The sequence below is a fragment of the Rhinoraja longicauda genome, chromosome 8 (genome assembly GCF_053455715.1).
Source record: "Rhinoraja longicauda isolate Sanriku21f chromosome 8, sRhiLon1.1, whole genome shotgun sequence".
In the NCBI taxonomy this organism is placed as follows: domain Eukaryota; kingdom Metazoa; phylum Chordata; class Chondrichthyes; order Rajiformes; family Arhynchobatidae; genus Rhinoraja; species Rhinoraja longicauda.
Window position 1 is genome coordinate 2,579,741 of NC_135960.1, and position 71,182 is coordinate 2,650,922.

At 48.0% G+C, this 71,182-nt stretch overlaps 3 protein-coding genes across 5 annotated transcripts in view; all 3 read right to left on the bottom strand.

Moving 5' to 3' along the window:
• Positions 1–19,823: 19,823 nt before the first annotated feature.
• Positions 19,824–27,913, bottom strand: LOC144596174 (tubulin alpha-1C chain-like). Its single transcript, XM_078404357.1, has 3 exons — positions 27,709–27,913; positions 23,616–23,764; positions 19,824–20,792 (listed from the first exon to the last, which is right to left on the bottom strand). The coding sequence occupies exons 1-3, from the start codon at positions 27,827–27,829 to the stop codon at positions 19,824–19,826; spliced, it is 1,239 nt and encodes a 412-aa protein (XP_078260483.1). The 5' UTR covers positions 27,830–27,913.
• An 8,557-nt stretch (positions 27,914–36,470) lies between these two features.
• LOC144595715 (tubulin alpha-1A chain-like) lies at positions 36,471–54,284 on the bottom strand. Its single transcript, XM_078403267.1, has 5 exons — positions 54,255–54,284; positions 48,045–48,257; positions 39,804–40,026; positions 39,513–39,661; positions 36,471–38,240 (listed from the first exon to the last, which is right to left on the bottom strand). Exons 1-5 carry the CDS (start codon positions 54,267–54,269, stop codon positions 37,266–37,268), a joined length of 1,575 nt encoding a protein of 524 aa, XP_078259393.1. The 5' UTR covers positions 54,270–54,284; the 3' UTR covers positions 36,471–37,265.
• Positions 54,285–62,568: 8,284 nt separating this feature from the next.
• Positions 62,569–71,182, bottom strand: part of LOC144595716 (tubulin alpha-1A chain-like) — a 41,940-nt gene continuing 33,326 nt past the window's right edge. For 2 of the 3 annotated variants that reach the window (XM_078403268.1, XM_078403270.1), the window contains exons 2-4: positions 65,927–66,149; positions 65,278–65,426; positions 62,569–63,904 (exon numbers count right to left, since the gene is read on the bottom strand). In XM_078403268.1, the coding sequence (XP_078259394.1) occupies positions 62,924–63,904; positions 65,278–65,426; positions 65,927–66,149 (1,353 nt within the window). In that variant the 3' untranslated portion in view covers positions 62,569–62,923. Of the gene's footprint in view, positions 63,905–65,277; positions 65,427–65,926; positions 66,150–69,247; positions 69,298–71,182 lie in introns of those variants that run through there. The other variant, XM_078403269.1, reaches the window with a different exon arrangement.

The following is a 71,182-nucleotide window of genomic DNA, read 5'->3' on the forward strand; positions in this document are numbered from 1 at the left end:
ACTCCCCCCACCTCCCCCTCCCCCACTCCCCTCGCCCACTCCCCTCCCTCCTCCCCCTCCCCATCTCCCTCTCCCTACTCCCCTCCCCCACTCCCTACTCCCCTCCCCCACTCCCCTCCTCCTCCCAATCCCCCACTCCCCTCCCCCACTCCCCTCCCCCTCCTCTCCCCATCTCCCTCTCCCTACTCCCCCTCCCCCACTCCCTACTCCCCCTCCCCCACTCCCCTCCTCCCCCTCTCCCACTCTCCCCTCCACCACTCTCCCCTCCCCCCTCTCCCTACTCCCCGCCCTCCTCCCCCACTCCCCTCCCCCATTCCCCTCCTCCTCCCCCTCCCCCTCCTCCCCCTCTCCCACTCTCCCCTCCACCACTCTCCCCTCCCCCCTCTCCCTACTCCCCTCCCCCTCCCCACTCCCCTCCCCCACTCCCCTCCCCCCTCCCCCTCCCCCACTCCCCTCCCCACTCCCCTCCCACTCCCCTCCCCCTCCCCCACTCCCCTCCCCCACTCCCCTCCCCCCCCACTCCCCTCCCCCACTCCCCTCCCCCTCCCCCTCCCCCACTCCCCTCCCCCACTCCCCTCCCCCCTCCCCACTCCCCTCTCCCCTCCCCCACTCCCCTCCCCCACTCCCCTCCCCCACTCCCCTCCCCCACTCCCCTCCCCACTCCCCTCCCCACTCCCCTCCCTCCCTCCCTCCCCCACTCCCCTCCCCCACTCCCCTCCCTCCTCCCCTCCCCCACTCCCCTCCCCCACTCCCCTCCCTCCTCCCCTCCCCACTCCCCTCCCCCACTCCCCTCCCTCCTCCCCTCCCCCACTCCCTCCCCCACTCCCCTCCCTCCTCCCCTCCCCCACTCCCCTCCCCCCACTCCGCTCCCCCACTCCCCTCCCTCCTCCCCTCCCCCACTCCCCTCCCTCCTCCCCTCCCCCACTCCCCTCCCTCCTCCCCTCCCCCACTCCCCTCCCCCACTCCCCTCCCCCACTCCTCCCCCTCCTCCCCCTCTCCCACTCTCCCCTCCACCACTCTCCCCCTCCCCCCTCTCCCTACTCCCCACTCCCCTCCCCCACTCCCCTCCCCCTCCTCTCCCCATCTCCCTCTCCCTACTCCCCTCCCTCCTCCCCCACTCCCCTCCCCCACTCCCCTCCTCCTCCCCCTCCCCCACTCCCCTCCCCTCCCCCACTCCCCTCCTCCTCCCCCTCCCCCACTCCCCTCCCCCACTCCCCCCCTCCTCCCCCTCCCCCACTCCCCTCCCCCACTCCCCCCCTCCCCCACTCCTCTCCCCATCTCCCTCTCCCTACTCCCCTCCCCCACTCCCTACTCCCTCCCCCACTCCCCTCCTCCTCCCAATCCCCCACTCCCCTCCCCCACTCCCCTCCCCCTCCTCTCCCCATCTCCCTCTCCCTCTCCCTACTCCCCTCCCCCACTCCCTACTCCCCTCCCCCACTCCCCCTCCTCCCCCTCTCCCACTCTCCCCTCCACCACTCTCCCCTCCCCCCTCTCCCTACTCCCCGCCCTCCTCCCCCACTCCCCTCCCCATTCCCCTCCCCCTCCTCCCCCCTCTCCCACTCTCCCCTCCACCACTCTCCCCTCCCCCCTCTCCCTACTCCCCTCCCTCCTCCCCCACTCCCCTCCCCCACTCCCCTCCTCCTCCCCCTCCTCCCCCGCTCCCACTCTCCCCTCCACCACTCTCCCCTCCCCCCTCTCCCTACTCCCCTCCCTCCTCCCCACTCCCCTCCCCCACTCCCCTCCTCCTCCCCTCCTCCTCCCCCTCCCCCTCCTCCCCCTCTCCCACTCTCCCACTCTCCCCTCCCCCCTCTCCCTACTCCCCTCCCCCACTCCTCCCCCACTCCCCTCGCCCACCCCTCCCCCCTCTCTTCCCTTCCCCCCTCCCCTTCTCCCTCCTCCCCTCCCCCACTCCCTCCATTCCCCCTCCCTCCCCCCCTCCCTCCCCCCACTCCCCTCCCTCCCCCCACTCCCCTCCCTCCACTCCCCCTCCTCCCCTCCCCCCACTCCCTCCACTCCCCCTCCCCCACTCCCCTCCCCCACTCCCTCCACTCCCCCTCCCCCTACTCCCCTCCCCCCACTCCCCCTCCCCCTCTCCCCTCCCCCACTCCCTCCACTCCCCTACTCCCCTCTCCCTACTCCCCTCCCTCCTCCCCCCTCCCTCCTCCCACTCCCTACTCCCCTCCCTCCTCCCTCTCCCTACTCCCCTCCCCCACTCCCTACTCCCCTCCCCCCTCCTCCCCCTCTCCCTGTCTCCTCCCTCTCCCTACTCCCCTTCCCCACTCCCCCCTCTCCTCCCCTCCTTCTCTTTCCTCTCCCTCTCCCCTCCTTTTTCCTCTCTCTCTCTCTCTCCCTGCTCCCTCCCCTCGACTCCTTTCCTCTACTCTCTCCCCCTCCCTCCTCCCCTACTCTCTCTCTCCCCTCCTTTTTCCTCTCTACTCTCTCTCCCTCCCCCCTCTCTCTGTTCTCTCCCCTCTCCTCCCCTCCTCTCCCCCTCTCAACTCCTCTTTTCTCTCTACTCTATCTCTCCCCCTCCTCTCTCTCTCCCCTCCTCTTTCCTCTCTCCCTACTCCCTCCCCTCGACTCCTTTCCTCTCTATTCTCTCTCCCTCCCCCTCCCCTCCCTCCCCGGGACACTCACTCACTCACGACCGCCCTCTCTCTTTCTCTCTCCCTGCTCTCTCCCTTCCCTTCTCTTCCCCTCCTTTTTCCTCTCTACTCTCTCTCTCCCCTCCTCTTTCCCCTCTCTCTCTCTCTCTCTCTCCCTCCCCCTCTCTCTCCCTCCCCCTCCCTCCCCCTCCATTCCCCCTCCCCCTCCACTCCCCCTCCTCCCTCCTCCCCCTCCTCCCTCCTCCCCCCTCTCCCCTCCCCTCCCCCACTCCCTCCACTCCCCCCTCTCCCCCTCCCCCTCTCCCCCTCTCCCCCTCCCCCCTCTCCCCCTCCCTCCTCCCCCCTCCCTCCTCCCCCTCCCTCCTCCCCCCATCCCCCTCTCCCTCCTCCCCCTCTCCCTCCTCCCCCCTCTCCCCCTTCTCCCCCTCTCCCTCCTCCCCCTCTCCCTCCTCCCCCTCTCCCTCCTCCCCCTCTCCCTCCTCCCCCTCTCCCTCCTCCCCCCTCTCCCTCCTCCCCCCTCTCCCTGTCTCCCCCCTCCTCTTTCCTCTCTGCTCTCCCTCTCCCCTCCTTTTTCTCTCTCTCTCTCTCCCTGCTCCCTCCCCTCGACTCCTTTCCTCTACTCTCTCCCCCTCCCTCCTCCCCTACTCTCTCTCTCCCCTCCTCTTTCCTCTCTCTCTCCTTCCCCCTCCCTCCCCCTCCCTCCTCCATTCCCCCCTCCCTCCTCCACTCCCCTCCCCCCACCCCCTCCTCTCCCCCTCCCTCCCTCCCCCTCCCTCCCTCCCCCTCCACTCCCTCCTCCCCTCCCACCACCCCCTCCTCCCTCCCTCCCCCCCCTCCCCCCCTCCCCCCACCCCCTCATCCCTCCCCCCTCATCCCTCCCCCCTCATCCCTCCCCTCCCCCCACTCTCCCTCCTCCCCTCCCTCCCTCCTCCCCTCCCCCCACCCTCCTCCCCCTCCCTCCCCAGGACACTCACTCACTACCGCCCTCTCCTCTCTCTTTCTCTCTCCCTGCTCTCTCCCTCCCCCTCTCCTCGCCTCTCTCTCCTCTCCCCCTCCCGTCTCTTCATTCCTTCACTCTCCGCTCTCTCTCCTCCCCTCCCCCTCTCCTGCTCTCTCCTCTCTGCTTTCTCTTCTCCGCTCTCTCCCCCTCTCCTCTTCTCCGCTCTCTCCCCCTTCCCCCCCCTCTAGCTGCTCTCCCCATTTCTCTGTTCTCTTTACTTGTCTCTGCCCTGCCCTCTCTCTCTCTCTCTCCCTCCCCTCTCCTCTGCTCTCTCTCTCTCTCTCTCCCCTCCTTCCACTCTGCTTTCCTCTCCTCCGCTCCCTCCCTTCTCTGGCCTCTCCTTTTTTCCTCCTCTGCTCTTTTCTTTCCTCTCTTCTCTGCTCTCCCCCCTCTCGCTTCCCTCCTCTCCCCCTCCTTGCTCTCCTCTACTCACTCCACCTTCTCCAAACTTTCTCTCCCCCTCTCTTCTCCTCTCCTTTCCTCTCTTCTCAGCTCTGCTTCCTCTGCTCTCTCCCCCCTCCTCTGTTCTCTCATTTGCAACACAAAATAAGGGACTCTGGGGCAGCAAGACAGGGCTCTTAGTGACTGAGGGAAGGGCAGCAGGCTCGATGAGGCTGGGGGGCAAGCAGCAGACTCAATGGGGAGTCTTCCCCTCTCCTGCTCTCCCCTCTCTCCTCTGCTCTCTTCCTCTCTCCCTGCTCTCTCCTCTCTTCTGCACACCCCCTCTACTGTGGCCATTCGGCCCATCAAGTCTACTCCGCCATCCAATCATGGCTGATCTATCTCTCCCTCCAAACCCCATTTTCCTGCCTTCTCCCCGTAACCCCTGACACCCGTACTAATCAAGAATCTATCTCTACCTTAAGAATATCCACTGACTTGGCCTCCACGGCCTTCTGTGGCAAAGAATTTCACAAATTCACCACCCTCTGACTAAAGACATTTCTCATCGCCTTCTGAAAAGAGCGTGCTTTAATTCTGAGGCTGTGACCTCTAGTCTTAGACTTTCCCACTGGTGGAAACATCTTCTCCACATCCACTCTAGCCAAGCCTTTCACTATTCTGTAAGTTTCAAAGAGGTCCCCCCTCAACCTTCTAAACTCCAGCGAATACAGGCCCAGTGCCAACAAACGCTCATCATATGCTAACCCACTCATTCCTGGGATCGTTCTTGTAAACCTCCTCTGGACCCTCTCCAGAGCCGGCACATCCTTCCTCAGATATGGGGGCCAAAATTGCTCACAATATTCCAAATGTGGCCAGACCAGCGTCTTTCGAGCCTCAAGACTCTTGGAGCCTTTAGATCGCAGTCCACAATTGCATGCAGACACAAGGAACTGCAGAAGGTAGACGCAAAATGCTGGAATAACTCAGCGGGTCAGGCAGCATCTCTGGAGAGAAGGAATGGGTGACGTTTCGGGCCGAGACCTTTCTTTAGTCTGAAGAAGGGTCTCGACCCGAAACGTCACCCATTCCTTCACTCCAGAGATGCTGCCAGACCCGCTGAGTTACTCCTGCATTTTGTGTCTACCTTCGATTTAAACCAACATCTGCAGTTATTTTTTTCCTACACAAGGAAGTGCAGATGCTGGTTTACCTTAAAAGGACACAAAGTGGCTTTGATTAACAGCCTCAGGAGATCAAATCAGCATCTGCACTTCCTTCTTTCTTCACAGGTGAATGTACAAAGGAGCTGCAGATGCTGGTTAATACACAAAAAGACTCAGCGTGCTGGAGTAACTCAGCACATCAGGCAGCATCTCTGGAGAACATGGATGGAGCAGCAAAGTGGTAAAGCAGTAGAGTTGCTGCCTTTCAGCGTCAGAGATCCAGGTTCGATCCTGATTACTGGTGCTGTCTGTACGGAGTTTATACGTGACCGCGTGGGTTTTCTCCGGGTGCCCTGGTTTCCTCCCACATTCCAAAGACGTGCAGGTTTGTAGGTTTTTAATTAACAGGTTCTTCCAGTGGTCAGGGTGCCAAAGGTTATAGACAATAGACAATAGGTGCAGGAGGAGGCTATTCGGCCCTTCGAGCCTGTACGCACCGCCATTCAATGTGATCATGGCTGATCATTCTCAATCAGTACCCCGTTCCTGCCTTCTCCCCATACCCCCTGACTCCGCTATCCTTAAGAGCTCTATCCAGCTCTCTCTTGTGAATTGTGAATATGAAGATGAGGTAAAAGGGAATACAGGAGATATTGCAAAAGACTCTCGGAAGAATGGGAACAGAAGTTCTAGAGGGGAAAAGAAATTAAGGGCAGGGCCAATTGTGACCGATGTGAGAGGGGAGGTAAATACAGAAGTTAAAGTGTTGTACTTAAATGCGCGTAGTATAAAAAATAAAGTGGATGAGCTTGAGGCTCAGTTAGTCATGGGCAAGTATGATGTTGTAGGGATCACTGAGACATGGCTACAAGAGGACCAGGGCTGGGAACTGAATATTCAGGGGTACACAACGTATAGAAAAGACAGACAGGTGGGCAGAGGGGGTGGGGTTGCTCTGATGGTAAGGAATGATATTCATTCCCTTGCAAGGGGTGACATAGAATCAGGAGATGTTGAATCAGTATGGATAGAAATGAGAAATTGTAAGGGTAAAAAGACCCTAATGGGAGTTATCTATAGGCCCCCAAACAGTAGCCTCGACATAGGGTGCAAGTTGAATCAGGAGATAAAATTGGCGTGTCAAAAATGTAATGCTACGGTGGTTATGGGAGATTTCAACATGCAGGTAGACTGGGAAAATCAGGTTGGAAATGGACCCCAGGAAAGAGAGTTTGTAGAGTGCCTTCGAGATGGATTCTTAGAACAGCTTGTACTGGAGCCTACCAGGGAGAAGGCAATTCTGGATTTAGTGTTGTGTAATGATCCTGATCTGATAAGGGGACTAGAGGTAAAAGAGCCATTAGGAGGCAGTGATCACAACATGATAAGTTTTACTCTGCAAATGGAAAGGCAGAAGGGAAAATCGGAAGTGTCAGTATTACAGTATAGCAAAGGGGATTACAGAGGCATGAGGCAGGAGCTGGCCAAAATTGACTGGAAGGAGGCCCTAGCAGGGAAGACGGTAGAACAGCAATGGCAGGTATTCCTGGGAATAATGCAGAGGTTGCAGGATCAATTTATTCCAAAGAGGTGGAAAGACTCTAAGGGGAGTAAGAGACACCTGTGGCTGACGAGGGAAGTCAGGGACAGCATAAAAATTAAGGAGAGGAAGTATAACATAGCAAAGAAGAGTGGGAAGACAGGGGATTGGGACTCTTTTAAAGAGCAACAAAAGTTAACTAAAAAGGCAATACGGGGAGAAAAGATGAGGTACGAGGGTAAACTAGCCAATAATATAAAGGAGGATAGCAAAAAATTTTAGGTACGTGAAGAGGAAACAAATAGTCAAGGCAAATGTGGGTCCCTTGAAGACAGAAGCAGGGGAATTTATTATGGGGAACAAAGAAATGGCAGACGAGTTAAACCGTTACTTTGGATCTGTCTTCACTGAGGAAGATACACACAATCTCCCAAATGTTCTAGGGGCCGGAGAACCTAGGGTGATGGAGGAACTGAAGGAAATCCACATTAGGCAGGAAATGGTTTTGGGTAGACTGATGGGACTGAAGGCTGATAAATCCCCAGGGCCTGATGGTCTGCATCCCAGAGTACTTAAGGAGGTGGCTCTAGAAATAGTGGAAGCATTGGAGATCATTTTTCAATGTTCTATAGATTCAGGATCAGTTCCTGTGGATTGGAGGATAGCAAATGTTATCCCACTTTTTAAGAAAGGAGGGAGAGAGAAAACGGGTAATTATAGACCAGTTAGTCTGACATCAGTGGTGGGGAAGATGCTGGAGTCAATTATAAAAGACGAAATTGCTGAGCATTTGGATAGCAGTAACGGGATCATTCCGAGTCAGCATGGATTTACGAAGGGGAAATCATGCTTGACAAATCTACTGGAATTTTTTGAGGATGTAACTCGGAAAATTGACAGGGGAGAGTCAGTGGATGTGGTGTACCTCGACTTTCAGAAAGCCTTCGACAAGGTCCCACATAGGAGATTAGTGGGCAAAATTAGGGCACATGGTATTGGGGGTAGGGTACTGACATGGATAGAAAATTGGTTGACAGACAGAAAGCAAAGAGTGCGGATAAATGGGTCCCTTTCGGAATGGCAGGCAGTGACCAGTGGGGTACCACAAGGTTCGGTGCTGGGACCCCAGCTATTTACGATATACATTAATGACTTAGACGAAGGGATTAAAAGTACCATTAGCAAATTTGCAGATGATACTAAGCTGGGGGGTAGTGTGAATTGTGAGGAAGATGCAATAAGGCTGCAGGGTGACTTGGACAGGTTGTGTGAGTGGGCGGATACATGGCAGATGCAGTTTAATGTAGATAAGTGTGAGGTTATTCACTTTGGAAGTAAGAATAGAAAGGCAGATTATTATCTGAATGGTGTCAAGTTAGGAGGAGGGGGAGTTCAACGAGATCTGGGTGTCCTAGTGCATCAGTCAATGAAAGGAAGCATGCAGGTACAGCAGGCAGTGAAGAAAGCCAATGGAATGTTGGCCTTCGTAACAAGAGGAGTTGAGTATAGGAGCAAAGAGGTCCTTCTACAGTTGTACCGGGCCCTGGTGAGACCGCACCTGGAGTACTGTGTGCAGTTTTGGTCTCCAAATTTGAGGAAGGATATTCTTGCTATGGAGGGCGTGCAGCGTAGGTTCACTAGGTTAATTCCCGGAATGGCGGGACTGTCGTATGTTGAAAGGCTGGAGCGATTGGGCTTGTATACACTGGAATTTAGAAGGATGAGGGGGGATCTTATTGAAACATATAAGATAATTAGGGGATTGGACACATTAGAGGCAGGAAACATGTTCCCAATGTTGGGGGAGTCCAGAACAAGGGGCCACAGTTTAAGAATAAGGGGTAGGCCATTTAGAACGGAGATGAGGAAGAACTTTTTCAGTCAGAGAGTGGTGAAGGTGTGGAATTCTCTGCCTCAGAAGGCAGTGGAGGCCAGTTCGTTGGATGCTTTCAAGAGAGAGCTGGATAGAGCTCTTAAGGATAGCGGAGTGAGGGGGTATGGGGAGAAGGCAGGAACGGGGTACTGATTGAGAGTGATCAGCCATGATCGCATTGAATGGCGGTGCTGGCTCGAAGGGCTGAATGGCCTCCTCCTGCACCTATTGTCTATTGTCTATTGAATCAATTAGAGAATTGGCCTCCACTGCCATCTGAGGCAGAGTATTCCACAGATTCACAACTCTCTGACTGAAAAAGATTTTCCTCATCTCAGTTCTAAATGGCCTACCTCTTATTATAGACAATAGACAATAGGTGCAGGAGTAGGCCATTCAGCCCTTCGAGCCAGCACCGCCATTCAATGCGATCATGGCTGATCACTCTCAATCAGTACCCCGTTCCTGCCTTCTCCCCATTCTTAAACTGTGGCCCCTGGTTCTGGACTCCCCCAACATTGGGAACATGTTTCCTGCCTCTAACGTGTCCAACCCCTTAATAATCTTATACGTTTCGATAAGATCCCCTCTCATCCTTCTAAATTCCAGTGTATACAAGCCTAGTCGCTCCAGTCTTTCGACATATGACAGTCCCGCCATTCCGGGAATTAACCTAGTGAACCTACGCTGCACGCCCTCAATAGCAAGAATATCCTTCCTCAAATTTGGAGACCAAAACTGCACACAGTACTCCAGGTGCGGTGTCACTAGGGCCCTGTACAACTGCACACAGTACTCCAGGTGCGGTGTCACTAGGGCCCTGTACAATGTATGGGGAGAAAGCAGGAGAATGGGTTTGGGAGGGAAAGCTGGATTAGTCATGAATGAATGAATGAATGGTGGAGCAGACTTGATAAGTTCATAAGTCATTGGAGCGGAATTTGCCATACCGCCCGTCAAGTCTACTCCACCATTCAATCATGACTGATCTATTTTTCCCTCCCAACCCCATTCTCCTGCCTTCTCCCCATAACCTTTGACACCTTTGCTCCATCCTTCTAAACTTAAGCGAGTACAGGCCCAGTGCCGTCAAACGCTCATCATACATTAACCCAATCATCCCTAGGATTATTCTCCTAAACCTCCTCTGGACCCTCTCCAATGCCAGCACATCCTTTTTCAGATATGGGGCCCAAAACTGTACACAATATTCCAAATGCGGTCTGTCCAGTGTCTTATAAGGACTCAGCAATGCAGCCCTTCTTTTATACTCCAATCCTCTCAAGATGAATGCTAACATTGCATTTGCCTTCCTTGCTACTGATTCAACTTGCAAATTAACCTTGTGACGGGCCGAGTGGCCTAATTCTGCTCCTATTTCTGATGGTCTTATGGTTTAATAATAGTCTCTGGTCAAATTTCAGTTTCCAAAGTTTTAGGACAGAAATAATGCAGGCACCGTGATCATAAATGGCATGAGTCTTGTGAGCATGAGTATCGTGACCAATTTTGGGCACCATACCTGAGGAGGAATGTGCAGCCTCTCAAAAGGGTTCAGAGGAGGTTTACAAGAACGATCCCAGGAATGAGTGGGTTAACATATGATTAGCGTTTGATGGCACTGCGCCTGTGCTCGCTGGAGTTTAGAAGAATGAGGGGGGACCTAATCGAAACATACAGAATAGTGAAAGGCATAGAATGGATGTGGAGAGGATGTTTCCACTGGTGGGAGAGTCTAGGACCAGAGGGCACAGCCTCAGAATTAAAGGGCGCTGTTTAGAAAGGAGGTGAGGAGGAACTTCTTTCGTCAGAGGGTAGTTAATCTGTGGAATTCATTGCCACAGAAGGCTGTCATCAGTGGATATTTGTAAGGCAAAGATAGACAAATTCTTGATTAGTATGGGTGTCAGGGGTTACGGGGAGAAGGCAGGAACATGGGGTTAGGAGAGACAGATCAGCCATGATTGAATGGCGTAGTGGACTTGATGGGCCGAATGGCCTAATTCTGCTCCCATCACTTATAACCCTTTGAGTCATTGTTAGAGATGTCCTTGTCAGCCATTTCCCACACTATTGTTGCATATTCCAGAAGAATGAAGAGATCAGAGCAGCTTGTAAATCGAAACCCAAGGCAACAAGAAACACCACAGACCGTCAGCAAAGACAGAACAATTTTGCCATATAAAATCACACAGAATATACTCGGTTTAGCATTTGTGCAACAAACAACCATAGTGTTGGATGATATAAGATCAAACAGTTTAGAGATACAACGTAGAAACAGGCCCTTCGGCCCACCAAGTCCGTACCGACCAGCGATCCCCGCACATTAACACTACCCTGCGCACACTAGGGACAATTATACATTTATACCAAGCCAATTAACCTACAAACCTGCCGACCAAGATACACCATCTAAACCAGTCCCATTTGCCTGCATTTGACCCACATCTCTCAACACCGTACCGATCCGTGTACTTATCGAAATGTCTTTTAGATGCTGTTGAAGCATCTGCCTCAACTATCTCCTCTGGCAGTTTGTTCCATATATCCACCACCCCCTGAATGAAAAGGTTGCCCCTCAGGTTACTATTAATTCTTGCCCCTCTCACCATTAACCTATGTCGTCCGGTTTTTTATTCTACTTTGGTCAAAAGACTCACCCTATCTATTCCCTTCATGATTTTATCCACCTCCACACAATCACCTTTCAGCTCCCTGTGCGTTCCCAGGAATAACGTCCCAACCTTCCCAACCTTTCCCTATAGTTCAAGCCAAAGACGTACAGGTATGTAGGTTAATTGGCTTGGCAAATGTAAAAAATTGTCCCTAGTGGGTGTAGGATAGTGTTAGTGTGCGGGGATCGCTGGGCGGCACGGACCCGGTGGGCCGAAGGGCCTGTTTCTGCGCTGTATCTCTAAATCAAAAAAAAAAATCTAAAGCCCTCGAGTCCTTTTAACTTTCCTGTAAATCTTTTTTAGTTTGAGTTTTAGAGATACAGAGCGGACGGAAACAGGCCCTTTGGCCCACCGAGTCCGTGCCGACCAACCATTCCCCACACACTTACACACACTGGGGACAATTTTTACAATTGATCCAAGCCAATTTACCTCCAAACCTGTACGTCTCTCTGGAGTGTGGGAGGAAACAAGCGATCCCGGAGAAAACCCTGGCTGGTCACGGGATTGAATGTGAAAAAACTCTGTACAAAGACAGCACCCGTAGTCAGGATCGAACCGGGGTCTCTGGCGCTTATAAGGCAGCAACTCTACCGCTGCGCCGTCTCTGCACCCTTTCCCGATTAATGGCATTATCCCTACAGCAGGGTGGCCAAAGCTTGACACAGTACACGAGGTACGGCCTCTTGTACAACCGTGACACGTCAACACAAGGAACTGGAGATGTTGGTTTACAAAAAAAAGACACAACGTGCTGGAGCGACTGGCTATACTGAGAAGCTCTTGGTGGGGAAGGGAAGGGAAGCGGCGTAGAAGGGAAGCTCTCGGCATGCACCAGATAGCCATCCGCGGAGCCGTGCAAGAACGGACCCAGTGGGCCGGCGAGGTTGGATCGCCACGAGGAGGTCGGGCTGCCGAGAACAAAGGGGGACCCAGAAGGGGAGTAAGGGGCCACCGAGAACAAAGAGGGACCCTGCGGGGGGGGGGGGGGGGGGGGCGAAGGACGCTATAGACAATCGACAATAGCTGCAGGAGGAGGCCATTCGACCCTTCGAGCCAGCACCACCATTCAATGTGATCATGGCTGATCATTCTCAATCAGTACCCCGTTCCTGCCTTCTCCCCATACCCCCTGACTCCGCTATCCTTAAGAGCTCTATCCAGCTCTCTCTTGAATGCATTCAGAGAATTGGCCTCCACTGCCTTCTGAGGCAGAGAATTCCACAGATTTTACAACTCTCTGACTGAAAAAGTTTTTCCTCGTCTCCGTTCTAAATGGCCTACCCCTTATTCTTAAACTGTGGCCCCTTGTTCTGGACTCCCCCAACATTGGGAACATGTTTCCTGCCTCTAACGTGTCCAACCCCTTAATAATCTTATACGTTTCGATAATATCCCCTCATCCTTCTAAATTCCAGTGTATACAAGCCTAGTCGCTCCACTCTTTCAACATATGACAGTCCCGCCATTCCGGGAATTAACCTAAGCTAAGAACAAAGAGGGACCAACATGACTGTAACGAGTACTTTTGTAACTTTGTCGGTGCCAAAAACATGGCGACTCTTTGTGTACTGTACGCAAAAACAAAGAATTTGACTGTCGTTGGGTGCATGTCACAATAAAGTATCTCTGAACCATACAAACTGAATTGCCTCAGTTACCTTCTCCAGCAGCTCGTTCCATACACCCACTATCCTTTGAGTAAAAAAGTTACCCCTCAGATTCCTATTAAATCATTCCCCCTTCATCTTAAACCTATGCCCTCTGGTTCTTGATTCCCCTACACTGGGCAAGAGACTCTGTGCGTTTGCCAAGTCAAGGCAAGTCAAGTCAAGTCAAGTTTATTTGTCACATACATGTGCAAGATGTGCAGTGAAATGAAAGTGGCAACGCCTGCGGATTGTGCTAAACCACAAAACAGAATAGAAAAATAAATTTTAACACAAAAAATAAATTAATACAGTAAATTAAATTAGTTCCTGGTGATATGAGAGTTAACAGTCCTGATGGCCTGTGGGAAGAAACTCCGTCTCATCCTCTCAGTTTTCACAGCGTGACAGCGGAGGCGTTTGCCTGACCGTAGCAGCTGGAACAGTCGGTTGCTGGGGTGGTAGGGGTCCCCCATAATGTTGCTGGCTCTGGATCTGCACCTCCTGATGTATAGGTCCTGCAGGGCCCAATCTATTCCTCTCATGATTTCGTAACCCTCATCCTCCTGCGTTCCAGGGAATAAATTCCTAGCCTGCTCAACCTCTCCCAAAAGCTCAGGCCCTTGAGGCCTGGCAAATTGCTGACTCCACTGCCAGTGGCAACATCCTTTTAAATCTTCTCTGTACCCTTTCCAGCTTGACAACATCTCTCCTATAACATGGTGACCAAAACTGGATAAATGCTAGATATAAAACATAGCACAAAAAGTAAGGAAATTTGTGTTTGGTAGATTATTTCTTTGTTGCAACAATGCTTTTGACAATAAATCTTATACCGTTGGAAAGCCTGTTTATTTCCCTTTTAGATGGTGCCACATTTGTAAGGAACATGCATTTGTGGGATGAGCAGCAGAGCTGAGTATATGGGTTGCGCCCATGAAAAATCTGCCAAATCTTCTCTGCCAATGCCAAACAGCTTATTCTGCCATTGACTCTTGTTCGGTGTTGTTTGGTGGATTGGATGATTGAAGTCTGAAGAAACAAGACATATTGGCAATTTAACAATTTATTCATTTAATAAACAGGAGCCTCAGTAGCTCAGTGTGGAAGAACCATACACAGCCACAACAGCCTGGCACCTCCTCCTCATGCTGGTCACCAGCCTGGTCACACACTGTTGTGGGATGGCATCCCATTCTTCAACCAGCATTTGTCGCAAGTCAGCCAACGTGGTTGTGTTGGTCACTCTGGCACGAACAGCACGCCCAAGCTGATCCCACAAGTGTTCAATGGGGTTGAGGTCAGGACTGCTGGCAGGCCATTCCATCCTCTCCACTCCCAAATTCTGGAGGTAGTCTCTGAGAAACCCTGCTCTGTGGGGGCGAGCATTGTCATCTTGGAGGATAGAGTTCGGTCCCAGACTGTGGAGATATGGGATTGCCACTGGTTGCAGAATCTCATCTCGATATCTCTCTGCATTGAGATTGCCTCCAATGATGACAAGCCTCGTTTTTCCAGTGAGGGAGATGCCGCCCCACACCATCACACTGCCTCCACCAAAAGATGTTACTCTATCGGTGCAGCAATCAGCATAGCGTTCTCCGCGTCTTCTCCACACTTTGACCCTATGATCCAACTGCCGTAGGCAGAATCTGGACTCGTCGCTGAACATAACGTTCCTCCACATGTTCAGGTTCCAGTGCACGTGTTGCCGACACCAGCGCAAACGGGCCTGACGGTGAAGGGCAGTCATGGCAGGCCTCCTGGCAGCCCTATGAGACCGGAGATCGGCTGCGTGCAGTCTGTTCCGAATTGTCTGGGCAGAGAGCCGTCGGCCATATCGTCCTGCAAACCTTGACTGCAAATCTGTAGAAGGCAGCCTACGGTTCCTAAGTGCTGACAGGGTGAGGAAACAGTCTTCTTCGGGTGTCGTCTTCTTGGGACGCCCACTTCGCGGCCTGTCTCTGACATCCCCCGTTATATGGAACTTGGCCTTCACTTTGGAGATGGTACTAGGGCTCACTCCAAATAATGCCGCAACTTGGTTTTGCGGAACACCAGCTTGAAGTTGCCCCATCGCACGGGCTCTATCCAGATCAGTCAAACGTGGCATGCCGATTCTTGGAGCAGACACCTACTGACCACTGTAGCAGGGCCCATGCTCACAGATGCTGCCAATCAGGTGCCAATCAGGCACCTGATTGTCAGCACCTGGGGGTACCAGAAGCTCAAAACAAGAGTCAATAGCAACAGCAGAATAAGCTGTTTGGCATTGGCAGAGAAGATTTGGCAAATTTTTCTTGGGCGCAACCCATATACTCAGCTCTGCTGCTCATCCCACAAATGCAAGTTCCTTACAAATGTGGCACCATTTAAAAGGGAAATAAACAGGCTTTCCAACGGTATAAGATTTATTGCCAAGAAGCATTGTTACAACAAAGAAATAATCTACCAAACACAAATTTCCTTACTTTTTGTGCTATGCTTATGTAGCTCTGTGAGAATTAAATACACTTGACCTTTCAGACATGATTCAAGATCTCTGCGTTACTCTGGCTTTGTTTCTCAAAAAAACTCAACTATGTCCTCAACTTCCTCATACATGATGATCTGTAATTCCCTCCCTAAACCACTCAGCATCTCTCTCTCTCCCACTCGAGAATACTCATTCCAATATCTTGTTAAAACTGGCGGCACTTTGTCAGATTAGTTTAGTTTAGAGATACGGCATGGAAACTGACCCTTCGGCCCACTGAGTCCATGCCGACTAGCAATCGCTCGTACACTAGCACTATCCTACACACACTGGGGCAATGTACAATGTTACCGAAGCCAATTAACCTACAAACCTGGTAGACAACCTACAAACCTGTACGCCTTTGGAGTGTGGGAGGAAATTGGAGCACCCAGGGAAAACCTACGCGGTCACAGGGAGAACGTACAAACTCCGTACAGACAGCACCCGTAATCAGGATCGAACCTCAGTCTCTGGTGCTGTAATGCATTAACTCTACCATAGAAACATAGAAAATAGGTGCAGGAGTAGGCCATTTGGCCCTTCGAGCCTGCACCGCCATTCAATATGATCATGGCTGATCATCCAACTCAGTATCCTGTACCTGCCTTCTCTCCATACCCCCTGATCTCTTTAGCCACAAGGGCCACATCTAACTCCCTCTTAAATATAGCCAATGAACTGGCCTCAACTACCTTCTGTGGCAGAGAATTCCACAGATTCACCACTCTCTGTGTGAAAAAAACCCTTCTCATCTCGGTCCTAAAAGACTTCCCCCTTATCCTTAAACTGTGACCCCTTGTTCTGGACTTCCCCAACATCGGGAACAATCTTCCTGCATCTAGCCTGTCCAACCCCTTAAGAATTTTGTAAGTTTCTATAAGATCCCCCCTCAATCTTCTAAATTCCAGCGAGTACAAGCCGAGTCTATCCAGTCTTTCCATTGTGCCACTCTGTATTTTGTGTAGCTTTACAGTGCACTTTGCACAAATGTAGTACTTAAAATGTGTTGTACTGTTAGTGTTGAGCTCAGAAAAAGTTAAAAATGAAACCGGTCATAACTACAGAGAAAGGAAAAATTTTGATGTTACATATCTAAAACAGAGATATTTATTGTATGGTTTTTATTCAAGAATATTCAATGATTAATGCACATGCCACAAATAGGATCAATGTTGCTTCATGAAGTCAATATATTTACCTACAATACATACTTTAAATGTTATGTATGATGTGTATTTTAACTAGAATCTTAGTTGTACAGCAAGGAAACAAACCCTTCAGCCCAACTTGCTCATGTCAACCAAGGTGCCCCATCTACACTAGTCCCATTTGCCCACATTTGGTTCATATCACTCTAAACCTTCCCGATCCACGTACCTGCCCAAATGCCTTTAACATGCCGTTCCATTTACCCACCACTCTCTTTGTGAAAAGGTTGCCCCTCGGGTCCAACTTGCCACCTTAAACCTGCCTCCTCTAGTTCTTGATTCCATTACTCTGTGTAAAAGACTCTTGTGCATTCACCTTATCAATTCCCCTCATGATTTTATACACTAGTCAAGTTACATGGAACATGTTTTGGAATGTCATGCACTATTTGGTCAGTAAGGTTATGCTGGTTTATGCTGAAGATAGACACAAAATGCTGGAGTAACTCAACGGGTCAAGCAGCATCTCTCTGGAGAAAAGAAAAAATCTCTTCCTTTTCTCCACATATGCTGCCACAACCTTACTTACCAAATAGTGAAAGACCTGGAAAGAGTGGACTTGGAGAGGATGTTTCCATTCATGGGAGAGGCTAGGACCAGAGACCATAGTCTCAGAATAAAAGGACATTCCTTTAGAAAGGAAATGAGGAAAAATGTCTTTAGTCAGAGGGTGGTGAATCTGCGAAATTCACTGCCACAAAGGCTGTGGAGGTCAAGTGAATGGACATTTTTAAGGAGACATAGACAGATTCTTAATTAGTACAGGTGTCATAGATGACGAAATCTCATCCAAAAGACTTGTTTTTTGGATGGCAAATAAAGGTAATTCTGATTCTGAATTCTGCCAGAACAAGGGGCCACAGTTTAAGAATATGGGCCAAATGGCCTACTTCTACTCCTATCACTTAGTCGGCATGGACTCGTTGGCTGACGGGCCTGTTTCTATGCTGTGTCCCAAACAATACTCCAAATGCGGCCTCACCAGCGTCTTGTACATCCTCAACTGTTGCCTGCAACAGTAAGTTGAACCTGGTCCTATTTATTTATATCCAATCCTTTTTATTAATAATAATAATAATAATACATTTTATTTATATAGCGCTTTTCATATACTCAAAGACGCTTTACAGAGATTTTGAGAACATAGGGAATTTAATAAATAGATAAATAAGTAAATAAATAAATGAACAGAGAAAGGAGACAGTAGGTGAGGTGACCTTCAGTGGTTGAAGGCAGTACTGAACAGGTGAGACTTCAGCGATGTTTTGAATGTGGTGAGTGTGGGGGAGTCTCTAACGGTTTGGGGTAGTGAGTTCCATAGGGTGGGAGCAGCGATGGAGAAAGCCCTGTCCCCCCAGGATCTGAGTTTAGTCCGGATGTGGGGGGATAGGAGATTGGCAGCGGCAGAGCGGAGGGTGCAGGTGGGAGTGTGCCTGTGGAGGAGGTCGGTCAGGTAGGATGGGGCCAGGTTATGGAGGGCTTTGTAGGTTATGAGGAGGATTTTGTACTGGATTCTCTGGGGGATGGGGAGCCAGTGGAGTTTATAAAGGACGGGGGTGATATGGTCACGGATCGAGGTGTGTGTGAGTAGACGGGCAGCGGAGTTTTGAATGTATTGAAGTTTATTGATGATTTTTGAGGGTGCGCCATAGAGGAGGCTGTTGCAGTAGTCCAGACGGGAGGTGATGAAGGCGTGGATGAGGGTTTCTGCAGCTGTGGAGGAGAGGGATGGACGGAGACGGGCAATGTTTTTGAGGTGGAAGAAGGCTATCTTTGTGATGTGTTTGATGTGTTTGTCGAAGGAGAGGGTTTGATCAAGGATGATTCCAAGATTCCAGATGTGAGGTGAGGTGGATACTGGGAGACCATCAATGTTGAGGATGAAGTTTTGGGTGGATTTGGTGGATTATTGCTCGGATATACACTTAAGCTCATGAATGATCTTACACAGATATCTAAAACCATGAGGGCCGTAAATAGGTTGAATGCAAAAAACCTTGCCACAGAGGAGGGGAATCAAGAGCGGAGGGTACAGGTTTAAGGTGAGAGGGGAAAGATTTAATAAGCAGATCTATGACAGCATTTAAAAGCACTTGAAGATAAACACAAAATGCTGGAGTAACTCAAGCGGGTCAGGCAGCGTTTCTGGAGAAAAAGAATAGTTGACGTTTCGGATTGAGACCTTTCTTCAGACTGAGAGTGAAGGGAGAGGGAGACTAGAGGTATGAAAAGGTACAGAACAAATCAGAGCCGGCACCGATGACCAAGGAAAAGTGGAGCCTAGAATGGTCCATTGTTGGCTGTGTAAGATGTGATTACAAAGGGATATGAACAGTGAAACTAGCAGGATGCTTTGGATGGGCGAGGGATGGAGAGAGAGGAAATGCAAGAGTTACTTGAAATTAGAGAAATCAATATTAAAAAGTTAAAAGTACTTGGACAAGTAGAAACATAGAAAATAGGCGCAGGCTTTTCGGCCCTTCGAGCCAGCACTGCCATTCAATATGATCATGGCTGATCATCCAAAATCAGTGCCCCGTTCCTGCTTTCTCCCCATATCCCTTGATTCTGTTAGCCCGAAGAGCTATATCTTACTCTCTCTTGAAAACATCCAGTGAATTGGCCTCCACTGCCTTCTGTGGCTGAGAATACCACAGATTCACAACTCTCTGGGTGAAAAAGCTTTTCCTCATCTCAGTCCTAAATGTCCTACCCCTTATTCTTAAACCGTGACCCCAGGTTCTGGACTCCCCCAACATCGGGAACATTTTGTTCTTGCATCTAGCCTGTCCAATCTCTTAAGAATGTTATATGTTTCTATAAGATCCCCTTTCGTCCTTCTAAATTCCGGTGAATATAAGCCTAGTCGATCCTTTCATGGATAGAAAAGAATGGATAGTACATGGATAGAAACGGTTGTGAGGGAGATGGGCCAAACGTGAGCAAATAGAACTACTTAGATGCATCTTAGGTTAGGCTGTCATGGATGAGATGGGCTGAAAGAGCTTGTTTCCATGCTGCATGACTATATTTAAGCCAATAATGTTATTAGATTGTTTATCCAGCATCATTTTAAATAGTTTCAAAGCAAGAATTTCTGGGTTAGTTACAAGCCATGATGGTACGTCAGACAAACAAGTAAAACCTAATCATTTTATTAACACATGTTTACTTCATCTTTGGGAGAAGGAGTTCGCATTTCTAATATTCGTCACGATCAAGTTCAGAACTGTCCTTGCCAACCTCCTCATAGTCCTTCTCCAAGGCTGCTAAGTCATCTCGGGCCTCGGAGAACTCCCCCTCCTCCATCCCCTCCCCCACGTACCAATGCACGAAGGCTCGCTTGGCGTACATCAGGTCAAACTTGTAGTTAAGCCGTGCCCAGGCCTCAGCGATGGCTGTACTATTGCTCAGCATACACACTGCACGGAGCACCTTGGCCAGGTCCCCACCGGGCACCACGGTGGGAGGCTGGTAGTTGATGCCAATCTTGAACCCAGTCGGGCACCAGTCAACGAACCTAATGCTGCGTTTGGTCTTGATGTTTGCAATCGATGTGTTGACGTCTTTCGGCACCACGTCGCCCCGGTAGAGCAGACAACAGGCCATGTACTTGCCCTGGCGAGGGTCACACTTGACCATCTGGTTGGCCGGCTCAAAGCAAGCATTGGTGAGTTGTGCCACGGACAATTGCTCGTGGAACGCCTTCTCGGCCGAGATGATCGGGGCGTAGGCAATTAATGGGAAATGGATGCGTGGGTATGGAACCAGGTTAGTCTGGAATTCGATCAGATCGACATTCAGAGCTCCTTCAAACCGAAGGGAGCAGGTAATACAGGAGACGACCTGAGCAAGCAGCCGGTTCAAGTTGGTGTAAGTCGGGCGCTCAATGTCCAGATTCCTGCGGCAGATGTCATACAAGGCTTCGTTGTCTGCTATGAAGCAACAATCGGAGTGCTCCAGGGTGGTGTGGGTGGTGAGGATGGCATTGTAGGGCTCCACCACTGCTGTGGAGATCTGGGGAGCTGGGTAGATGGTGAATTCAAACTTTGTCCTCTTGCCATAGTCAACGGAAAGGCACTGCATCAGCAGGGAAGTGAAGCCAGAGCCAGTCCCTCCACCAAAGCTGTGGAACACAAGGAAACCCTGGAGCCCTGTGCATTCGTCAGCCTAGAGGAAATATGACATGGGCTGGATTTATTTTCTGTAATCAAACACTTCTGTTGTAACCAAAACTATTTTTGTTTAAATGCTTCAAACATTCTTTAGTTTTGGTTTCAGTTTTTAGAGATACAGCGCAGAAACAGGCCCTTCGAGTCCGCGCCGACCAGCGATCACCCCGTACACTAGCACTATCCTAGGGACATTTTTTTACCGAAGCCAAATTAACCTACAAGCCTGTACGTCTTTGGAGTGATGGAGGAAACTGGAGCATCCGGAGAAAACATACGCAGGTCACAGGGAGAAGGTACAAACTCCGTACAGACAGCACCCGTATTCAGGATCGCACCCGAGTGTCTGGCGCTGTAAGACAGCAATTCTACCACTGCACCAGCGTACAGCTTAACAACAGTAAATGTCAAAATGTCCAGGTCATATTTGTTGTCTTCAAGTATTGGGGGTATAAAATTATACGGTGTTTATGTCTTTATTTCTACACCTAATCCATTTTTCCCATTTTCTGTTAAACTCGTCTTCTTTCACTCTTAGAGAATATATCATTTTCTCCATCACAAATATTTCCTGTACTATGTCTAACCATTGTCTAAGTCCGCTACAAGCCAGTTTCTTGTAATGGCCTTTCTGCCAGCTGTAAGTAGGATTTTAACCAAGTAATGATCTTCCTTTAGCACCACTGTAGTTATATTACCCAGGTATAAAATGGAACACTTCTTGGAGACTATATATATCCTAATACCTCCTTTAATACTGAATTCACTCTGTCCCAAAATGGTTCTATTTTTGGGCAACTCCAGAAGATATGTGCATGATTTGCGTCTGTATGGCCACATTGCCTCCAGTATGTTTGTTGCCTTAGAATTTGCTTGCTTTTTATGTTAGGCGTAATAAAGAAACAAATCTAATTTTTCCAATTAAATGCTCTTGATTTTTGTGAATGAGTGGATGTCTGTAGTGTTACACACATATGATGCAATTCTTCTTCTGAGATTATGATGTTCAATTCCTTTTCCCACTTAAATTTTACATAAAATGTAGTTTCAGCTTGACATTCCATTAAACTATGATAAAGTTTAGAAATAATCCTTGATGTTTTTTGATGATACGCATTGACTATCACTTCTACCACTGGATTCTTTTATTCTGGTGCCTCCCTTTTTACTTTTTTGTTGTAATATTCTCTCAGTTGGAGGTATGTAGCGATCCTCACACCAATAAATTAGTGGTCGAAGTTGGGCTGCATAGAAATATATCCTAAAATTTGGAAGTGCCATTCCACCTTTGTCCTTTGACAACTGGAGTGTAGTGTATCGAACTCTGGCCTTCTTTCCTCCCCAAATAAATCTAGATATTAATTTATCCCATTCTGTGAATTGTTTTAGTGGAACCTCTATTGGCAGAGATTGAAAGAGAAGAGAGAGCTGGATAGAGCTCTTAAGGATAGCGGAGTCAGGGGGTATGGGGAGAAGGCAGGAACGGGGTACTGATTGAGAATGATCAGCCATGATCACATTGAATGGCGGTGCTGGCTCGAAGGGCCGAATGGCCTCCTCCTGCACCTATTGTCTATTGTCTATAACCTTGTCTAAACAAGTACAATAGCCTTGGCAAAATATTCATTTTCACCACATTTATCTTACTACTAAAAAACAATTGGCTAGGTGGACCATCTTTCTATACCCTTTCTTATGTTTTGGTTGATGTGATTATAATTGGCCCCATACAACATATATTTTTCGTTATATATACCCTTAGGTATTTGATTGATTTTGAATCCCATTTAATATTATACTTTTGCTTGATTTCTTCTGGAGGAGCACAATTAAATAGGAGGATTTGAGTTTTTGAAATATTCAATTTATATCCTGCATAGAAATTAAATTTCTCTATGATCCCCATCATCCTTGGAAAGGAGGTGTTTATATCCGTGAGATACATCATTAAGTCATCTCCAAAAAGGCCAATTTTATGTTCTCTGTCTCTTATAGTTACTCCCCTCAGTTCCCTCTCTTGACGGATCACTTGAGCCAATGGTTCAATATATATAGCAAACAGGGTTGGGCTAAGACAACATCCCTGTATCGTTCCTCTTCCTAACACATATCTCTCAGTTAAGGACCCATTCACCTTTACTCTCGCAGTAGGTTGCTGGTAAATTGCTTTAATAACTTGAATTGACATTTGTTTATATATTATCTACGTGTATTGTGTTTACAGGTCCATTGTACTGCTGCAAACAAGAATTTCAGTGTTGACAATTAAAGACTCTTGACTTTTGACTCATTTATTATTATTATTAACCCCGTGAGACGTTGTTAGTAAGCCATCATCTTGAAGTGCGGCAGTGCAAGTGAAGATACTCCCACAGTGCTTTTCAGTTCAGTTTAGTTTATTGTCAAGTGTACTGAGGTACAGTGAAAAGCCTTTGTTGCGTGCTAACCAGTCAGCGGAAAGACAATACATGATTACAATCGAGCCATTTCCAGTGTACAGATACATGATAAGTGCAAGGTAAAGCCAGTAAAGATAGTTCGAGGGTCACCAATGAGGTAGATAGTAGCTCAGGAGAGAGATAGAGAGTTCCACTTAGGTAGAGAGTTCCAAAACAAGTATTAGACCCAACTTAGACCCAAATACAATATATTGCTCATTTTGGAAAGGAAATTCATCTTGAAAGTTCATATGAATAACATCTAATGGTCTGGAAAATCTGCTGCTCTGACAGTACCAAAATCACATTATCAAAGTTTTACTGCATTTAATTTGCTGAGGCTTAGGCAAAGATTTGTGTTTCTACATTCCATGGACTCTCACCAGTTTGCGTATTCTATCCAGTGCTAGATCGACTATCTCTCTGCCAATGGTGTAGTGCCCACGGGCATAGTTGTTGGCAGCATCTTCCTTGCCAGTGATGAGCTGCTCGGGGTGGAACAGCTGGCGATAGGTACCAGTGCGGACTTCATCTGGAATGAGGAATAACAGCTTTTACAGGGACTTTGTTAGGGAGAATCAACCATTATCAGAAAGTATTTTCTGGCGACACAAGAAGCTGCAGAGGCTGGAATCTCGAGCAAAACACAAAGTGCTAGAGGAACTCAGTGGGTCAGGCGGCATCTATGGAAAGAACAGGTAGACGATGATTCGGGTCTGGACCCTTCTGTGACTGTTAGAAACGTCATTTGTCCATTCCCTCCGCAGATGCTGCCTGACCGGCTGAGTTACTCCAGCACTTTCTGTTTTGCTCATATAACTCAAGGCCTTCATTTGGCTCATTCCAGCCACAGTAAACCAGTTCATCTTTAGATAGAGACAAAATGCTGGAGTAACTCAGCGGGTCAGGAAGCACCTCTGGAGGGAAGGAATGGGTGACATTTCAGGTTGAGACCCTTCTTCAGTCTTTTTTTCCTAGTTAATCTTTATTCTATTTTTCTGTGCAAGTGCTCATTAGAACCTGAAACTGAAAATCAAACATGCAAATGTTTCATGGCTGTAAACATTACTGACTGGAATACATATTAGATTTTTTATTTTTAAAAGATTTTTTTAGAGATACAGCGGTCCGCAACGCTTAGCGATCTCCGCACATTAACACTATCCTACACCCACTAGGGGCAATTTTTACATTTTCCCAGCCAATTAACCTACAAACCTGTACGTCTTTGGAGTGTGGGAGGAAACCGAAGATCTCGGAGAAAACCCACGCAGGTCACGGGAAGAACGTACAAACTCCGTACAGACAGCACCCGCAGTCAGGATCGAACCTGAGTCTCTGGCGCTGCATTCGCTGTAAGGCAGCAACTCTACCGCTGCGCCACCGTGCCGCCCTTATTTTAAGACAAAATGTATTGTGAAATGTATTGTGATGCATGAGCACTGAAGGCTGAGGGCAGTACTGGGATGATGATGTTGATTCTCAGAAAGATGTCACATTCAACAGCTTGTGACTAGGAATAATATTTTTTTTGTGTCACACAGTAAAACACCTCTCCCACCAGAGAAACTAGTTTCCATCTATCTATACAATCTATTAACTCTGAACAGCTCAAATTCCCCGTTAATCTTCCACGCTCAGATGAATTTGTTATTACTTTAACAGATTATGAAATAGGAACAGGATTATGTTTCATCTGTCCAATCCCTCCACTGATAATAGACAATAGGTGCAGGAGGAGGCCATTCGGCCCTTCGAGCCAGCACCGCCCATTCAATGTGATCATGGCTGATCATTCTCAATCAGTACCCCATTCCTCCCCATACCCCCTGACTCCGCTATACTTAATAATAATAATAATAATAATAATAATGCATTACATTTATATAGCGCTTTTCAAACACTCAAAAACGCTTTACAGGGATTTCTAGAACATAGAGAAGTGAATAAATAGATAAATAAGTAAACGAACAGAAAAAGGAGACAGAAGGTGAGGTGACGGTCAGTGGTTGAAGGCAGTGCTGAACAGGTGAGACTTCAGTGATGTTTTGAATGTGGTGAGTGAGGAGGAGTCTTTGACGGTTTGGGGTAGTGAGTTCCAGAGGGTGGGAGCAGCGATGGAGAAAGCCCTGTCCCCCCAGGATCTGAGTTTGGTCCGGATGGGGGGGGACAGGAGATTGGCAGCAGCAGAGCGGAGGGTGCAGGTGGGAGTGTGCCTGTGGAGGAGGCCAGTCAGGTAGGATGGGGCTAGGTTATGGAGGGCTTTGTAGGTCATGAGGAGGATTTTGTACTGGATTCTCTGGGGGATGGGGAGCCAGTGGAGTTTGTAAAGGACGGGGGTGATATGGTCACGGATCGGGGAGTGGGTGAGTAGACGGGCAGCGGAGTTTTGAATGTATTGAAGTTTACTGATGATTTTTGAGGGTGAGCCATAGAGGAGGCTGTTGCAGTAGTCCAGACGGGAGGTGATGAAGGCAGAGAATTCCACAGATTCACAACTCTCTGACTGAAAAAGTTTTTCCTCATCTCAGTTCTAAATGGCCTACCCCTTATTCTTAAACTGTGGCCCCTTGTTCTGGACGCCCCCAACATTGGGAACATGTTTCCTGCCTCTAATGTGTCCAACCCCTTAATAATCTTATTCGTTTCGATAAGATCTCCTCTCATCCTTCTAAATTCCAGTGTATACAAGCCTAGTCGCTCCAGTCTTTCAACATATGATAGTCCCGCCATTCCGGGAATTAACCTAGTAAACCTACGCTGCACACCCTCAATAGCAAGAATATCCTTCCTCAAATTTGGAGAACAAAACTGCACACAGTACTCCAGGTGCGGTCTCACTAGGGCCCTGTACAACTGCAGAAGGACCTCTTTGCTCCTGTACTCAACTCCTCTTGTTATGAAGGCCAACATTCCATTGGCTTTCTTCACTGCCTGCTGTACCTGCATGCTTTCTTTCAGTGACTGCCTGACCGGCTGAGTTCCTTCAGCACTTTCTATTTTGCTCATAAAATCATGTACTGGAAGCACAAATGTCCTGTCTATTCCGCTTCAACCCTTCATTCCCCTAATATCCATCAATCCTAGTTTTCATTTCAGCCCAAGACTGAAATACCTCAGTCCTCTATGGTCAAACCTTCCAAGTATTCCCCACCTCTGGTGATGTCTCCTGTTATTTCAGAGCCAAATGGTCTACCACTTATGTTTTGAAATAGTGACCCTTAGTTCTATTCTTTTCAGCCAAGGGATACACCATTCCCACACATATTCTGCATGTCTTGAAAAAGGGTCTCAACCAGAAATGTAGAAACAAAGAACTGAAGATGCTGGTTTATACCAAAGATAGAAGGTCCTGACCCAAAACAGCACCCATCCCTTTCCTCCAGAGATGCTGCCTGACCCACTAAGCACTTTGTGTCTATCTCATCCAAAAATGTCATCTGTCCATTTCCCTGCACAGATGCTACCTGACCTGCTCAGTTCCGCCAGGAGTTTGTTTCTTGCTTCAGATTCCAGCACCTGCAGTCTATGCTGCCCCTGATTCTATACAGCCACAAAGGAAATGTAGATGCTGGAATTTTGAGAAAAACACAAAAGTGCTGGAGGAACTCAGTGGGCCAGGCAGCATCTGTGGAGGGAATGAACAGAGGACATTTCGAGTCTGAAGAAGGGTCCCCACCTGAAACATCATCTGCCCATTTCCTGAGTCCCTGCAGCACTTTGTGTTTTGCACCTATTCTATTGAGCCCTCTAAACATTCTGAACATTTCATTACAATGGCGCAGGTGGTAGGGCTGCTGCCTCAAAGTGCCAGAGACCTGGGCTCGATCATGACCTCTGGTTCTGTCTGTACGGCGTTTGTAACTTCTCCCTATGACATACATGGGTTTTCTTTGGGTACTCTGGTTTCCTCTCACATCCCAAAGACATGCGGATTTGTAGGTTAATTGGTTTGGTATAAATGTAAATTGTCCCCAATGTGTAGGATGCGAAACTGGGATAACATAGAACTAATGTACAGGTCAGGGTGGACTCGGTGGGCCGAAGGGCCTGTTTCCACACTGTACCTCTAAACTAAACTAAGCAAGAAAAGGCTAAGGATAAAGGGTATCCTCCGATTTCAGTCAGGGAGTTGTGAATCTGTGGAATTCTCTGCCTCAGAAGGCAGTGGAGGCCAATTCTCTGAATGCATTCAAGAGAGAGCTAGATAAAGCTCTTAAGGATAGCGGAGTCATGGGGCATGGGGAGAAGGCAGGAACGGGGTACTGATTGAGAATGATCAGCCATGATCACAGTGAATGGCGGTGCTGGCTCGAAGGGCCGAATGGCCTACTCCTGCACCTATTGTCTATTGATCCCTGCTCCTTTTTCTAAGCAGTGTCCTGATATTCAAAATTCCTTTTACCATTTAGGTTCTAAAATAATACAAAGATGAAATTAAAAACATGACGTAGAGCCAGGTTATGTTTGTCTTACCAATCACAGTGGGTTCTAAATCAATGAAAAGAGCTCGAGGGACCAGCTTTCCACCGCCTGTCTCGGTAAAGAACGTGTTGTAGGAATTATCTGCAGATCCATACGTCCAATCCCTGGGCATGAATCCATTAGGTTGGATACCATGTTCTAAACAGTAGAGCTCCCAGCAGGCGTTTCCAATCTGGACACCAGCCTGGCCAATATGGATGGAGATACACTCACGCTGTGAACCGATAAGTTCAAAGTTATTACAAAACATTATAGTTAGGGTGAGGCAGTGGAGACACAAGAGAGCACAGATGCTGGGGAGAAAAAAACAAGCCTTTGGAGGAATTCAGACAGCATCCCTTCACCTCCTGACTTGCTGAGTTCCTCCAGCTGATTGTTTTTATTTGCTCCAGGCGACACAGAAATAGCAAGTCCTGGCAACTTCAAAATATTACTTTTGTATTCCAGCCTGATTGCAGAGATTTATGAGGATGTTGCCAGGACTTAAGGGCCTGAGCTAGAGGGAGAGGCTGAGCAGGCTAGGACTTTATTCCTTAGAGCGCAGGAGGATGAGGTGGTGTTGTTAAGGAAGTGTATGAGATCATGAGAGGAATAGTAGAGTGGATGCACAGTCTTTTATCCAGAGTAGGGGAATCAAGAACCAGAGGACATAGGTTTAAGATCAGAGGGGCAAGATTTAATAGGATCTTGAGGGGCAACTTTTTCACTCAGAGAGTGAGGTATGGGTGGAACGAGCTGCCGGGGAGGAAAGTTGAGGCAGGAATATCGCAACGTTTAAGAAACATTCAGACATGTACATCGATAGGGCAGGTTTAGGGCGATGTGGGACAATCGCAGAAAGGTGGGACTCGTGCAAATAGGGCATGTTGGTCAGCATGGGCAACTTGGGGTAGATTAGATGGGCAGCAGAAGAGATTGGGAGGGGATGAGATGGGGGAGCAGATGAGACGGGGGTCGAGAAAGGGCAAGTGTTTGGGGAGAACTGGGACTGGGGGGAAGGGCTGAGATGGGGGAAGGGCTAATGCAGGGAATGGGTTGTGAGTGTCTGGGATGGGGCTGGTAGGGGTGGAGAGGGGATGAAATTGGGGTAGGGGCTGAGATTGGGGTAGAGGTTGTGGAGAAGAGGATGTTGGAGGAGCTGGTCTTGGAGAAGGGTGAAAATAGGTGCAGGAGGAGGCCATTTGGCCCATCGAGTCAGCACCGCCATTCATTGCAGCGGATCATCCACAATCAGTAACCTGTGCCTGCCTTCTCCCCATACCCCTTTGATTCCGCTAGCCCCTAGAGCTCTACCTCACTCTCTTTTAAATTCATCCAGTGAATTGGCCTCGACTGCCTTCTGCGGCAGAGGATTCCCCAAATTCACAACTCTCTGGGTGAAAACGTTTTTTTTTCATCTCAGTTTTAAATGGCTTCCCCTTTATTCTTACACTGTGGCCCCTGGTTTTGGACACCCCCAACATTGGGAACATTTTTCCTTCATCTAACTTGTCCAGTCCTTTTATAATTTTATATGTTTCAATAAGATCCCCTCTCATCCTTCTAAATTCCAATGAATACAAGCCCAGTCTTTCCAATCTTTCCTCATATGACAGTCCCGCCATCCCGGGAATTAACCTGGTGAACCTACGCTGCACTGCCTCACTAGCAAGGATGTCCTTCCTCACATTAGAGAGACCAAAATTGCACACAATACTCCAGATGTGGTCTCACCACGGCCCTGTACAACTGCAGAAGGACCTCTTTATTCCTATACTTGTGAGGGGGAGATGTGAGGAAGTGAGGAGGTTGTGAGAGGGAGATGTGAGGAAGTGAGGAGGTTGTGAGGGGGAGATGTGAGGAAGTGAGGAGGAGGTTGTGAGGGGGAGGAGGAGGTTGTGAGAGAGTGAGGAGTTATGAGGGGGAGATATGAGGGGGTGAGGAGGGAGATGTAACTTACAACTTGTAAGCAGGAGCTTGTGAGGGGAGATGTGAGGGGGGAGAGGAGGGAGATGTGAGGGGGAGAGGAGGGAGATGTGAAGGGGAGAGGAGGGAGATGTGTGGGGGTGAGGAGGAAGTTGTGAGGGGGAGAGGAGGGAGATTTGAGGGGGAGAGGAGGGAGATGTGAAGGGGAGAGGAGGGAGATGTGTGGGGGTGAGGAGGAAGTTGTGAGGGGGGAGTTGTGAGGTGGGAGATGTGAGGGGTGAGATGTGTGGGGTGAGATGTGAGGGGGGGAGATGTGAGGGATGATGTGAGGGGTGATGTGAGGGGGTGAGGAGGGGGAGTTGGGGAGGGTTGTGAGGGGGTGAGGAGGAAGTTGTGATGGGGAGATGTGAGGGGGTGAGGAGAGGATTGTGAGGGGGAGATGTGAGGGGGAATTGGGGAGGGTTGTGAGAGGTTGAGGAGGGAGATGTGAGGGGGTGTGGAGGAAGTTCTGAGGGGTGGGAGTTGTGAGCAGGAGCTTGTGAGGGGGAGATGTGAGGGGGGAGTTGGGGACGGGATTGTGAGGGGGAGATGTGACGGGGGAGTTGGGATTTGGGGAGGGGGAGGTGGGAATTTTGAGGGAGGAGTTGGGGAGGTTTTTGAGGGGGAGTTGGGGAGGGGGGGCGTTATGAGGGGGTTTAGAGGGGGGGCGGGTTATGAGGGGGTTAGTGAGGGGGGGTTAGTGAGGGGGGTCAGTGAGGGGGGGGGCGGGTTATAAGGGGGTAGTGAGGGGGGGTTAGTGAGGGGGGGTCAGTGAGGGGGGGTCAGTGAGGTGGGGGGGCGGGTTATAAGGGGGGGTTAGTGAGGGGGGATCAGTGAGGGGGGGTCAGTGAGGGGGGTAGTGAGGGGGGTTATAAGGGGGGGTCAGTGAGGGGGGTCAGTGAGGGGGGGTTATAAGGGGGGGTTAGTGAGGGGGGGTCAGTGAGGGGGATTATAAGGGGGGGTTAGTGAGGGGGGTCAGTGAGGGGGGGTCAGTGAGGGGGATTATAAGGGGGGGTTAGTGAGGGGGGGTCAGTGAGGGGGGGTCAGTGAGGGGGTTATAAGGGGGGGTTAGTGAGGGGGGGTTAGTGAGGGGGGGTCAGTGAGGGGGGGTAGTGAGGGGGGTTATAAGGGGGGGTTAGTGAGGGGGGGTCAGTGAGGGGGGGTTAGTGAGGGGGGGTTAGTGAGGGGGGGTCAGTGAGGGGGGGTTAGTGAGGGGGGGGTCAGTGAGGGGGGGGTTAGTGAGGGGGGGTTATAAGGGGGGGTTAGTGAGGGGGGGTCAGTGAGGGGGGGTTAGTGAGGGGGGGTTAGTGAGGGGGGGTCAGTGAGGGGGGGTTAGTGAGGGGGGGTTAGTGAGGGGGGGGTCAGTGAGGGGGGGTTAGTGAGGGGGGTCAGTGAGGGGGGGTTATAAGGGGGGGGTAGTGAGGGGGGGTTAGTGAGGGGGGGGGTAGTGAGGGGGGGTCAGTGAGGGGGGGTTATAAGGGGGGGTTAGTGAGGGGGGGTCAGTGAGGGGGGGTTAGTGAGGGGGGGTCAGTGAGGGGGGGTCAGTGAGGGGGGGGTAGTGAGGGGGGGTCAGTGAGGGGGGGTTAGTGAGGGGGGTCAGTGAGGTGGGGGGCGCGCGGGTTATGAGGGGGGGGTTAGTGGGGGGGAGCCGCTGGTCCCGGCGGCCGCTCGGCCCGTCCCGCCCCGTCCCGCCCCGCCCCGCCCCTCCTCCTCACCATGTCCGACCTGCGCGCGCCAAAACCTCCAGCGCCATGCGTTGCCCCGCCCCCCCCCCCCCCCTTCCCGCCGGCGCGCGTGCGCGTTTCAGCGACAACAATCGCGCTGACTACGCGCCCGTCCGCGCATGCGCTGGTCCCTGGTCAGCATGGCTGCGATGGGCCAAATGGCCTCAAGAGTCAAGAGTGTTTCCTTGTCATTTCCCAGCTAGAACAATCAAACTCGTGCTTCAAAGTGCTCAAAGAATAGTGCAAGAAAATAACTGCAGATGCTGGTACAAATCGAAGGTATTTATTCACAAAATGCTGGAGTAACTCAATAGATTTAGATTTTTTAGATTTAGATATACAGCGCGAAAACAGGCCCTTCGGCCCACCGAGTCCGCGCCGCCCAGCGATCCCCGCACATTAACACTATCCTACACACACTGGGGACAATTTTTACATTTTACCCAGCCAATTAACCAACATACCTGCACGTCTTTGGAGTGTGGGAGGAAACCGAAGATCTCGGAGAAAACCCACGCAGGTCACGGGGAGAACGTACAAACTCCGTACAGACGGCGCCCGTAGTCAGGATTGAACCTGGGTCTCAGGCGTTGCATTCGCTGTAAGGCAGCTCTACCGCTGCCCCACCGTGCTGCCAATAGACAATAGACAAAAGACAATAGGTGCAGGAGTAGGCCATTCGGCCCTTCGAGCCAGCACCGCCATTCAATGTGATCATAGACAATAGACAATAGGTGCAGGAGTAGGCCATTCAGCCCTTCGAGCCAGCATCGCCATTCAATGCGATCATGGCTGATCACTCTCAATCAGTACCCCGTTCCTGCCTTCTCCCCATACCCCCTCACTCCGCTATCCTTAAGAGCTCTATCCAGCTCTCTCTTGAAAGCATCCAACGAACTGGCCTCCACTGCCTTCTGAGGCAGAGAATTCCACACCTTCACCACTCTCTGACTGAAAAAGTTCTTCCTCATCTCCGTTCTAAATGGCCTACCCCTTATCCTTAAACTGTGGCCCCTTGTTCTAGACTCCCCCAACATTGGGAACATGTTTCCTGCCTCTAATGTGTCCAATCCCCTAATTATCTTATATGTTTCAATAAGATCCCCCCTCATCCTTTTAAATTCCAGTGTATACAAGCCCAATCGCTCCAGCCTTTCAACATACGACAGTCCCGCCATTCCGGGAATTAACCTAGTGAACCTACGCTGCACGCCCTCCATAGCAAGAATATCCTTCCTCAAATTTGGAGACCAAAACTGCACACAGTTGATGCACATGGCTGATCATTCTCAATCAGTACCCCGTTCCTGCCTTCTTCCCATACCCCATACCCCCAGGTCATGCAGCATCTCAGGAGAGAGGGAATGGGTGACGCTTCAGTTCGAGACCCTTCTTCAGACTGGTCAGTTTATTGTCACATGTACCAATTAAGGAACAGTGAAACTCAAATTACCATTTTTATTACAAAGCAACAAGACACACAACTGCATAAAAGGTAACGTAAACATCCACCACAGCGGATTCCCCGCGGTGACGGAAGGCAATAAAGTCTAACCTACTTCCTCTATATTCTCCCGCAGTCGGAGCAGTCGAACCATCCGCAGTCGGGACGACGCAGCAGGACGGACTATTTAAACATAGTTCACTGTAAACAACATAAGAAACGAGAAAAAACAAGGTGTGCGCGTAGACACAAAATGCTGGAGTAACTCAGCGGGCCAGGCAGCGTCTCTGGAGAGAAGGAATGGGTGACATTTCAGGTCGGGACCCTTCAGACTGACGATAGATAAGGAAGTGTGAAGGTGTGAAAACAGGACAAAGGGAATGATGATCAAGAAAAATGTAGAATAGACCATTGTTAGCTGGGAGAAGGTAACAGCAAAGCAAGCACATAAGACTTAGTCGGAGACAGTAAGACTGGTCAGAGAACTGGGAAGGGGGAGGGGATGGAGTGAGAGGGAAACCACGGGTTACTTGAAGTTAGAGAAGTCAATGTTCATACCGCTGGGGTGTAAGCTGCCCAAGCAAATATGAGATGCCGACATTGGAGGAGGCCCAGGACAGAAAGGTCAGTGTCCAGCAACCGGGAGATCAGGTAGGTTCAGGCGGACTGAGCGGGGTTGTTCAACAAAACGATCGCCGAGCCTGCACTTGGTCCCGCCGGTATACAGGAGTCCACACCTGAAAGAGCAGATACAGTCGATGAGGTTGGTGGAGGTGCAAGTGAACCTCTGCCTCACCTGAACAGACTGTCAGGGTCCTTGGACGGAGTCAAGGAATGGGGGCATATGTTGCATCTCCTGCGGTTGCAGGGGAAGGTGCCTGGGGAGGGGGTGGTTTGGGTGGGGACGTGTTGGCCAGGGAGCTGCGAAGGGAACAGTCTCTGCGGAAAGGGGTGGGGATGGGAAGATGTGGCTAGTGGTGGATTATGTGCTGTACACGACGGCTGATGGGGTGAAAGGTGAGGACAAGGGGAAGTCTGTCCCTGTTACGACTGGGAGGAAGAGTGGAGCTGCTGACTAGGGGGTTGTGTATGTATGTATATATATATATATATATGTTGTCTATGCATATGTACACACAACTTCTATCTATATACACACATTAGTATGGGTGTCAGGGGTTATGTGGAGAAGGCAGGAGAATGGGGTTAGGAGGAAGAGATAGATCAGCCAATATTGAATGGTGGAGTAGACTTGATGGGCCAAATGGCCTAATTCTTCTCCTATCACTAATGATAGTTGCTCCTATCAGCCTTAGGGGGGCATGGTGGCCTTAGGGCGGCATGGTGGCGCAGTGGTAGAGTTGCTACCTTACAACGCTTACAGTGCCAGACTCGGGTTTGATCCCGACCAAGGGCGCTGTCAGTACGGAGTTTGCATGGTCTCTGTGACCACGTAGGTTTTCTCCGAGATCTCCCTTGGTTCCGTTGATCTGAGCAGTTTCACTGGAATATCCTTCCTTTACTGTTTAGTTTGGAGACACAGCATGGGAACAGGCCCTCTGCCCACCGAGTCCACGCTGACCAGTGACCCCGCACATTAACACCGCACACACCAGGGGCAATTTACACTTATACCAAGCCAATTAACCTACAAACCTGTACGTCTTTGGAGGGTGGGAGGAAACCAAAGATCTCAGGGTAAAAAAAGAACACGGTCATGGGGAGAACGTACAAACTCTGTACAGGCAGCCACCATAGTCAGGGTCAAACCCGGGTCTCTGGAGCTGCAAGGCAGCAACTCTACCGCTGCATCACCGTGCCACCAACAGCATTGTTTGCTGTTCACCGGGCCCAGGGGCAACTGCTGTTTCTCCTGCTTTGGCGTTGCGAGGAGCTAGCCCAGATGAGGCCTGCCTGTGCTGCTGAGCGGAGATCACATCGTTCCACTTCCCGGAGGGGAGGAAGCTTCATTTATTTCTTTATCACGTCTAAACCTAGCTACTGTAGCAGAGCCACTGAGGTTGACAAGGAACAATGTGCGCTTTGTGTTTGGTCCAGAACAAAGCACTGCATTTCAGACCAAGACTAGAATCCATGGAGGAAGTTTCATTTAATCCTTTATCACATCTGTGCTGTTGTTGCTTTTCCTGGTTACTGATTTTGGTTTCCCCAAGCACCTTCGTCGGCTTCTCTGCCGCCTGCCCGATTATGGAGTTCATCCTGCAGAAACCAACCCTCTGGCTTTGGTTTCATATCATCATATCATATATATACAGCCGGAAACAGGCCTTTTCGGCCCTCCAAGTCCGTGCCGCCCAGCGATCCCCACACATTAACACTATCCTACACAATTTGGGGACAATTTTTACATTTACCCAGCCAATTAACCTACAAACCTGTCCGTCTTTGGAGTGTGGGAGGAAACCGAAGATCTCGGAGAAAACCCACGCAGGTCACGGGGAGAACGTACAAACTCCGTACAGTGCAGCACCCGTAGTCAGGATCGAACCTGAGTCTCCGGCGCTGCATTCGCTGTAAAGCAGCAACTCTACCGCTAGTTTTTCTTTTGTCTTTTCGATTTTCTTTTCAACATCGCTGTTTCACAATAATCTAATCTAATTAATTATTGATTCATTTGAGTTCCTGCTCATCCATTAGGCTGAGGTTTCTTTGGCTTCTCCCTCTGTTCCACCGCCCGCTGCAGCTGCACTTCGGCCGTGATACGTTCCCTGTTCTAACACGATGGAATGCATTGTTATTGCAGTGCTGGTGTTTCAGTTTGGGAGGCTTTCGAAACTCTTCCAGATGGGAGGAAAAGCAGATTATGCAATGGCTGTTGCTGTTTTGAAGCATTATGTGGTGCAAACAAAGGACCAGTAAAACAAATCATTTGTGTTCAGTGACCGTATTATATTCGGGTCAAGGAGAGGATCTGACAAGCATCTCTGGAGAAAAGGAATGGCGCCAGTCCTGCCGAGTTATATTTGGTGTCCATCATCTTTGGTGTAAACCAGCATCTGCAATTCCTTCCTGTACATTGTAGTGTTTATTAGCCTGATGGCTGTAGTGAAGCAGCTGTTTTCACACTGTGAAAACAGAGAGTCTGCCTACTCTGCTGTTTTCAGCACAAATTAAAATGTCACAAAAGAACTTGAGATGTCACACAGATGCAGCCTGATTTTCCAAATGTATACTTTTTTTCTTTTTCACTTTTAGATTTATTTTTGAGAAAAAGGAAAACATAAGTACTGGAGTAACTCAGCGAGTCAAGACAGCATCTTTGTAGAACAGGGACAGGTGACATTTCGGGTCAGAACCCTTCTTGTCTTGGTATCTCTTAAGAATAATGCAATGCATCCATCTTTTTTTTAACTTTCGGGTTTTATTATTGTCTTTATATCCCGGTGGGTCTTAAGAATAAGTGCTATATTTACATATCTGGTGTGGTGCTGCAAGTAAGAATTTAATTGTTCTGTCAGAACATATGAAAATAAAACACTACTTTTGATTTGAATTGTTAAGGCCTTAGGTCATCAAATATTGTAAGACTCCAACTATGTATTGGCTTACCAAGGCCAACCACCCCACCATCAAAATCCCAGGATCAGCATTGGAACAAAAAATAAACAAAACTGTAGATGTTCAATTCAACTTTTAGTTTATTAAGTTTGTTCTAAACATTACAAATATCGAGAATGGTTAATTATTCTCTTGACATTTTAAACAGGAAGCTGTGCCATTCAGACACAAGACATACCATTTTACACTAATGCTGTGTTCTAGATCAGAGAGCGGTGAACAGGAGTCACCTGAAGAACAATGCTTCTGTTGAAGTGGGCTTTTTTTCCCGCTAATACTCAGCCTCAGTTATAATGCAGGATAGTTTACAGCGGCATAATTCCTTCCACTGAAACTTTGGTACGGAATACACTTTGGTTAATTCTGTTAACCAGTTGTGTTGCCTGGCATGCAGTGTTTTGATAAATGAGGGCAGTTGTCTTCATAAGCTGAATAAACTGGTCCAATGATCTGCGCTGGAATGCTATTGTGTGTGGTCATTAAATTAAGCAATCCAAACTCTAAGAAATTAGTGGATACATCTAAGATCCCACTAGGCTCAAAGGTATGGATTAAACTGTCGTATTTACTTCCACTGTTGATGGTATACCTATATATTTTGCTGTACAAGGTTAATAACCAATCCTTTGGATATTTGAATGTTTATTAATTGTCCACTCTGTTCAAGATTGTTACATTTTCTTACATTTGTAATATTCAGCAAAATGTCGACAAAAGCAGCAGAACTTTAATAATGAGAGCAAATTTCCATTTCATAGGAAAAACATACTAGAAATCAAATCTCTTTCCCTAGAAGTACAGCATAAATCCAACCAGCAAATTAACCTCAATGAACAATTAGGAATGGTTCAGATTATCTAATATTCTTCTTCTTCACCTTGATCCTCAACGCTGTCAGCTCCAACCTCCTCGTAATCCTTCTCCAAGGCTGCCATGTCTTCACGGGCCTCAGAGAACTCTCCCTCCTCCATCCCCTCCCCAACGTACCAATGCACGAAGGCTCGCTTGGCGTACATCAGGTCAAACTTGTGGTCAAGCCGTGCCCAAGCCTCAGCGATGGCAGTGGTGTTGCTCAGCATACACACTGCACGCTGCACCTTGGCCAGGTCACCACCTGGCACCACGGTGGGAGGCTGGTAGTTGATGCCAACCTTGAACCCAGTCGGGCACCAGTCAACAAACTGGATGGTACGTTTGGTCTTAATGGTGGCGATGGCAGCATTGACATCTTTTGGCACCACGTCACCCCGGTAAAGCAGACAACAAGCCATGTACTTGCCGTGCCGAGGGTCACACTTGACCATCTGGTTGGCCGGCTCAAAGCAGGAATTTGTAATTTCAGACACTGAAAGTTGTTCGTGATAAGCCTTCTCAGCTGAGATTACAGGGGCATAGGTAGCTAGAGGGAAGTGGATGCGCGGGTATGGGACTAAATTGGTCTGGAACTCTGTTAGATCAACATTCAAGGCACCATCAAAACGAAGGGACACTGTAATAGAGGACACAATCTGACCAATTAGTCGGTTCAAATTGGTGTAAGTTGGGCGCTCAATGTCCAGGTTTCTGCGGCAGATATCGTAGATGGCTTCATTGTCTACCATGAAGGCGCAGTCCGAGTGCTCCAGGGTGGTGTGGGTGGTTAGGATGGAGTTGTAGGGCTCGACCACAGCAGTGGAGATCTGAGGAGCTGGGTAGATGGCAAACTCTAGTTTGGACTTCTTGCCATAATCTACAGACAGACGTTCCATCAGCAGGGAAGTGAAACCGGAGCCAGTGCCTCCACCAAAGCTGTGGAAGATGAGGAAACCCTGGAGTCCTGTACACTGGTCAGCCTGTGAAGTAAGAGTGGAAAGAAAAGGGAACACGTTACAAAACTAGAAAATATGGAATTTGAAGGCTGTTACTGTTTTTGTTCCATTATTTACTTTACTGATTCACCAAGTCCTCGAATAATTTGTACTAACTTTCACATATGCCAATTTTATATATTTTTTTTAAACCACAAAAAAACAAAAAAATATCCAGCCAAAATTCAAATTTGATTAAATGAATTATTACATTGTGAATGACCAATAAACCATAAGCCAATTCTTGTCAGCCTGTACTTAGGTATTGTGTTTCTTTGTATTCCATGTTCCACTTTGCTCCTCAGCTTGCATTTGGAAATTGACAGGTTTAATTGTTTGAGACGGCTTTGAATGGCATTGGGATCTAACAGCCATCCATTGTGCAAGTTATCAACTAAGATAAAACAACTTCCTCCACATGATTTACCAACAGAAAACAAATAATTTCCTTCTTCTCCCGTTGGGCAGAAGCTTCAATGCACCACCACCAGACTCAGGAACCGCTTCTTCCCCTCTGTTGTTAGGCTTCCATTAGCTTGGGCACTGTTCGATTAACCTCTACCCTATTGCGGACATTGAACTTGGTCTCTGGAACTGATGCGCTGCAATGCTGGGCACTATACCTGCACGTGGCATCTTTCCCTTCACTACCAATTGTATGAGTTTGGCTTAATTGTATTTATACATTGTATTATTTGATCTTATTAGATAGCATGCAACACAAAGCTGTTCACTGTACCTCAGAACAGGTGACAATAATAAACTCACACCTAGACAATTCAAGCAGAATGGGCATTGAAATTTCCCCGATGGGCACTTGCTCGACTAATCCACTGAATATTTATGTTCTCTGCAATTGTCAGCACGATGCAGGATCGTTCTATTTTTTTGTATTTTCAGGCGCCAGTTCAATGATCTACACCTTCAAACCATCCAACACAGGGGTACCTTAAGAGCTGTGGACAGATGTTTACCAGCAGCTGGTTTGGAAACTACAAGAAGGCATTTCACTTGTGGCTCTTAACACGCATCAAGGAGATGTGATCTTTTAGTTATCCACTCCCTGGTCAGGATTGAAACAGTTTTTCGGATGTGAAGGGAAATCGCTGAAGCCGCCATCATAGCCGAGTGCACCATCAGGTCCTCTGATAAAATATATGAAAATAGATCATATGTGAGTAATGATATTCCATTACACCAATTAACAGAGTACTTGCTTCCCCTCTTGTTCAACTGACTGTAATGCACAAATCTCACCAGTTTACGAAGCTTGTCCAGGACCAAGTCAATCAACTCCTTGCCAATGGTGTAGTGCCCACGGGCATAGTTGTTGGCAGCATCTTCCTTACCAGTGATGAGCTGCTCGGGGTGGAACAGCTGGCGATAGGTACCACCACGAACCTCATCTGGAATGCAGAACAGCAGCAAATCTTTTTCCATTCTTCCAACCACACACAGAATAGCAGCAAAATAAAATACTATTTGACTTTCTAGCAAGAGGCTCCGTAAACAGGAGAATCACAACTATTTCTCTCTGGCAGGCCTTACCGATCACAGTTGGTTCTAGATCAATAAAGACGGCTCGTGGGACATGCTTCCCCGCTCCAGTCTCACTGAAGAAGGTGTTGAAGGAGTCATCGCCCCCTCCAATGGTCTTGTCACTGGGCATCTGTCCATCAGGCTGGATGCCATGTTCCAAGCAGTACAGCTCCCAGCAAGCATTGCCCATCTGGACTCCAGCCTGGCCAACGTGGATAGAGATACATTCCCGCTGTGGAATTAAACAAGCGATTAGCACAAAGCATAACTTGGAAAGCATCAATTTTAGATGTCACAAATGCAGCATGTCATACTATTGTTTCCTTATTAGGCACATGAAGCAGTTAGATATTAATGCACAAGCACATGATGCAGTTTTACTCTTGTAAAATGATTCTTTTTAAGGGCGGCACAGCCGGGCAGTAGTAGAGTTGCTGCCTCACAGCATTCGAGATTCGGGGTCGATTCTGACCATGGATGCAGTCTGTATGAGGTTTATACGTTCTCTACAACTGCATGGGTTTTTTTCTGGTTTCCTCCCACAATCCAAACACGTGCAGATTTGTAGGTTAATTGGTTTTGGTAAAATTGTATATTGTTCCTTGTTGTAGGGTAGCGGGTGATGGCTGGTCAGTACGAACTCAGTGGGCCAAAGGGCCTGCTTCTGCACTGTATCTCTCAAGTAGTCACAGTAACAGCGAGGGGAGATAAATTGAATTGATTTTCACAATTATTGATGTTTTAATCAAAGTGAATGGGGAAACAAAGCTAGTTCCCACTTGCAGAAATGCATGTGAATAGGGAATGGAATACATGGTTATCAAAAACACAAAAATAGCACAAACTGCACAAGTGAATTCCCTTAATGTATTTCTATTCCAATTCAGTGCCTCAAACGGCATTGGCAGAGAATTCATTCCAGACCCTGTGAATAAAGTATTATTTTTCAGACATTCGTTTTTAATCATTTTTGATTATCCTAATTTAATTATCTTATTGTTTCACAATTTACTGCCATTATGTCCAACTGTATCAGTTTCCTTTTAAACCGCTAGTAAAAGGCAACATTTCTCTGCCGTTGTCCGACTTGGTCTGTATTTTCACCGTTACAATCCCTAGTATCTGCACTGATGGCTTTAATCTTTTCAGAAGTAATCAAAGCTCTCAATTCTTTCCCCTCCCCCCCCATGACAATCTGTGGTAATTTCACTTTAATGCATACATATCCTTCATAGTTGCCCAACTCTCTGCAATACTCACCTCACGGACTATTCATTTGTACTGGTTCCTCTATCTCCCAATGCCTCGATCTACAAACTATTCTGATTTCTGCTTCCACAAACCTCTCCATGAGGTCTCTAGTTCCTAGATTCTGATCTCTCACACACCCTCTTCCCTCGCTCCAATTGGCAATTACTTCTCTAAACGCAAGATCATTAGAAACAGATCATAGATCATGTGAACCTGAACTGCCATTGAGTTAAGATCATGAATGATTCTAGATTTAAACTCCATCTTAAACAATCTCCATACTGAATGTCAGACCAGGTTCAAGTGATAAAGTGCCATAGGAACTGAACTCAGCAGGTCAAGCAGCATCCAAGCAGGGAAATGAACAGACAATGTTTCAGATTGGGACCCCTAAAATACAATTACAGTACTGATTCTATTTAACACTCTACTTGAGGCTTAGGGGGTTCCACAACAAAACAAATGTTGCCACTGCCTTTGCCTACATTAGATCAGAACAGAATGCATCAACAGCTGAACCTATTACACAGCCAGTTCAAAGACAAATCCCCTAAGGCTCACTGTTCTATGCAAAAGACAAAAGTGACTGGTTAAGTAGGAACAATAAAAATGCTTGAAATGGTTTAAAAGTTGGAATTTGCTGATACAAGAACTGCTCATGCATGGATTTCACCGACTATGGGTATAAGCAGTTGCCAAATTCCACAAGCATTACGCATTCAGAAAGCTGATTACATCCACTCATCAACCACACTGACACAAAGTTTTGAATAAATGAAAATTACAAAGATTTATCTGTGAAGTTAGGTAGTTAAAAGTTAAGTCCCGGAACAGTATGTTCAAGATTTTTTCCCGGCCTTTCTGTTTAAATATGGAAGCTTGGCATAAATATATAACATCCTTACAGTTCGAAAACCATCCTTTAACAATATATGAAGCAAAACAGAAAACACTGGAAACTGTCAGCGGCTCAGGCAGCATCTGTGGAAAAACCATCAATACGTTAGGTTGGAGACCCTTAGTCAGAATTCAAAAAATAAATTAAAAAAACACTAAAGATGCAGAAAAGTAGGTGGGAAATAGATCGGACAAAGGGAATATTTGCGATAGAACAGGCTAAGAATGCCATGGCTAATGGGAACAGTTGGGGGGGGGTTTGCATTCTTCACAGCTAAAGCAAGTCTGTAACAGGCCCAGCAGGGAGTGAACTGAGAGTGTAAAACCCAACCCATCTTTAATAATATTATTAAAGATGGATGCAGACCCAGGAAACTGCAGATATCATGTACTTCAATTACAAGTCTAGAAATCTCTGGTCTAAATAAATAGTGGAGGGAACGGGCTCTTAGAAAATCAAAGAAACTTCACAAAACTGCACTGCGTTTCAGCCTATCCTGATCTCATCATTAAAACTCGGTCCATAGGTCTGAAGGTCACAGCTTTAGAGCACACCAAGAACTCTCCCCGCTCAGCTTCCAGATAAAAGTGGTTCTTATCCCCTTTCCAATCATATCTTAAACCATGATCACATTGAATGGCGGTGCTGGCTCGAAGGGCCGAATGGCCTACTCCTGCACCTATTGTCTTAAACCCAAGGTAGACACAAAACGCTGGATTAACTCAGCAGGACAGGCAGCATCTCTGGAGAAGGAATGGGTGACGTTTCGGGTCGAGACCCTTCTTCAGACTGATGTCAAGGAGGGGGCGGGACAGAGATGGATTGTAGTCGGAGACAATAAGACGAGTGGGAGAACTGGGAAGGGGATGGAGATAGCGGGAAAGCAAGGGATATTTGAAGTTAGACCCATACCTCCTAGCGTTTGGCCTCTCTGGTAAAGGAAATAGGAACTTCCCATTTACACCAAGACCCGCAAATGTATGGGAATAACTAGTTTTCCTTTACTCTTCTCAATTTCAATGTCACCAACACAAGTTCACAGCTGCAAGAGAACATCCTCTCACATCTCCTCTGCAACTTCCTCAGTGTAGTTTTCCCTATCCGCAATAAAATTATAGTCTTGTTAACACTGTAGATGTTTGAATTTATAGGATCCAAGACATGTTGGCAAATTAGATCCAAAATTGACCCACTACAGATGAGAGAATGGTGGGTTTGTTTTTGGAAGCCTCTAATCAGTGTTATACGACAGAGATCAATGGCAACTTCAGTTTTTAGCTCCATTAACCATTTGAATATGAATGCAGGATGATTGACCAGTAAGTTTGCAGATAGCACAATTGTTGTCGACATTGGGAAGGATAGTCTTAAGTGGATATTGATCAAATCTTTGACACACAAGAGGATCAGATCACAGCTAAACAATCAGAATACTGGAATGTCCTCTGTTCCCATCATACATGCACTCCCACTTCTCTGGAAACGGTCTGGTTCTATCACAGCTGTGCGGACTTCTCAATAAAAGTTGCCCACTTTATCTGCATCACCTTTGCATATGGCAACATGAGCCAATAAATCAGTCGGAATGGTGCACAGGATACTTTAATTAGCAAAGGATGGAACATAAGTCATACAACATGAAAACAGGCCCTTTGGCCCAACACGCCCTATCGACACTAGTCCCAATGCCTGCGTTTGGCCTATATCCCTGCAAACCTGTCCTATCCATGCACCTGTCTAAATGTTTCTTAAATGTTGCAATATCTGCCCCAACTACCTCCTCTGGCAGCTCGTTCCCACCACCCTTTGTGTAAAAAAAGCTACTCCTCAGGATCTTATTGAATTGAGAATAGAAAATGGGTTTACAATGAGTGAAGGTGGGTGGGGGCTCACGGTAAACACATTTTCTATTGTTCTCAATTCCCCAACCCTGGGCCAGATTCCAATCTATTCCTTGCAGAGCACCGTACCCACAAATTGTGTGATCAAGCACACAGATCAGATAATGCAGGAGGTTCTGCTGTAACACACGTGCCCATACTGCAAATTAGTAATAACTCGATTGATGAATTAGGGAACAATTTGTATTACAGGTCAAAATGGTTATAAAACAATTTTGACTGTTAATTAATGAAGTATTTACTTTGTAAATTGTCAAGCAGAAAAAGTCTGTTTTGCAAAAAATAAATCAGGAAAAGAAATTGTTTCTATGGAAACACCGGCAGTAACCATAGTCACTGCCCATAAAAGAATGCAGAGTATCAGTATCACCGCGGGTGGCCACTGAAATTCAGAAGCAATCATTTCTATAAGACTCTTGTAACGTACATTTTTAGCATTTTTTGTTTCACCGGATTTCAACATCTGCAATTCCTTGTGTTTGTAGTCTTCTTTCCCATCCCGTTTCCCCTTAAACCCACTTACATATTCCCCTAACAATTCCCAGTGGAGCGAGTAGCATAAATTTATGTCTATTAAAAAGACCTTTGGGTTTGTAAGTTCTGCAGGAAAAATAACTGTGATCACACGTCTGAAACTCTTCTGCCCCAAACCCCCAGAGCTGGTGGAGCCACTGCCTCACAGCGCCAGATACCCTGGTTCAACCCTGACCACAGCTGCTGTCTGGGTGGAGTTTACATGTTCTCCTTGTCACAGCATGGGTTTTCCAGGTTAATGACCCTCTGTAAATTGCCCCTAATGTGTAGTGAGAGGATGAGAAACGGACAACATAGAACTGGTGTGCACAGGTTATTAGGATTTCTTGGATTAGAAGGAAAGCAATGGATTAGAAAGGATGTCAAAAAGTTACGACAGAAGGCAGGAGAATGAGGTTGAGGAAAAAAATAGATCACCCATGATTGAATGGCGGAGTAAACTCTTAAGACTTTAGGGATACAGAGGGGAAACAGCACTGGTAGTCAGGACCAAACCCGGGACTCCGGCACTGCAAGGCAGCAACTCTACCCCTGCTTCACTGTTCCACACCAGGCTAGATGGGCTGAATGTCCTAATTCTGCTCCTATGCCTTACGGATGATCGATGGTCTGCGTGGAACTGATGGGCTGAAGGGCACGTATCTGTGCGGTATCTCAGAACTGAACTAAACGCAACACACAATGTGCCGGAGTAACTCAGCATCCTTAGCCAACAATGGGCGTACTAGGTACCATCCTGCCTGAGGCAATCTGTGACCAGTCTTAATTAATCCTGGTCTATTCTCACCTCCAGCTCTCCACCCCCCTCCCCCAGCGCCTATTTTCAGGACCGCTCTGTAGTAGACCCTTCTTGAGACTAAGCATATCTAGCCATTCTCTAGCTTCAAGTATCCTCAGAATTCCTCCTCCCTCTGTCCCTCCCCCACCATAGTCATCCTGCTGGTCGTCTTCATCATCTCCAGAGATGCTGCAGACACTGATTAGACACAAAATGCTGCACTAACTCAGCAGGACAGGCAGCATCTATGGATAGAAGGAATGGGTGATATTTTGGGCCGAGACCTTTCTTCAGACTGAGAGTCAGGGGAGAGGGAGAGCTAAGGAAATGTAAGACGTGAAAACAAGACATCAAAGGGGATGGAGTTCAAGGAGAATGTAGAATGGATCATTGTTAGCTAGAAGGGGGTGACAACGAAGCATACAGCTACCCGCTGAGTTACTCGAGCTCCCTTGTGGCTATCTTCGGTTTAAACCAGCATCTGCCGTTTCCTGCGCAAACTGGAAAAACACCTCATATTTTGCTTGGGCAGCTTACACCCCAGCAGTATGAATATTGATTTTTCTAATTGTAAGTAACCTTTGCTTCCCATTTCTCTCCATCCCTTCCCCCTTCCCAGTTCTCTGATTAGTCTGACTGTCCTCGTTTACATTTTATGTTTGCTTTGTTGCCACCTTTTCCTAGCTAACAATGATCTATTCTACATTTTCCTTGGTCTCCATCCCCCTTGTCTCGTTTCACACCTTACATTTCCCTATCTCTGTATCTCCCTCTCCCTGATTAAGTCTGAAGGACAATGCCTGTCCATTGTCTGGGTTGAGTTACTCCAGCATTTTGTGTCTATCTTTGGTTTAAACCAGCGTCTGCACTTCCTTCCTGCACTAGTCACCATCATCTGCAGAGGCTGCCTAATCCACTGAGTTACTGCAGTATTTTATGTCTATCGTCAGTTTAAACCAGAATCTACAGTTCCTTCACTCTCGTGCTGTCTTCGGTTTAAACCAACATCTGCATTTCCCTTCCTACACCAGTCATCTCCAGAGAGAAGACTGCCTGACCCAGAGTTACTGCAGCATTTTATGTCTATCGTCGTTTTTAAAGCAGAATCTGCCGTTCCTACCTACACTCTCATGTGCCTGTCTTCGGTTTTAAACCAGCATCTGCATTTCCCTTCCTGCACTAGTCATCTCCGGAGAGACTGCCTGACCGAGTTACTGCAGCATTTTATGTCTATCGTTAATTTAAACCAGAATCTGCAGTCCCTTCACGCTCGTGTCTGTCTTCGGTTTAAACCTTCCTACACTAGTCATCTCCGGGGAGACGCTGCCCTACCCACTGAGTTACTGCAGCATTTTTTATGTCTTTCTTCGTTTTTAAGGCAGAATCTGCCGTTCCTTCTTACACTCTCTCTCTCTCTCTCGTGTATCTTGTCTTGGGTGTAAACCAGCACCTGCATTTCCCTTCCGACACTGGTCATCTCCGGGGAGACGCTGCCTGACCCACTGAGTTACTGCAGCATTTTTTTATGTCTATCTATTTTATGTCTATCTTCGTTTTTAAAGCAGAATCTGCAGTTCCTTCCTACTCTCTCTCTCTCTCGTGTATCTTGTCTTGGGTGTAAACCAGCACCTGCATTTCCCTTCCGACACTAGCCATCTCCTGAGAGGGGCTGCCTCACCCACGTAGTTACTGCAGCATTTTTTATGTCTATCTTCGTTTTTAAAGCAGAATCTGCAGTTCCTTCCTACACACTCTCTCTCTCTCTCGTGCATCCTGTCTTGGCTGTAAACTAGCACCTACATTTCCCTTCCGACACTAGTCATCTCCTGAGAGGGGCTGCCTCACCCACTGAGTTACTGCAGCATTTTTTATGTCTATCTTTTTTATGTCTATCTTCGTTTTTAAAGCAGAATCTGAAGTTCTTCCTTACAAACACTCTCTCTCTCTCGTGTATCTTGTCTTGTGTGTAAACCAGCACCTACATTTCCCTTCCGACACTAGTCATCTCCTGAGAGAGGCTGCCTGACCCACCAAGTTACTGCAGCATTTTTTATGTCTATCTTTTTTATGTCTACGTTTTTAAAGCAGAATCTGCAGTTCCTTCCTTACAAACACTCTCTCTCTCGTGTATCTTGTCTTGGGTGTAAACCAACCAGCACCTACATTTCCCTTCCGACACTAGTCATCTCCGGGGAGACGCTGCCTGACCCGCCGAGTTACTGCAGCAATCGTGTTGTGTTGTCTATCTGCATCCATCCCCCGATGTCTGCGGTCCTTTGTTCCTCCATGTGCCACACCCCAGACGCGGCGGCTCGTGCGCACGCGCCAACCACTAGCCCACCCGCATGCGTACAACGGGGCCGCCCGCCAGACGTTTTCCCCCCACCCTTCCTCTCCCGGCGCATGCGCGCGGCCACCGTCCGCTCCGCCCGAAGCGGGAGCGGCGCCGCCATCTTGAGCGCCTTTTCAACGGAGCGGCGAAGGAGAAGAAAAAGGGGACAGCAGCGAAGCAAAAAAAAAATAAAACCCACCGACACCATTTTCCACCCCCACCGGTTTAAAAAAAAAAAAAAATACACGCTGCGCTCCGAAGGAGAGAAGAAACGTTCGAAAGAAAAAAAATAATAAACCGCCCGCCGGTTGCCAGCCCGCCCGCCCGCCCGCCGAGCGCGGGAAACCGCCGCCGCCGCTGCTGCTGCTGCTGCTGCGAAGGGAAAGCAAAGGAGAGAGAAAATAAAAATAACTGTGAGGTAATTTTTCGGATCAAATCCCGTCGAAATCTCGATCACTAAGAGAAGGAAAGAGAGGAAAGAAGAAAGAAAAGCCCAAAGGTGTGTTTAAAAAAAAAAAAAGAAAAAGAAAAGAAAATAAAGGGGAGCCACACGAACCATTCTGGTCGTCCGTCTGCGAGCTTCCTTCGCCCTCGAGTGATGGGAAGAGTCCTGTGGCGGTAATGCCCATGCGCGGCCGCGCCTCTGCACCAGGCAGGCGGGCGGGGATGGAAGGGGCGGGGATGCGGCCGGCGCGCATGCGCCACCCACTGCGCGCAGCTCAATCCCCCCCCCCCTGCGGCCAAGCAAAGGCCGTTCGGCCCGTCGGCTCTGTAGAATGGAATAGAATACAATATATCTTTATTGTCATTGTACAGGGAGGGGGTACAACGAGATTGGGAAGGCGCCTGCCCAAACGATGCAATAAATCAATTAGCTAATCAGTATAAATTTATACAAACCCAGTGAAACAAAATTAGAAACAGTTTTAAAACAGAATAGACAATAGGTGCAGGAGGAGGCCATTCGGCCCTTCGAGCCAGCACCGCCATTCACTGTGATCATGGCTGATCATTCTCAATCAGTACCCCGTTCCTGCCTTCTCCCCATACCCCCTGACTCCGCTATCCTTAAGAGCTCTATCTAGCTCTCTCTTAAATGCAGTGCAAGTAGGTCTGTAAATTGTAAAAAAATTGTAAAAAACCTTTATTGTCACTACACAAAGTACAGCGAAATTAAAGCAGTCCAGATGATGCAATCACACACAGCAGACAGTACAAATGATAAACCTTTATCCATAACAAGCTAAACCTAATCTACTGAATTAAACAAACTGACCTCTAATACAATATAGACAAAACAATTACAATACGGTCGAGGCAGTGTACAGTGCAATCAAGACAGCAAGTTATTGCACAGCAATCAGAGCTAACATATTGCAAGTGCCGTTTAAAAAAATAAATAAATAAAAGAAATATTGTAATTAAATATAAGGTGCGGTCGGTTGTAACATTCAAGAGATTCAAGATTCAAGATTCAAGATAGCTTTATTTGTCATCCAATATTGGACGAAATTCAGTCACCCACAGTCCAACAATAAAAGCATTAAATAAGCATTAAAATTACACAACCCCAAAAAACCCCCAAAACACAGTCCAACAATAAAAGCATTAAATAGGCATTCAAATTACACAACCCCAAAACCCCCAAAAACACAGTCCAACAATAAAAGCATTAAATAGGCATTCAAATTACCCAACCCCAAAAACACACAAAAAAGAAACATCCATCAAAGAAACATCCATCACAGTGAGTCTCCTCCTCCAGTCCTCTCTCTCCTCACTGTGATGGAAGGCCACAATGTCTTTCCCTTCTCCTGCTGTCCTCGCCCGCAGTCAGGTTGTTGTGGTTGCAGGCCGCACCGGACGGTCCACAGCGGGCCAAGCCCAAGGCGAGTCGCATGTAATAAGTTTAGCAAATGTTAACAATATAAGTGCAGTAGAATGTAAACTTGTATTAAATTGAGGCTTATGTTTTCTGACAAGTAACTGACAGTGTTCCGATCAGTTCCGTTCCTTCCCTTCAGTTTTATGTGAGGCAGATAACATGTTCCCAATGTTGGGGGAGTCCAGAACAAGGGGCCACAGTTTAAGAATAAGGGGTAGGCCATTTAGAACGGAGATGAGGAAGAACTTTTTCAGTCAGAGGGTGGTGAAGGTGTGGAATTCTCTGCCTCAGAAGGCAGTGGAGGCCAGTTCGTTGGATGCTTTCAAGAGAGAGCTGGATAGAGCTCTTAAGGATAGCGGAGTGAGGGGGTATGGGGAGAAGGCAGGAACGGGGTACTGATTGAGAGTGATCAGCCATGATCGCATTGAATGGCGGTGCTGGCTCGAAGGGCTGAATGGCCTACTCCTGCACCTATTGTCTATTGTCTATTGTCTATTGTATGACACTGGGGTAGAAACTGTTCTTGAGTCTATTAGTCCGTAATGTAATGGACCTGAACCGTCTACCAGAGGGCAGCAGTTGGAGCAGCTGATGACCAGGGTGGGAAGGATCCCTCAGGATGTTGGCTGCTCTGCTGAGCCAGCGGAGGGAGTAAAGTTCCTCTAGAGGGGGCAGTGGGCAACCAATGATTTTCTTTGCAGAGTTGATGACCCTCTGAAGGGCTTTCTTGTTTGCCTCTGAACTGCTGGTGTACCACATAGAAATACAGTACGTCAGCACACTCTCGATGGTGCAACGGTAGAAAGTCACTAGCAGCTGCTCTTGCAGGTTGTTCTTCCTGAGGATCCTCAGAAAGTAGAGCCGCTGCTGTGCCTTTTTGACTGCCGCTATGGTGTTTGTGGTCCAGGAGAGATCCTCAGCAATATGCGTGCCCAGGAACTTGAAGGCAGGGACCCTTTCCACACAAACCCCGCTGATATGCAGTGGTGTGTAGCCCATATTGTGTCTTCGGAAGTCTATTATGAGTTCTTTTGTCTTGGAAGGATTCAGAGCCAGATTGTTTTCCGCACACCATCCTATCACCATCCTACCACCCTGGTCACCATCCACACCATGTGCCGGTTCGCTGTGCAATGATGTGACCATCCGGCTCAGCAGGACGGGTTCATGGCAGCTATGGCCCCTGGGGATGAAGCTGTTCCTGAGTCTGGAGGTGCGGGCGTAGAAGGCCTTGTATCGTCTGCCCGATGGTAGAATTTCGAACAGACTGTTGCAGGGGTGTGAGGAGTCTTTGTGGATGCTGGTGGCTTTTCTGAGGCATCGTTTATTGTAGATGTCCTCCAAGGCTGGTAGCTGTGTTCCGATAGTCTTCTGAGCTCTATGGACTACCCGCTGAAGAGCTTTCCTCTCTGCCTCCGTGCAGCTGAGGTACCACACAGGGATGCCATGCGTTAGAATGGGATAGAATGGAATAGAAACATAGGTGCAGGAGGAGGCCATTTATTTGGCCCTTCCAGCCAGCACCCGCCATTCGGCTGATTTATTTTTTGTGTAGGAAAATAACTGCAGATGCTGGTACAAATAAGAAGGTATCACAAAATGCTGGAGTAACTCAGGCATTTATTCACAAAATGCTGGAGTGACTCTGCATTTATTCACAAAATGCTGGAGTAACTCAGCAGGTCAGGCAGCATCTCAGGAGAGAAGGAATGGGTGACGTTTCGGGTCGAGACCCTTCTTCAGACTGAAGAAGGGTCTCGACCGTATGTACCGTCTACACAGAGACTCCTGTCATCATCCCCAGCAACATATCTCACTTTATTCAATCCAATATACAATAGGTGCAGGAGTAGGCTATTCGGCCCTTCAAGCCAGCACCGCCATTCACCGTGATCATGGCTGATCATCCACGATCAGTACCCCGTTCCTGCCTTCTTCCCATATCCCTTGACTCCGCTATCATTAAGAGCTCTATCTAACTCTATCTGGAAAGCATCCAATACGCAGACATTTACAAGACAGTCCTCAGGTCACTTCATATATACTAGAATTAGAGCAAACAAAAATAGCCAGATATGCACCAACCTTGTCACTCTTCAAATCACACTTCGACAACTTGGACTTGGATCATCTCACCAAACTTGCCCACGTAAAAATCTAAATAACCTTTTTGCAACCAGCACCCTCACGCGCGAAACCTGCACGAGATAGCCCAGCTGTTGGCGGTTGTGCAGTAGTAAACGGAAAGAGAATCACACAACTATTTGCCAAAAGCGAGCAATAGACAATAGGTGCAGGAGGAGGCCATTTGGCCCTTCGAGCCAGCAACACCATTCAATGTGATCATGGCTGATCATTCTCAATCAGTACCCCGTTCCTGCCTTCTCCCCATACCCCCTGACTCCGCTATCCTTAAGAGCTCTATCTAGCTCTCTCTTGAATGCATTCAGAGAATTGGCCTCCACTGCCTTCTGAGGCAGAGAATTCCACAGATTTACAACTCTCTGACTGAAAAAGTTTTTCCTCCTCTCCGTTCTAAATGGCCTACACCTTATTCTTAAACTGTGGCCCCTGGTTCTGGACTCCCCCAGCATTGGGAACATGTTTCCTGCCTCTAACGTGTCCAACCCCTTAATAATCTTATATGTTGTCTTAAGGGTTGTGTTGGAGCTATAACAAATAAGCTGCAGCTCAGTGGACTCTTAAAATTCCCTGCTTCCTATTGAATCGAAGCAAAGTGTCCATCCGTAGTATGGCTGACTGAATGGTAACATAGCAACAGTTCTGTGCAACAGAGATTTTTGGCATTACCACAACAATCTCCAGACGCATTTCTAGCAACCAGGCTGTCCTTGCTTTGCTAAGCAATGTATCTGGTCGTCATAACTCCTAGGAGCAGAATTAGGACACTCGGCCCATCAAGTCCAATCTGCGATTCAATCATGACTAATTTATTTTTCCCTCTCAACCCCATTCTCCTCCCCATAACCTCTGACACCCTCCCTCATCAAGAAAGAGTCTTTTAAAACCCATGGCTCATGGAGTCACAGAGTGACGCAGTGTGGAAACAGGCCCTTCAGCCCACACCGGACAACATGTCCCAGCTACACTCGTCCCACCTGTCCGCGTTTGGTCCATATTCCCCCAAACCTGCCCTATCGAGGTAATTTGTTCAATTACCTGTGTCCGTAATGTGATCCGTGCACTTAATCGGCACAGTGTCCCGAGTGTGAAAATACATTCCACCTCCCCATTTACACGTTGAACCAAGCACAAACCCCTTATTCTTAAACTGTGGCCCCTGGTTCTGGAGTCCCCCAATATTGGGAATATGTTTCCTGCCTCTTAACGTGTCCAACCCCTTAATAATCTTATATGTTTCGATAAGATCCCCTCTCATCCTTGTAAATTCCAGTGTATACAAGCCTAGTCGCTCCAGTCTTTCAACAAATGACAGTCCCGCCATTCCGGGAATTAACCTAGTAAACCTACGCTGCACGCCCTCAATAGCAAGAATATCCTTCCTCAAATTTGGAGACCAAAACTGCACACAGTACTCCAGGTGCGGTCTCACTAGGGCCCTGTACAACTGCAGAAGGGCCTCTTTGCTCCTATACTCAACTCCTCTTGTTATGAAGGCCAACATTCCATTGGCTTTCTTCACTGCCTGCTGTACCTGCATACTTCCTTTCAGTGACTGATGCACTAGGACACCCAGATCTCGTTGTACGTCCCCTTTTCCTAACTTGACACCATTCAGGTAATAATCTGCCTTCCTATTCTTACCACCAAAGTGGATAACCTCACACTTATCCACATTAAACTGCATCTGCCATGCATCCGCCCACTCGCACAACCTGTCCAAGTCACCCTGCAACCTCATAGCATCTTCCTCACAGTTCACACTACCACCCAACTTTGTATCATCTGCAAATTTGCTGATGGTACTTTTAATCCCTTCATCCAAGTCATTAATGTAAATTTTAGTGCCACGTCGTTGGCCTCTGCAAGATCCTTTACAGTGCATGTGTCGTGCACCATGTCACAGCTCAGGAGATGTTCCACAGTCTGGAGGCCCCGTCCACACTCGCATTCTTCCGCATCGTCACTATATCCCCACTTCAGCATGTTCGATTTGTTCCTCCCCACGCCTGTCCGCAGTCTGTTGAGACTGCGCCAGGTTGTCCACGGTTGGACGGAACCCGGTGGGAGTTTCTCAGAGGGGTCGATTGCCATGTGAATGTCTTCCGGAGATTTCTCTAGTCTCTCTTCCACAATCGTCCACAATCGGTAACCCGTGCCTGCGTTCTCCCCATATCCCTTGATTCCGCTAGCCCCTAGAGCTCTATCTAACTCTCTTTTAAATTCATCCTGTGAATCAGCCTCCACTGCCCTCTGTGGCGGAGAATTCCACAGATTCACAACTCCCTGGGTGAAAAAGTTTCTTCTCACCTCAGTTTTAAATGGCCTCCCCTTTCTTCTTAGACTGTGTTTCCCCTGGTTCTGGACTTCCCCAACATTGGGACTCTCGCTAGGGTCTCCTCGATATCCCGCAGCTCGGCTCTTCTTGCTTCCCCCCCCCCCCCCCCCCATTCGTAACAAGGACAGAGTGCCCGTCCCCATCCCCCCTCCTTGTCCTCACCTTCCACCCCATCAGCCGTCGCATTGAATTGAATAAATTTTATTAGCCAAGTGTGTATACATATAGGAATTTGCCTTGGAGCTTTGCTCACAAGTAACAACAGGACATACAGTAAACAATTAAGAATAAAACATTACATCATTAAGAATAAAACATTACAGTTTAAACTCGTGAAGAATGAAATAAAATACCAGAGCAAAAGGAGGCCAGACTTTTGGTTGTTGAGTCGAGCTACTCACCACCACTGGCCGCATCTTCCCATCTCCACTCCTTACCGCTTTCCACAGAGACCGTTCCCTCCGTAACTCCCCTGGACAATAGACAATAGACAATAGGTGCAGGAGTAGGCCATTCAGCCCTTCGAACCAGCACCGCCATTCAATGTGATCATAGAAACATAGAAACATAGAAAATAGGTGCAGCAGTAGGCCATTCGACCCTTCGAGCCTGCACCGCCATTCAAAATGATCATGGCTGATCATCCACAATCAGTACTCCGTTCCTGCCTCCTCCCCATATCCCCTGACTCCACTATCTTTAACAGCTCGATCTAACTCTCTCTTGAATGCATTCAGAGAATCGGCCTCCACTGCCTTCTGAGGCAGAGAATTCCACAGATTTACAACTCTCTGACTGAAAAAGTTTTTCCTCCTCTCCGTTCTAAATGGCCTACACCTTATTCTTAAACTGTGGCCCCTGGTTCTGGACTCCCCCAGCATTGGGAACATGTTTCCTGCCTCTAACGTGTCCAACCCCTTAATAATCTTATATGTTGTCTTAAGGGTTGTGTTGGAGCTATAACAAATAAGCTGCAGCTCAGTGGACTCTTAAAATTCTCTGCTTCCTTTTGAATCGAAGCAAAGTGTCCATCCGTAGTATGGCTGACTGAATGGTAACATAGCAACAGTTCTGTGCAACAGAGATTTTTGGCATTACCACAACAATCTCCAGACGCATTTCTAGCAACCAGGCTGTCCTTGCTTTGCTAAGCAATGTATCTGGTCGTCATAACTCCTAGGAGCAGAATTAGGACATTAGGACACTCGGCCCATCAAGTCCAATCTGCGATTCAATCATGACTAATTTATTTTTCCCTCTCAACCCCATTCTCCTCCCCATAACCCCTGACACCCTCCCTCATCAAGAAAGAGTCTTTTAAAACCCATGGCTCATGGAGTCACAGAGTGACGCAGTGTGGAAACAGGCCCTTCAGCCCACACCGGACAACATGTCCCAGCTACACTCGTCCCACCTGTCCGCGTTTGGTCCATATTCCCCCAAACCTGCCCTATCGAGGTAATTTGTTCCATTACCTGTGTCCGTAATGTGATCCGTGCACTTAATCGGCACAGTGTCCCGAGTGTGAAAATACATTCCACCTCCCCATTTACACGTTGAACCAAGCACAAACCCCTTATTCTTAAACTGTGGCCCCTGGTTCTGGAGTCCCCCAATATTGGGAATATGTTTCCTGCCTCTTAACGTGTCCAACCCCTTAATAATCTTATATGTTTCGATAAGATCCCCTCTCATCCTTGTAAATTCCAGTGTATACAAGCCTAGTCGCTCCAGTCTTTCAACAAATGACAGTCCCGCCATTCCGGGAATTAACCTAGTAAACCTACGCTGCACGCCCTCAATAGCAAGAATATCCTTCCTCAAATTTGGAGACCAAAACTGCACACAGTACTCCAGGTGCGGTCTCACTAGGGCCCTGTACAACTGCAGAAGGGCCTCTTTGCTCCTATACTCAACTCCTCTTGTTATGAAGGCCAACATTCCATTGGCTTTCTTCACTGCCTGCTGTACCTGCATACTTCCTTTCAGTGACTGATGCACTAGGACACCCAGATCTCGTTGTACGTCCCCTTTTCCTAACTTGACACCATTCAGATAATAATCTGCCTTCCTATTCTTACCACCAAAGTGGATAACCTCACACTTATCCACATTAAACTGCATCTGCCATGCATCCGCCCACTCGCACAACCTGTCCAAGTCACCCTGCAACCTCATAGCATCTTCCTCACAGTTCACACTACCACCCAACTTTGTATCATCTGCAAATTTGCTGATGGTACTTTTAATCCCTTCATCCAAGTCATTAATGTAAATTTTAGTGCCACGTCGTTGGCCTCTGCAAGATCCTTTACAGTGCATGTGTCGTGCACCATGTCACAGCTCAGGAGATGTTCCACAGTCTGGAGGCCCCGTCCACACTCGCATTCTTCCGCATCGTCACTATATCCCCACTTCAGCATGTTCGATTTGTTCCTCCCCACGCCTGTCCGCAGTCTGTTGAGACTGCGCCAGGTTGTCCACGGTTGGACGGAACCCGGTGGGAGTTTCTCAGAGGGGTCGATTGCCATGTGAATGTCTTCCAGAGATTTCTCTAGTCTCTCTTCCACAATCGTCCACAATCGGTAACCCGTGCCTGCGTTCTCCCCATATCCCTTGATTCCGCTAGCCCCTAGAGCTCTATCTAACTCTCTTTTAAATTCATCCTGTGAATCGGCCTCCACTGCCCTCTGTGGCGGAGAATTCCACAGATTCACAACTCCCTGGGTGAAAAAGTTTCTTCTCACCTCAGTTTTAAATGGCCTCCCCTTTCTTCTTAGACTGTGTTTCCCCTGGTTCTGGACTTCCCCAACATTGGGACTCTCGCTAGGGTCTCCTCGATATCCCGCAGCTCGGCTCTTCTTGCTTTCCCCCCCCCCCCCCCCCCCATTCGTAACAAGGACAGAGTGCCCGTCCCCATCCCCCCTCCTTGTCCTCACCTTCCACCCCATCAGCCGTCGCATTGAATTGAATAAATTTTATTAGCCAAGTGTGTATACATACAAGGAATTTGCCTTGGAGCTTTGCTCGCAAGTAACAATAGGACATACAGTAAACAATTAAGAATAAAACATTACATCATTAAGAATAAAACATTACAGTTTAAACTCGTGAAGAATGAAATAAAATACCAGAGCAAAAGGAGGCCAGACTTTTGGTTGTTGAGTCGAGCTACTCACCACCACTGGCCGCATCTTCCCATCTCCACTCCTTACCGCCTTCCACAGAGACCGTTCCCTCCGTAACTCCCCTGGTCAATAGACAATAGGTGCAGGAGTAGGCCATTCAGCCCTTCGAACCAGCACCGCCATTCAATGTGATCATAGAAACATAGAAACATAGAAAATAGGTGCAGCAGTAGGCCATTCGACCCTTCGAGCCTGCACCGCCATTCAAAATGATCATAGCTGATCATCCACAATCAGTACTCCGTTCCTGCCTCCTCCCCATATCCCCTGACTCCACTATCTTTAACAGCTCGATCTAACTCTCTCTTGAAAGCATCCAGAGAATCGGCCTCCACTGCCACAAATCTCTGGGTGAAAAAGTTTTTCCTCATCTCCGTTCTAAATGGCCTACCTCTTATTCTTAAACTCTGGCCCCTGATTCTGGACTCCCCAACATTTGGAACATGTTTCCTGCCTCTAACGTGACCAATCCTTAAATAATCTTATATGTTTCAATAAGATCCCCTCTTATCCTTCTAAATTCCAGTGTATACAAGCCCAGTCGCTCCATTCTTTCAACATATGACAGTCCAGCCATCCCAGGAATTAACCTCGTGAACCTACGCTGCACTCCCTTAATAACAAGAATGTCCTTCCTCAAATTTGGAGACCAGAACTGCACACAGTACTCCAGTTGTGGTCTCACCAGGGCCTTTACAACTGCAGAAGGACCTCTGCTCCTACACTCAACCCCTCTTGGCATTAGCTTCCTGTCTGCCAACCAATTTTCTATCCATGTCAGTAACCTACCCCCAATACCATGTGCTGTAATTTTGCCCACTAATCTCCAAATGTGGGACCTTATCAAAGGCTTTCTGAAAGTCCAGGTACACTACATCCACTGGCTCTCCCTTGTCCATCTTTCTAGTTACATCCTCAACAAATTCCAGAAGATTAGTCAAGCATGATTTCCCCTTCGTAAATCCATGCTGACTAATCCCTTCCCACCCAAACCACCTCCTCCCCAGGCACTTTCCCCTGCAACCGCAGGAGATGCAACACCTGTCCCTTTACCTCCTCCCTTCGACTCCACCCAAGGACCCAAACAGTCTTTCCCAGTGAGGCAGAGGTTCACTTGCACCTCCTCCAACCTCATCTACTGTTTCCGCTGTTCTAGGAGTCAACTTCTCTCCATCGGTGAGACCAAAGTGCAGGCTCGGCAATAGTTTCGCTGAACACCACCGCTCAGTCCGCCTTAACCTACCTGATCTCCTGGTGGCTCAGCACTTCAACTCCCCCTCCCATTCCCAATCTGACCTTTCTGTACTGGGCCTCCTCCATTGTCAGAGTGAGGCCCAGTGCAAATTGGAGGAACAGCACCTCATATTTCGCTTGGGTAGTTTACACCCCAGCGGTATGAACAGTGACTTCTCTAACTTCAGATTGCCTTGCTTTCTCTCTCCATCCCCTCCCCCTTCCCAGTTCTCCCACTTGTCTTACTGTCTCCGACTACATTCTATCTTTGTCCGCCACCCTCCCCTGACATCAGTCTGAAGAAGGGTCTCGACCCGAAACGTCGCCCATTCCTGCTCTCCAGAGATGCTGCCTGATCTGCTGAGTTACTCCAGCTTTTTGTGTCTACCTGAGAATAGAATACATTTTATTAGCGAAGTATGTACACATACAAGGAATTTGCCTTGGTGCTTTGCTCGCAAGTAACAACATGATATACAATAGACAATTAAAAATAAAACATTCTAATTTAAACATGTGCAAAATAAAATAAAATACCAGAGCAAAAGGAGGCTACTGTTTTTTGGTTGGTGAGTAGAGCTATTGCTCGTGGGAAAAAAAGCTGTTTTTATGTCTGGCTGTGGCTGCTTTGACAGTCCGGAGTCGCCTTCCAGAGGGAAGTGCTTCAAAGAGTTTGTGGCCAGGGTGAGAGGGGTCAGAGATGATCTTACCCGCTTGCTTCCTGGCCCTTGGGGGGCTCGACGGACGAACTGTACTGGCTCAAATTGTTTTTAGCGATATTGCGTGGAAACAGGCCCAACTTGCCCACACCGGCCAACATGTCCCAGCTACACTAGCCCCAGCTACACTAGTCCCACCTGCCCGCGTCTGATCCATACCCCTCCAAAACCTGTCCTATCCATGTACCTGTCCAACTGTTTCTTAAACGTTGGGATAGTCCCAGCCTCAACTACCTCCACTAGCAGCTTGTTCCATACACCCACCACCCTTTGTGTGAAAAAGTTACTCCTCAGATTCCTATTAAATCTTTTCACCTGAAACCTATGTCCTCTGGTCCTTAATTCATCTACTCTGGGCAAGAGACTCTGTGCATCTACCCGATCTATTCCTCTCATGATTCCATACACCTCTACAAGATCACCCCTCATCCTCCTGCGCTCCAAGGAATAGAGACCCAGCCTGCTCAACCTCTCCCTGTAGCTCACACACTCTAGTCCTGGCAACATCCTTGTAAATCTTCTCCCTGTACTCTTTCCAGCTTGACAATGTATTTTCTATAACATGGTGCCCAGAACTGAACACAATACTCTAAATGTGGCCTCACTCGGGTCGCCAACTGTCCCGTATTAGCCGGGACATCCCGTATTTTGGGCTAAATTGGTTTGTCCCGTATGGGACTGCCCTTGTCCCGTATTAGGCCCAGGGGGCGCTGTAGGGCAGGACGCTGTAGTACGGACACTGTAGGCCCGGACAGTGTAGGCCCGGAGGCCCGGGCGCTGCCGAACAGAGGTCGCGTAGCAACCCGCCTCCCGGCCCAGGCGGCCGCCATCGGTGGAGCGAGAGCACGTGGCCGCTGGCTGGGTGAGGTCACGTGGGGCGCGGGGCGGTGACGTCACCTTGTCCCTTATTTGGGAGTGAGATAGTTGGCAGCCCCTAGGCCTCAGCAACATCTTACACAACTGCAACAGGACCTCCCAACCTCTATACTCAATACTCTGGCTGATGAAGGCTACCGTGCCAAACTGAAGGTCAATGCGCCAAACATTATTCCCATTCCCTTATTCCCATTGTCTGGCCGGAGCACTGCAGATCCATGCCTTTCCAGGCACCTTGCAGCCGTCAGATTCAGGCAGTGTTAGGTTTAGGTTTATTATTATTGTCATGCCAATTGTGATACAGTGAAATTTTTTGATGCTGTACGATACAACTTTATTTATCCCATTTGGTCTGCCACCAGTCAAAAGATCCAATTGCAAGGCATTGAAAGTGTCTTGTAGATTATACACGTGCTCCCCGGCTTACGATGCTTCGACTTATCGCTTCCGGCCACGTGATCGGGCGCATTAAATGCATTTCGACTTGCGATATTTTCGGTTTACGATGGGTTTCTCAGAACGTAACCCCATCATAGGTTGAGGAGCACCTGTGATGATAATAATGATGAAATTTAAGTAACCAGTTATTGCACAGCGCACCTGTAATATTGCACAAACATGAAATTAAATTATCCGGTGGAAAAGTCCAGGATGAAGGATGTGCAAAGATGCGGCGGAGTGGAATCTGTCTACCCCAGGACAGGAGTGGGAGGGGTTGTCCAGTTTGATAACGGAAAAAGCGATCTGTGGTGTCTTGTGCTGCACCTTGGTGGAATTAATGTACTGCCTCAGTGCAATGAGAAGGCAGGTTTCTGTCAGGCCAGAGCACTGCCTTATCCAAACAGCTTGCTGCCTTCACATTCAGGCAGTTTTAGATTTAGATTTATTATCGTCGCGCGTATTATGGTACACATTCAATCGTGGCTGATCTATTTATCTCCCTCTGTCCTAACCCCATTCTCCTGCCTTCTCCCCATAACCCCTGACACCCGTACTAATTGAGATTCTAATTAAGATCTACTAATTAAGAAACCTCTGCCTTGAAAAATACCCGGTGACTTGGTGTCCACAGCCGTCTGCGGCAATGAATTGCACAGATTCACCGCCCTCTGACTGAAGACCCTCTGGCTAGAGCACGGCAATTTATGCCTTTGCAGACACCGTTCATCCTTCAAATACTGGTTTAGGTTTATTTTTATCATGCGTATTGTGGTGCAGTGCAAAAAAATGTTTTGCATGCTATTGATATTTAGTTCATGTTCCCACATTACAGGATCAGAATTAGCCCGTCCGGCCCATCTGCTCCGCCATTCAATCATGGCTGACCTATCTTTCCCTGCCAACCTCATTCTCCTGCCTTCTCCCCTTAACCTCCGACAACCATTAAACCCATAAATTCATCATGAATTTATTAGTTTTGTTTAGTTTAGAGATACAGCATGAAAACAGGCCCTTCGGCCCACCGTGTCAGCGCCGACCAGCGATCCCCGCACACCAACACTATCCCACACACACTAAGGACAATTTACAATGTTACCAAGCCAATTATAGACAATAGACAATAGGTGCAGGAGGAGGCCATTCGGCCCTTCGAGCCTGTACGCACCGCCATTCAATGTGATCATGGCTGATCATTCTCAATCAGTACCCCGTTCCTGCCTTCTCCCCATACCCCCTGACTTCGCTATCCTTAAGAGCTCTATCTAGCTCTCTCTTGAATGCATTCAGAGAATTGGCCTCCACTGCCTTCTGAGGCAGAGAATTCCACAGATTCACAACTCTCTGACTGAATTCTTTTTTCCTCATCTCAGTTCTAAATGGCCTACCCCTTATCCTTAAACTGTGGCCCCTTGTTCTGGACTCCCCCAACATTGGGAACATGTTTCCTGCCTCTAACGTGTCAAACCCCTTAATAATCTTATACGTTTCGATAAGATCTCCTCTCATCCTTCTAAATTCCAGTGTATACAAGCCTAGTTGCTCCAGTCTTTCAACAAATGACAGTCCCGCCATTCCGGGAATTAACCTAGTGAACCTACGCTGCATGCCCTCAATAGCAAGAATATCCTTCCTCAAATTTGGAGACCAAAACTGCATACAGTACTCCAGGTGCAGTCTCACTAGGGCCCTGTACAACTGCAGAAGGACCTCTTTGCTCCTATACTCAACTCCTCTTGTTATGAAGGCCAACATTCCATTGGCTTTCTTCACTGCCTGCTGTACCTGCATGCTTCCTTTCAGTGACTGATGCACTAGGACACCCAGATCTCGTTGTAGGACACCCAGATCTCGTTGTATTAACCTACAAACCTGTACGTCTTTGGAGTGTGGGACGAAACCGGAGCACTCGGAGAAAACTCCCACAGGTCACAGGGGGAACGTACAGACAGGACCCGTAGTCAGGATCGAACCGGTGTCTCATGCGCTGTGATTCAGCAACTCTACCTCAGCGCCACCCGATATTGATTATAATGTTGTAATTTGATGATTGATTGCTTGATGTTTGCAAACTGCTTGGCAGTTTTGATCTTTGCAGTACTTTGTAAATGTGATTATGGAATAAAAGCTCCTTGTTGAAGGACAAAAAAAGGGTATTGGAAGCATTAAAGAAAAATGGAGTTGAGAGTCAAATGAACCATAAACTAAACAGTGACATTTCCTGCTCCCCCCTCAAATGAAAATGTCATAGACACATTGCAGAATATCAACAACATTTTATTTTGTTCCTTTGCTGTACACATAACCACACATTCCAAAAATACAATTTAATTGCCAATTACACAGTTGCAATTAAACTAGATAGTCTCAATATACTGCACAAGCAATGAACAATTTTGTGTTGTTAAGGGAGAGTAAGGTTGGTATCTATGCAGGTTGCAATAGAAAAAGTCAAGAAATGAGAAAGGACAGGTTCAGATCAACTTCCATTGTCTTTTATGCTTCATGTACTTTAAGAATGCCAGAGACTAAAGACGTCTTCCTTCATAGTTGATGTTGAATCATATCATGTTATTGATCCCATATTTATCACCCATCTGGACTACTTTCTGCGGACTAATATTCCTCTCCTTCTGCCTCACCTTCCCCTTCCACAGTCTCAGTACCAACCTCCTCGTAGTCCTTCTCCAAGGCTGCCATGTCTTCACGAGCCTCAGAGAACTCTCCCTCCTCCATCCCCTCCCCCACGTACCAATGCACGAAAGCTCGCTTGGCGTACATCAGGTCAAACTTGTGGTCAAGCCGTGCCCAGGCCTCAGCGATGGCAGTGGTGTTGCTCAGCATACACACTGCACGCTGCACCTTGGCCAGGTCACCACCTGGCACCACGGTGGGAGGCTGGTAGTTGATGCCAACCTTGAACCCAGTCGGGCACCAGTCAACAAACTGGATGGTACGTTTGGTCTTAATGGTGGCGATGGCGGCATTGACATCTTTCGGCACCACGTCGCCCCGGTAGAGCAGACAACAGGCCATGTACTTGCCGTGCCGAGGGTCACATTTGACCATCTGGTTGGCCGGCTCAAAGCAGGAATTGGTGATCTCGGACACAGACAGTTGTTCATGGTATGCCTTCTCAGCCGAGATCACAGGGGCATAGGTGGCCAGGGGGAAGTGGATGCGCGGGTATGGGACTAAGTTGGTCTGGAACTCTGTCAGATCAACATTCAAGGCACCATCAAAGCGAAGGGAGGCTGTGATGGAGGACACAATCTGACCAATTAATCTATTCAAGTTGGTGTAAGTTGGGCGATCAATGTCCAGGTTTCTGCGGCAGATATCGTAGATGGCTTCATTGTCGACCATGAAGGCGCAGTCCGAGTGCTCCAGGGTGGTGTGGGTGGTCAGGATGGAGTTGTACGGCTCGACCACTGCGGTGGAGATCTGAGGAGCCGGGTAGATGGAGAACTCCAGCTTGGACTTCTTGCCATAATCCACGGACAGACGTTCCATCAGCAGGGAGGTGAAACCGGAGCCAGTGCCACCGCCAAAGCTGTGGAAGATGAGGAAACCCTGGAGTCCTGTGCATTGGTCAGCCTGTGAACAAAACACATGGGCTTAGCTGCATTGTGGGAAATGAAGGGTATGAGCGGAGACATCCTTAATATTACATTGAATACCTGAAACAAAGCATGCGACTGAAAGTCAAATCAGGTTAGCAAGATAGGCTAAAAGATAGCCAAAGAGAAGCCAAGATCGCCCAAAACGAAGGAACTGCAGATGCTGGTTTAAACCGAAGATAGACACAAAATGCTGGAGTAATTCAGAGGGAGAGGCAGCATCTCTGGAGAGAAGGAATGGGTGACGTTTCGGGTTGAGTCCCTTCTTCAAACTGATGTTTCGGGTCGAGACCCTTCTTCAGACTGATGTCAGGGGGGCGGGACAAAGGAAGGATATAGGTGGAGACAGGAAGATAGAGGGAGATCTGGGAAGGGGGAGGGGAAGAGAGGGACAGAGGAACTATCTAAAGTTGGAGAAGTCAATGTTCATATCGCTGGGCTGCAAGCTGCCCAAGCGAAATATGAGGTGCTGTTCCTCCAATTTCCGGTGGGCCTCACTATGGCACTGGAGGAGGCCCATGACAGAAAGGTCAGACTGGGAGTGGGAGGGGGAGTTGAAGTGCTCAGCCACCGGGAGATCAGGTTGGTTGAGGCGGACTGAGCGAAGGTGTTGAGCGAAACGATCGCCGAGCCTGCGTTTGGTTTCGCCGATGTAAAGAAGTTGACATCTAGAGCAGCGGATGCAATAGATGAGGTTGGAGGAGGCACTAACTATGCCTCTCATAATTTTATATACTTCTATCAGTTCTTCCCTTAGCTTCCGAAGCTGCAGAGAAAACAGTTTACATGTATCCAACCTCTCCTTGTACCCTATAAGCCTCTACATTGTTCCTGTTATGAATAGAAACATAGGAAATAGGTGCAGGAGTAGGCCATTCGCCCCTCGAGCCAGCACCACCATTCAATATGATCATGGCTGATCATCCAAAATCAGTACCCCGTTCTGGCTTTTTCCACATATACTTTGATTCTGTTAGCTCTAAGTGCTAAATCTAACTCTCTCTTGAAAACATCCAGTGAATTGGCCTCCACTGCCTTCTGTGGCAGAGAACTCCACAGATTCACAACTCTCTGGGTGAAATTTTTTTTCCTCATCTCAGTCCTAAATGGCCTACTACCCCTTATTCTTAAACTGTGTGATCCCTGGTTCTGGTTGCCCCCAACATCGGGAACATTTTTCCTGCATCTACCCTGTCCAATCCTCTAAGAATTTTTATCTGTTTCTATAAGATCCCCTCTCATCCTTCTGAAGGGGCAACCAGAAGTGCACTCGATAAAAAGTGGAATATTAGTGCAAATTTGTAAGTATTTCATGACATATGAACCTATTCTCATCCTGTCCACTCTCACCAGCTTGCGAAGTCTGTCCAGGACCAGGTCGATCAGCTCCTTGCCAATGGTGTAGTGCCCGCGGGCATAGTTGTTGGCGGCATCTTCCTTCCCGGTGATGAGCTGCTCGGGGTGGAACAGCTGGCGATAGGTACCAGTGCGGACCTCATCTGGAATGCACGATTGCAAGGTTTACTTACTTAATGAAGGTTGTGCGTAATACATGTTTTAAAGCGGCACGGAGGTAGAGTTGCCGCCTTACAGCGAATGCAGCGTTGGTGACCCGGGTTCAATCCTGACTAAGGGTGCTGTCTGTACGGAGTTTGTACCTTCTCCCTGTGACCTGCGTGGGTTTTCTCCGAGCTCTAAACTGGCCTCAACTACCCTCTGTGGCAGAGAATTCCACAGATTCACCACTCTGTGTGAAAAAAAACTTTCTCATCTCGGTCCTAAAAGACTTCCCTCTTATCCTTAAACTGTGACCCCTTGTTCTGGACTTCCCCAACGTCGGGAACAATCTTCCTGCATCTAGCCTGTCCAACCCCTTAAGAATTTTGTAAGTTTCTATAAGATCCCCCCTCAATCTTCTAAATTCCAGCGAGTACAAGCCGAGTCTGTCCAGTCTTTTGTGTCTACTTTCGTATTATGCTATGTTTTTCAATGACCTTACCGATCACAGTCGGCTCTAGATCAACAAAAACGGCTCGTGGGACATGCTTCCCCGCTCCAGTCTCACTGAAGAACGTGTTGAAGGAGTCATCGCCCCCTCCAATGGTCTTGTCACTGGGCATCTGTCCATCAGGCTGGATGCCATGTTCCAAGCAGTACAGCTCCCAGCATGCATTGCCCATCTGGACTCCAGCCTGGCCAATATGGATGGAGATACACTCACGCTGTGGGACAAAAATAAACAATCGTTAACGTTCATAAGTCACAACACACATTAGCAAGCCATTTAACCTAATGGATCCAAACCAGCCACCTCTCACCACACTCCATCATACTCTTTAGGGTGGCACGGTGGCGCAGCAGTAGAGTTGCTGCCTAACAAGGGAAGGAACGGAACTGATCGGAACACTGTCAGTTACTTGTCAGAAAACATAAGCCTCAATTTAATACAAGTTTACATTCTACTGCACTTATATTGTTAACATTTGCTAAACTTATTACATGTTACAACCGACCGCACCTTATATTTAATCACATTATTTCTTTTATTTTTTATTTTTTTTAAACGGCACTTGCAATATGTTATCTCTCATTGCTGTGCAATAACTTGCTGTCTTGATTGCAATGTACACTGCCTCGAACGTATTGTAATTGTTTTGTCTATATTGTATTAGAGGTCAGTTTGTTTAATTCAGTAGATTAGGTTTAGCTTGTTATGGATAAAGGTTTGCCCTTTGTACTGTCCGCTGTGTGTGATTGCATCATCTGGACTGCTTTAATTTCACTGTACTTTGTGTAGTGACAATAAAGGTTTTTTACAATTTACAATTTACAATTTTTACAATAACAGTGCCAAGGACCCAGGTTCGATCCAGACTACAGGTGCTGTCCGCACGGAGCTTGCACGTTCTCCCCGCGACCGCATTTGGTTTCTCCGGGTGCTCCGGTTTCTTCCTCCCACACTCCAAAGATGTGCAGGTTTGAAGGTTAATTGACTTCAGTAAAATTATGAAACTGTCCCTGGTGTGTAGGATAGTGCTAGTGGATGGGGTGACCAATGGTCGGCATGGATTCGGTGCGCTGAAGGGCCTGTTTCCGCCCCTGTATCTCTAGGGGCGGAAACAGGCGGCACGGTGGCGCAGCGGTAGAGTTGCTGCCTTACAGCGAATGCAGCGCCTGAGACTCAGGTTCGATCCTGACTATGGGCGCCGTCTGTACGGAGTTTGTACGTTCTCCCCGTGACCTGCGTGGGTTTTCTCCGAGATCTTCGGTTTCCTCCCACACTCCAAAGACGTGCAGGTATGCAGGTTAATTGACTGGGCAAATGTAAAAATTGTCCCTAGTGTGTGTAGGATAGTGTTAATGTGCGGGGATCGCTGGGCGGCGCGGACTCGGTGGGCCGAAGGGCCTGTTTCCGCGCTGTGTCTCTAAATCTAAATCTAAAAAAAATCTAAAGTAGTCTAAAGCCTTTAAGCGTTATTGTTTCGCCCTCTGCATTTATCAAGCTTCTCTTGAATGCATTTAGGCCACCATCATCATCAATGGAAGGACTGTGACTTTTGTGCATGGACATAAGAGGAACAGGACAACCACAACCATCCCAAAGATATGTGGGTTTGGGTAGGGCCGAAGATGTCCTAGTTGGGTTGCTCCTGGGCCTGGTCAAGCTGGTCATCCGCGAGTGACGGCGCCAGGCGGAAGAGGGCCCTGCCCCTTTTCCGGGGTTACGTCCGCGCCCGGGTGGTGTTGGAGAGGGACTACGCGCTGTCCACGGGCACCCTGGGGGATTTATGGGACCGCTGGGCACCGCGGGGGATTGGATGCATTCTGGACAAGGATTGTAACATAGTTGAATAATAGGAAAAAAAACTGCAGATGCTGGTTTAAATCAAAGGCAGACACAAAATGGTGGGGTAACTCAGCGGGTCAGGCAGCATCTCAGGAGAGAAGGAATGGGTGACGTTTCAGGTCACCCATTCCTTCTCTCCTGAGATGCTGCCTGACCCGCTGAGTTACTCCAGCATTTTGTGTCTACCTTCAATTTGAACCAGCATCTGCAGTTATTTTCCTACACATATCTATATAGTAGTTCATTTAGTATATTTGTGTATCTTGTTTTATGGTGGTGGGTTCTGTTCTGTTTTATAGTATTGTAAATATTATTTTTAATAATTGAATAAATGTTTTGATTTAGAAAAAAGGATATGTGGGTTTGTAGGTTTGCCTCTGTAAAATTGCCCCTAGTGTGTCGGGAGTGGATGTGAAGGTGGGATAACCTAAAATGGGCGATCGATGCTCAGTGTGGACTTGGTGGGCCAAAGGTCCTGTTTCCCAGCTGTACCCTTCCATCAGTCAATAAAATCAATTCCACATTGGAGCAAGTTCCATATTCCAACCATTCTCTTTGTTCAGCTGTTTCTCCCAAACACTACGTTGGATTTTGTTTGGTGACCATATCATGTTGATTGTCTCTCTGTTCAGATTACTTCACATGGAAACGTCTTCTCTGCGTCTGCTTATCGAATTGCTGCATAATTAATCAATAAAGCCCGTCTACCCCTCCCGCTTCCTTTCCTGGCTTTGTCTTTGTCCGCCTGCCTCCCCAAAATGCAATTCCATTCCTAAACCTCTCGGCACCTTACCCATCTCCCAACAAATGCAACTGTGATGCAGATAACGTTTGTCACAGAAACATATTACAGGTCATTCATAAGGTCATAAGTGATAGGAGTAGAATTAAGCCATTCGGCCCTTCACGTCTACTCCGCCATTCAATCGTGGCTGATCTATCTCTCCCTCCTAACCCCATTCTCCTGCCTTCCCCCCCATAACCCCTGACACCCGCACTAATCAAGAATCTATCTATCACTGCCCTAAAAATATCCACTGACTTGTGGCCTCCACAGCCTTCTGCGGCAAAGAATTCCACACATTCACCGCCATCCGACTGAAAAGAAATTCTCCTCATCTCCTTCCAAAAAGAACTTCCTTTAATTCTGAGGCTGTGACCTCTAGTCCTAGACTCTCCCACCAGTGGAAACATCCTCTCCACATTCGATAGGAAGAATTACAAAGGAAATTAATCATGATCAATAGATTCCTGCCGATATCTAAACAGCAAAGGTAATTGTGTATTCCACACCACACTCCTTCACAGTGTGCTGAGCAAGAACACCAAGCATGTTTAACAACGGACACAGACCTCACAACCCTGCAAAATTTCTCTGCTATTCAATTACTCCACTTCCCTTTCTTTTCCCCTTTGCCCTGACATCCCTGCAAGCCAAATGCCTGCAGAGCTTGAATATATTCATTGACTCACCCCCACCTTTCAAGTTCAAAAATTCGGAAAATAAATTGCTCCTCATCTCCATTTAAAATCTCCATTTTGTGCCCTCTCTCTCTCTCTCTCTCTTGATTCTCCCAGCAGTGAAACGGTTTCTATACAGCCGCCTTTGCAACCCTCTCTTGAGTCTCATATGTTTCAATAAAATCACTTCTCTTTCTCCCTGACTCTAATAAGTACAAGACAAATAGGGGGTGCCAACTATCTCACTCCCAAATATGGGACAAGGTGACGTCACCGCCCCGCGCCCCACGTGACCTCACCCAGTCAGCGGCCACGTGCTCCCGCTCCACCAATGACGGCCGCCCGGGCCTGGAGGCGGGTTGCTATGCAACCTCCGTTAGGCGGTGACCGGGCCTCCGGACCTACACTGTCCGGACCTATGCTGTCAGGAGCTAAAATGTCGGAAACCTAGAGTGTCGGGACCTACAGCCTCGGGGCCAACAGTATTGGGGCCTACAGCGTCCGGGCCTACAGTGCCCCCCAGGCCCAATACGGGACAAGGGCGTTCCCGTACGGGACAAATCAGTTTAGCTCAAAACACGGGATGTCCCGGCTAATATGGGATAGTTGTCAACCCTAAAGACAAACCTGTTCAACCTTTCCTCAAGGATGGCACACTGGTAGAGTTGCAGCCTTACAGCGCCAGAGTATTGAGTGTAGAAGTTGGGAGGTCATGTTGCAGTTGTATAAGACCTTGGTGAGACCGCATTTAGAATACTGTGTTCAGTTCTGGGCACCATGTTATAGGAATGATATTGTCAAGCTTGAAAGGGTTCAGAAAAGATTTACGAGGATGTTACCAGGACTAGAGGGTGTGAGCTATAGGGAGAGGTTGAGCAGGCTGGGTCGCTATTCCTTGGAGCGCAGGAGGATGAGGGGAGATCTTATAGAGGTGTACAAAATCATGAGAGGAATAGATCGGGTAGATGCACAGTCTTTTACCCAGAGTAGGGGAATCGAGGACCAGAGGACATAGGTTCAAGGTGAAGGGGAAAAGATTTAATAGGAATCCGAGGGATAACTTTTTCACACAGAGGGTGGTGGGTGTATGGAACGAGCTGCCAGAGGAGGTAGTTGAGGCTGGGACTATCCCATCGTTTAAGAAACAGTTGGACAGGTACATGGATAGGACAGGTTTGGAGGGATATGGATCAAATGCAGGCAAGTAGGACTAGGGTAGCTGGGACATTGTTGGCCGGTGTGGGCGAGTTGGGCTGAAGGGCCTGTTTCCACACTGTTTCACTCTACGACTCTATCTATGACTAAGCTTGGTGGCAGAGCTGTTAAGTGGAGAAAATGACCCCAGCAGTGTGGAGATAGCAAGTGGGGCTCCAATTATATGTATCGACTGGGATTCGGCAGGCAAGACTTCCTCATGAAGTCACAGTCGTTCTTCAGAACTGTTAAAGCCGCATGTCGGGAGAAGCAGATCATTTGAAATGGGCAGTGGCACCATAGTGAGGCGTTGGCAATACCAGCAGCAGGAGCGAACCCCTTTGTGGAATACTGAAAGCAGTCTGCTTGGAAAACAATAGACAATAGACAATAGCTGCAGGAGGAGGCCATTCGGCCCTTCGAGTCAGCACCACCATTCAATGTGATCATGGCTGATCATTCTCAATCAGTACCCCGTTCCTGCCTTCTCCTCATACCCCCTGACTCCGCTATCCTTAAGAGCTCTATCCAGCTCTCTCTTGAAAGCATCCAGAGAATCGGCCTCCACTGCCTTCTGAGGCAGAGAATTCCACAGATTCACAACTCTCTGACTGAAAACGTTTTTCCTCATCTCCGTTCTAAATGGCCGACCCCTTATTCTTAAACTGTGGCCCCTGGTTCTGGACTCCCCCAGTATTGGGAACATGTTTCCTGCCTCTAACGTGTCCAACCCCTTAATAATCTTATATGTTG

Excerpts from the sequence above, each read along its gene's own strand:
- LOC144596174 (XM_078404357.1), bottom strand. The coding sequence starts at position 27,829 with ATGCCCAGGGATTGGACGTATGGATCTGCAGATAATTCCTACAACACG. Across the intron at positions 23,765-27,708 it reads TTTAGAACCCACTGTGATTG|ATGAAGTCCGCACTGGTACC; the intron begins GTAAGACAAACA and ends TCCTCATTCCAG. Across the intron at positions 20,793-23,615 it reads TGGATAGAATACGCAAACTG|GCTGACGAATGCACAGGGCT; the intron begins GTGAGAGTCCAT and ends TATTTCCTCTAG.
- LOC144595715 (XM_078403267.1), bottom strand. Across the intron at positions 40,027-48,044 it reads GCAGACGGACGACCAGAATG|CGGGAATGTATCTCTATCCA; the intron begins GTTCGTGTGGCT and ends TTAATTCCACAG. Across the intron at positions 39,662-39,803 it reads TCTAGAACCAACTGTGATCG|ATGAGGTTCGTGGTGGTACC; the intron begins GTAAGGCCTGCC and ends TCTGCATTCCAG.